The sequence below is a fragment of the Thunnus maccoyii genome, chromosome 10 (assembly GCF_910596095.1).
Source record: "Thunnus maccoyii chromosome 10, fThuMac1.1, whole genome shotgun sequence".
NCBI lineage: Eukaryota > Metazoa > Chordata > Actinopteri > Scombriformes > Scombridae > Thunnus > Thunnus maccoyii.
In genome coordinates, this window is record NC_056542.1 from 32,065,830 (window position 1) to 32,137,918 (window position 72,089).

At 39.3% G+C, this 72,089-nt stretch overlaps 4 protein-coding genes across 11 annotated transcripts in view; 2 read left to right on the plus strand and 2 right to left on the minus strand.

The window, feature by feature from the left end:
* The window catches only part of si:ch211-198c19.1 (uncharacterized protein LOC100151013 homolog), a 6,313-nt gene extending 4,987 nt beyond the window's left edge, over positions 1-1,326 (plus strand). For 2 of the 3 annotated variants that reach the window (XM_042424835.1, XM_042424837.1), the window contains exons 2-3: positions 388-505; positions 588-1,326. In XM_042424835.1, the coding sequence (XP_042280769.1) occupies positions 388-505; positions 588-1,141 (672 nt within the window). In that variant the 3' untranslated portion in view covers positions 1,142-1,326. The remainder of the gene's footprint in view (positions 1-387; positions 506-587) is intronic. The other variant, XM_042424836.1, reaches the window with a different exon arrangement.
* Positions 1,327-24,712: 23,386 nt separating this feature from the next.
* On the plus strand, positions 24,713-46,156 carry cep162 (centrosomal protein 162). 5 transcript variants are annotated; one of them, XM_042424644.1, is made up of 31 exons: positions 24,713-24,820; positions 26,143-26,244; positions 26,820-26,955; positions 27,958-28,014; positions 29,608-29,874; positions 30,877-31,026; positions 31,267-31,438; positions 32,128-32,207; positions 32,312-32,361; positions 33,479-33,509; positions 33,626-33,700; positions 34,330-34,536; positions 35,206-35,287; positions 36,147-36,417; positions 36,957-37,197; positions 37,419-37,582; positions 38,489-38,623; positions 39,333-39,464; positions 40,746-40,858; positions 41,086-41,185; positions 41,276-41,402; positions 41,543-41,706; positions 42,422-42,526; positions 42,648-42,887; positions 43,365-43,592; positions 43,717-44,020; positions 44,212-44,344; positions 44,417-44,558; positions 44,654-44,752; positions 45,400-45,534; positions 45,611-46,156. In XM_042424644.1, exons 2-31 carry the CDS (start codon positions 26,185-26,187, stop codon positions 45,824-45,826), a joined length of 4,416 nt encoding a protein of 1,471 aa, XP_042280578.1. In that variant the 5' UTR covers positions 24,713-24,820; positions 26,143-26,184; the 3' UTR covers positions 45,827-46,156. The 5 variants fall into 5 exon arrangements, with proteins under 5 accessions (XP_042280578.1, XP_042280582.1, XP_042280583.1 ...); XM_042424647.1 differs by lacking the exon at positions 24,713-24,820 and adding an exon at positions 25,129-25,145; XM_042424645.1 differs by lacking the exon at positions 24,713-24,820 and adding an exon at positions 25,325-25,343.
* A 3,415-nt stretch (positions 46,157-49,571) lies between these two features.
* Positions 49,572-58,539, minus strand: mrap2a (melanocortin 2 receptor accessory protein 2a). The gene is made up of 3 exons (XM_042424532.1): positions 58,331-58,539; positions 54,770-54,869; positions 49,572-50,946 (listed from the first exon to the last, which is right to left on the minus strand). Exons 1-3 carry the CDS (start codon positions 58,449-58,451, stop codon positions 50,484-50,486), a joined length of 684 nt encoding a protein of 227 aa, XP_042280466.1. The 5' UTR covers positions 58,452-58,539; the 3' UTR covers positions 49,572-50,483.
* Positions 58,540-64,650: 6,111 nt separating this feature from the next.
* The window catches only part of LOC121906206 (cytochrome b5 reductase 4), a 19,056-nt gene continuing 11,617 nt past the window's right edge, over positions 64,651-72,089 (minus strand). For both annotated transcript variants that reach the window (XM_042424925.1, XM_042424926.1), the window contains exons 13-16: positions 70,518-70,668; positions 70,155-70,241; positions 68,957-69,118; positions 64,651-66,562 (exon numbers count right to left, since the gene is read on the minus strand). In XM_042424925.1, the coding sequence (XP_042280859.1) occupies positions 66,508-66,562; positions 68,957-69,118; positions 70,155-70,241; positions 70,518-70,668 (455 nt within the window). In that variant the 3' untranslated portion in view covers positions 64,651-66,507. The remainder of the gene's footprint in view (positions 66,563-68,956; positions 69,119-70,154; positions 70,242-70,517; positions 70,669-72,089) is intronic.

Here is a 72,089-nt window from a genome sequence, read left to right on the forward strand (position 1 = left end):
AGATGTTACTTTCAATTGGGAGTGAAAGCAGAAGTTAAGAAATGCTACCATTTGTGATCATGACCATGATGTCCTCTGAGCCTAAATCTTGACTTGTACTTACACTCCTGTCACAGTGCAAGCACAGTATCACAGTTTACAACAACATGCAGACTTCCCTATGATCAAGTCTATCCATGGTTTGACACCTCGGCGTTGCAGTGTCAACATTTTGTAAATACTTATTTCACGCTGAGGCTTAACTTGTCTAAATTTAAACCAAACTCTCTGCAGACCCCAGCTGTGCAACAACCACAGCACTTCCTCTTTCATTGCAAATAGAGAATGACAATAGTTTCATCTCTGATCAAAAGTAATAGTATGCTGCTTTCATCTTACGTACAAAAGACGGAGAGAAGTCAACCACGATTCCCAGCAGTTGTGTCATGCCCAGCAGAGAGTAGAGACTTCAGCTACAGTTGCAAGCACATTTGGAGACAGCTGTCATTACTTTTCTCCTGTTACGGTAAGCTGTGAAAGAATACACTGTTCTGTATCCACTGTGGTTATGTCATGTAAAGAATTAAGTATTAATATGTTTTTCATAGATATTCTGGACATGGCACATGGCACAGGGATGCACTCTTTGTTTCATCTGACACTGGTGTTGTCCATCATTCTGACCTCAGCTCTGAAGACCCTCGACTCAGATCAAGAGCTGCAGGACAGCGGGTTTGGTCAACCGCCGCCTCACCACGGCATTAAGCTGCTGGTGTGGTATGTTCAGAACTGCGTGGACAACAACATGGTGGCTCTGTGTAATCCCACACAGGGAGAGTATGGATTTCATGAGTTTAAGAACCGAGGGCCCCGGCCTCTGCTTCCAGTGATAAAGGACAAAAAGCAATTCCGGTACTATACCATTGGAAACCTCCACTATCATCATGCTGAGGATCTGCCGTATGAGGTCAAGAAGTACTACAACCGCAGCAACCCAGAGAGTAACGCAGACAGAGTTTTGGTGAGACACAACAACAACAATAAACGCATCACTGAGATCTACGCATCTACACATTATAAGGCAAAAGAGACATACATCATTGGCCCCAATCTTCTTGCCTTTCTTCGACAGCCAACAGCTCTTGTTTGCATAGAAATGTAATGCAAATATCTCTCTCTGACATTTTTTGAACAATCTTGATTGACATATTCATCTGCTGCTTTTCTTTGTAGTCAGAAAAAAAAAGTGCCAAACATTTGATGACCTTATTTGAGTATGAGTCAGTAAAGTTTGTGTAGCCCTGCACAGCTTGCTTGTAGAACATAAAGAATGCTTTGGAGAAATGTTTCTTTGACCAATAAAATTAGTGTTCAAATGTGATACTGTGAAATATTTTTGCTCTCCATGTGTATTTATGTTTGTGACTCCACGGCAAAGTTGCCACTGTTGAGTTGTTTCTCTGGTTTCAACAATTCTGGTTTCAACTTGGGTCTCATTTTTTCTGTTTTGGCCATCATTTCTAGTGGTAATGATAACACTGCTCCCAAAGTAATTGTTGAGATTTGGTAACATGGCTACATTGCCACAACAAAGTCTGACGCAGCAACCAACAACTGCAGTCAGATGATCAGACGGGTTAAACAAACCAAAAAATTATCTAGATTGTCTAAGGTATTTTATTTGAGTTACTCAATTTTCTCTGGAAACGGGCAAGTTATTACAGTTCCAATGAACACTGTATACTGGTACCACCAGGATCAATTATCCGACTGAAATTAAATACCACTTTTCTTGTCCAAAACAGCATATATATCTGTTCTGTAAATCACTTGCCCATGTTCCCCCTTGAGAAAAAAAAAATTAAACTAAAAAGGGAGAAATATATATATATATATATACATATATATATGAATATATATACACACATATACATATATATTTATGTATATATGTGTATGTATATATTTTTTTGTTTGTTTGTTTGTTTCATGATGTAGTTAGTTTTGTATTAATCTGTCAGAATATCTTTAGTTATCCGTTTACATAGATTGAGACCTTGTTTCCTTGAGACCTTGTACAGCGAATCAAATCTAGCATAAAGCAGTAACATGGTGACATTTTTTTAACAATCTTGATTGACATATTGACATCTGCTGCTTTTCTTCTAGACAGAGCAGACGGTCACACTGAGCCTGATTGCACCCTGCTGCCCAATACAAGAGCCACAGACTCTGAACAACAACCCACATTAGCTTTCCTGCTAATGTCTTCGTCTTATCTAACTTACAAACATGAACACGTCTTGTCCTGCAGCTTAGCTTGTTGAACGAGACACCAAACAAACATTCACCGGGCAAAAGTGCACCGCTAATTTCAATTAGCAGGCTAATTAGCTGCAGCACATTACAGTTTTTTTACTATTGCTAAAACCCAATTTCTGAAACTAGGGCCTTCTTTGTCGAAACTCTACACATAAAAAACAAAAACATATACACACAATACAAAATATCTTACATCCCTTGCAAAAGCAAACATGTCATTCAAAACTACATAAACTCTACTAAAATGGTATTTTGCATCACAAATTGAAACACAAACACCAAATAAACAGCTCTTTATGTGTCTCAACTGCATACTGATGTGCTAAGTATAAAATATCATTATCTAGAGTCTTTGGCATTTTCATCTGCAGCATGCTGTAAATATAGACTATAAACACAAATGTAATGGGGAAACAAATTTTTTTTTTTTTTCTCAATACTCATGTACTCATAACAGTATCAGAGACAATGAATTTAACTGAAGATGACATGAACATAGTTACTGTACTGTAAACTAAGTACAGTATATTGTAATTACAGTCCATCTCGTCTTGGATGTGCAGCTGTTTCATCTGAAGTTGATGCTGCTTCAGTGAACAGCCCAGTGTGGATAAACTAACCCTGTTTATGTTGTTGAGTATTGTGTTGTCAGTGATGATGTGCTGTTGCAGTTGTTTGCAACGACCATGTTTATGATGTGTTGTTTCTGTTCTTGTGTGAACAGGTGATTTCTTCCTGTAGGGGGTCACCTTGCAATTCTGCAAAAACAGAATGCAAATGTTTAGAGTCTAAGATCTCCTTCTTATGAAATACTGTAAAATCATAGAGAGGGTAGGATTTCTACCTGTTCTCATTTCAAAATGTCCAGATGACACCTGCTACAGTGTAGGCTGGACCCTCTGACAGCCTCCTGTAGACTCAACCCATGGTTGATTACATGGTCGACCAAAGTGGCCCGGATCTCATCTGTGACAGTTCTCCTATTTCGTCCTCTGTAACCTCCTTCTCCTCCTCCTCCTCTTCCTTGTCTTCCTAGTCCTCATCCTCCTCTTACTCGAACACCTCTTCCTCTAACTCACTCCAAAATTGGTCTCCATTGTTGTGCACACCAAAGATCAAACTTTAATCCTATTTACAGTGTTCAAGCTCTGATTTCTAAGTGATCTAAATGGTTACAGGTGTTTTCACATGTGCATTCTGAGTGCAGGTGATTTATCATTGAGTGTGGTATTTCATTGGCAGTGTTTAGCAAACAATATACACAGGCTTTTAATTTTGAATGATGTGTCTAATGTAGATAACTGTGTGTAGTTATTTGCAAAAAGTGTGTTTTAGAATTTCAAACTTAGTGTAAAGCAGACAGTGTGCGTATGGTTTAGCAAACCTGGTCAATAGTTTCAATAATTCTGAAGTGGTTTCAATAATTGTGCCACATGTACCAGTTTTTGTGTCTTGGCAATTGAAAAAAACTGTAAACAGCATGTAAACATACCTTCAAAAACATCACTTCAGTCTGGTTAGATTCTGGTGTGGTTCTTACTCTTCAGTACCACTGCTAACAACACGCTGTCTGTCCATGACTTACAGCTACAGCAGTTTGTTTACTTTGTCTCCGCTCCCTACGGTGTAATACTGACACTCTAGCCGGCTGAGATAGAAAGGAATGTTTCTGATATCACATTAAATACATTTTTCTTAATTTTAAGAACAACTGACAATATATTTATTATTTATATAGCAGTTATTATTTTTGACTGCAAAAAGAGATGATTAAATGTGATATCAGTTGGTATTATTGGCTGGCAGGAAACTGCTGGAAAAGGGTATATTGGGTTATGTTTGACATGTAATTCTGGTTTAATGATAATTGTAAATCAGTACTCGTTGCAGCCTAAGCTGTATTTCTTTCCTATATCAGGACAACTAGTGCTTAAAACCTATGGCCAATCAGAAATAAGTAAAGCAAAAGCAAAAATAATGCAAAAATGTATCTTAATATACAATAGAAGAAAAGCTAATACATAAATCACAGAGAGACAGGACAAATACAGAGGAGAGGGCAGTATAAAGCCATTTTACAAAAGTAAGGTTTCAATGCTAATTTTATTGATTGTTACTATCATTGCTTTATTTTTTTAAATTGTTCTTATTCTTATTGTTCCTATTGATTTATTTATTGATATGTCTCATTGTCAATTCCTACACTTTTACTTTAAGCATTGTTAATTGTAGCTTGTTTTTAGCCCTGTATTATTTAATGATATTTGATTTTAGTTGTGTCTGCTTTTATTGAATGTCTGTACCTCAGCACCATTGAAAATGAAGGTTCTCCCTCAATGCGTCTTCCTAAGTTTTAAATAAATAAAATGATGATGAATGAAAATGATGAAGGCCAACACAAAAATATAAAAACTCTCAATGTGAAAGTTCCACTGAGCTTCAAAGATTTGTATGAACTCCAATATTAGCTTGAACAGCAGGCAGTCAATCAAAATGTTGACTCTAATGAGTTGTGAAACAAGGCAGCACACACCTTCATGCCCAAAAGGCACAAACTCTTGCAAAACTCACTTTCAATATTATGATGACAAAGCACCCTCATGCCTGCAGTCCTCAAAACCCACATAAAGGCCTCATTCATCTTCTGCTCTCCTCTGTTGCCAATGGGAGGACACCATTTGGACGGCTGTACGCTCACAGGTTGAATTCAGATTTGATTTGATACTCCCACTGAAAATATTACAGGGCTCTTGAAAGGGCCCATGAACAAGCAGGACCAATCTTGGCAGATAAAAGAGATTTATAGGGTCCTCGCTTTGTACAGAAATATGTGGAACATTAAAGATACACTGCAAATTTTGTCAGAGGGCCCAAAGGTGCCCAAAAACCCCAGAATGTCCTATCAGCTCACTGTTATTGTTTAGAAACTCAACTCTGAACTGATTTGCACATACATAATTTAAGTTATAATCCTTAATAATAATCAAATTAAATATGATCCTTATAATAAATGATGTATCCATTCATGTGACGTCATTTTCAGTCAACATAAAAGCCATGGTAAAGGTTCCTAGGAGCATTTAAAGGGGACCTATTATGCTCATTTCCAGTTCTATATTTTTTATTTTTGGACTCCATTAGAGTAGCTTTGCATGATTCACACTTCAAAAAACTCCTTATTTATCTTATACTGGCCTTTTATGCAGCCCCTCAGTTCAGCCTCTATCTCTTAACAAGCAATCTTAGCTCCTGTCTCTTTAAGGCCCTCCTCACAGAGTCCACTCTGTTCTGATTGGCCAGCTTCAGGAAGCCTGCTGAGGGGCAGCTGTATTAGAGTTGTGTTAAGTTACTGCTGATGAAAACCCAACATTTCCTGCTTTTGCTGCTTCATATCGAAGCTTTTAAATGACTAAATAACAGGAGACTTTTATTGTAAACAATATATAGGAAATGAGATGTGTTCATGTGTTTTGCTAAGTTCACCAAATTAGCAGAGCTTCGTTAGCGGCAATATTCTTCAATAAAAACAGGTTGAGACAACATCTGTAGATATTTGGAGCTCTTTTTTGAGCAGATCAGTTAATAATAATGCAGGCAGGAATAGTTCAGAATAGATAAATAATACAGAATAGTACAAGCAGAAACAGCCACAGTGATGATGATGATGTTTGATGAAGAGCTGCAGATGACCAGCTCACCTCCAACAGGTAAACTATTTATTTTATTTTGCCCTGCTGTGTAATGGAAAAACACTTGTAGTGTACCAGCCCCACTCCAATCCTGGCTCGGCGTGACTACCCCCAAAACAATGGAAAAATACCATAGTGTTGGTGAAGTGGAGCAGTGAACAGAGCAGATGACCATATAAAGAAATCCGTCATGAGCCGACATCAGCTCGGTTTGAAATTTAAAAAAAATGTTGGAAACTGAGCATTCAGAGCAGTCTGAAGCCAATGCTTTTTGCTGGCTGGGATTACTTTTAGATATGTTTAGCTCATTATTTAAAACTTTGGCCACATTTAATATGAATCGGCATTGTAACATTATATATATGACTGAAAATAAGGAAAAGCATAATAGGTCCCCTTTAACTTAATGCTTGGCATGCCAATCAAAAAAAGTTGGTTTAAAAGTTGTTATTTCTGTCAGTCGAATTACAACAACCTGTACAGCTGCATTAATGTGATCCATGCTTCTCACCATTTTTGCAGCCAACTCATCAGAAAAGCACTGATTGGTTTGGTGTTTTAATCCTCGAAGAAAGCCATTATTGACCACAACACCAGACCTATTCACTGTAAAAAAAAAAATCTTTGAGATTTAAGCTGCCATTCAAGTTTTGGAACCAGGCTAATAAAACAAGTCCCAGAGTTCTGTTGGCCTCTTGAGCAGCTACTCTGTCAGAAATGCAACAGAAGAGGAGCATCAGAATCACAGAAGCACAAAGTGTCACATTGCCACCACTCTGGCCAGAGACTTCAACAGTGGCCTGTTGTGCAATTACGTTCCTGCCTCTCCTTCTCCTCTTCGTCAGACTGAACCCAGCTTCATCCACAGAAATGTATTCATGGGGTCTTTCCATGGAATCCAGTTCAAACACTCTCTGTGTGTAACAATTGATATAGCTTTGTAAGTGCTACAGAAAGATAGACGTATGCTGCAGTGATGTACTGAAACATCTGTAAATTTTCAATGACCAAAAAAAAAAAAATACCTGCTCTCTCTCTCTCATCTCCTGATTATGGTGGTCACAGGGAATCTGCTGAGATTGGGAGATTGGGTTGTACTCTGTGTCCCGCTTCCCTCGTTGTCATTCCAGGAACAAGAACATGGTCTATCACAGTTGCTCGAATTTGATCTGAAATTACTGTTCTTGGTCTTGCTCTTCCTTGTCCTCATCCTCTTTCTCCTTGTCCACCACCTCTTACACACACTCTTCCTCCTCTGCCTCTCAGATTGTTTTCACCCATTGTTGGTATCAGCAATGTTGGTATCGACCTTCAACTGACCTGTGTTGTCTGTGCACTCTGGACTGACCTATATTGGTTTCATGACATCATTAGCAACAAGTGTGAACAATTTAGCGTCATAGTGTGTAAGCTATGACATTTGTGTTGTAATTGTGTTGAACAAATGTACTTGTACTTGTAATGACAGAATGCAAATACATTGAATGGCTATTGCTGAAAAAATGTCAACCATCAACCATCAATATTTTTATATCCACATTGGATCAAATAAATCAAGACTATCAATTATCACCAACTCTGCCGTTCTCCTCACCATTATGAAGCATTTTATTAACCAAGTTTCCACCCAAATGCCATCATTAAAAGAGCAACAGTCAAAGCTCAAACGATGGAAAACCATGCTGATAATGTGATGGATATGGATGGATGGATATGGATATGACATTTCTGTTTATTTCATGTATTAAATTGAGGAACCTTACAGTCTCTTCATCACTCCACACAGATCTGATGTTTTTATCTCTTCAGTGGACAAAGTCTTCATGTACATCATGATTTTTTCGCGAATTCTGTTTCCATTGCAATTTGTCACATCCAACTTTTTCACTTCACCTCATTAAGCGTAATCATTTTTTGTGATATTTTGCATTTTTTGAAAATTTTTTGGCTTTACAACCCAGGTTTTGTGTAAACTGAAAATGCACATAAAACAGGTGGATAGAAATCCACCTACTCTCTTTTAGCTCATTGTTTTGGTTTTGCAGCCCCCAACTTCACTGTTTGGTTCAGTATCACTGCTATCATCCACCTGGTTTCCAGCAGCAGCAGGCAGCTCTTCTTAATGAAAAAGCTCTGATAAACCCACTATGCACTGCCTGCTCAGCACCAAACAGCAAATAGACAAAGTTAGCAGCTAGCTGGTGGACATACTAGAGCATTTAGCAGCTAAAGAGCAAGATATTTTTCTCAGGAGTTAGTGGAGACCAAAGCAGAGTTAAAGGAGGATAAATATTGGACTAAGTTTCCTAACTTTAAGTAATGTGTTACAAATAACAATAATATGTCAGTGTTGTTGTTTCACAGCCCCCAGATAACCAAAAAAAACTGATAATATAGCTTTAAATCTTTAACAAAAATCACATACAAAACACTGAACTGTATTGAATGTGCATGAGTCAAGCCAAAGTCAATATAATTAATATTGGCACTAAATTTACTTAATTTCTCTGCATTTATCCATCTATAAAACTTTTTATTATCTCATTATCCTTTCAGGGTCCAGGAACATTATTTTCACATTACTAACTTCAACAGCACATATACTGAATGAGCTTATTTCACCAAATGTTGTTCTCTTAATCACATATCAAACTCTGCGTTTAGTGCAGCATGTCTAGTTTGTTTTTGCTGTAGCAAAATTCTTCAAAAACTCCACTGGTTTGTGATTTCAATGATGTTGGGTTAAGTTTATGATGAAGATAGACATGTATGTTACAGTGAAGCTCACAGTAACCCTCAGTAAGAATGAATACAAATTAATGCAATGTCCCCAAAAATAACATATGCAAATGTTTGTGCGTCAGCTTATGACGTGCACATGCATGGTTGTCTGCTCCATGACACACAAGTCCGTTGCTCCATAAAACCAGCCGTATGCAAATAATAGCACTGAATCCGATTGACGCCCTGCACCCTTTCCCCTCTCCCTGTGTGTTTGGTTCATCTTAAATGGGCTTGAATGGAAAATCAAATTGAAGGCGGCTCTTAGTGGAGGCCGGCTCTGATGTTTTACTCTGCCTGCCCATGCTTAACGGAGGAATGGGGGGTGGGAGAGGGGGAGGGAGTCCGAGCTCTTTGACAGAATTGTAAAGTGGCAGAATGAACAGATGTCTCTCAATGATTAATGTTCCTCCCCACCTTGCCTCAGAGGAGCTGCGTGCCCATGCATCTCTAACCCCACACCTCCTCCCCGGCACTCTATAAAGCTAATTTCTTTAACTCGCAGCTTTCTCTGTCTGTCTCCAAGTTCATCTTGCCTCTACCTCTCCTTTACTTCTCCCTCCAGAAACATCAACCTCAATTTCTTGTATATTTTAGGCGAAAATAAGAAAGAGCGGTGCATTTCCTGAGCGAAAATTTAGTTTGCTCTTAATGCATTGAACATGAAGGACATTACATACAGTCTAATTTGTACCTTGTGTGGTGTAAGGGTTTAAATGGAAATCCCCTTGTACGTAATGTGGCAAGACTATAGACGGCAAGGCTGTGTGTTGAAGGGATCAGTCATACAGAGAAACAAATAGAAACAGTCAGGCACGTGTCTCTCTCTCTCTCTCTCTCTCTCTCTCTCTCTCTCTCTCTGCTGTAATTTAAATAACACCTTCACAGAGGAAAGTAGTGTAAGGCTGACCTCTACTGCCTCAAACTGGAATAGATTTTAGGAAGTCATCTTTTTTCTTTTAATGTGCAGGAGATGGATTAACGACAATGTGTCTAATTTATGTTGTCAGTTACTTGTGAGTCATTGCCTGTTCTTTTCTAGAGTTAATCCCAGCATGTATTGAATGGAGGGTGAGGAAACACACTGGGCAGTTGCCACTCATATCACATGACTGATTTATGCCCAGTTACACTATTTCTCCCATTTGTTATTCCCTAAAACATACACTTCCATTTTTACCTCAGGACTACACATTTTGACCTATGACTCACAAGAAGGAATAAAAAACACAGTAATTCACTGTGCAAAAACTGCTTCTTTTATTTTCTCCAAACACATCTCTCTGTTCATCCCCTCCTTTCTTTAAATTTGTCTTTTTTTTTCTTTTTTTCTTTTTTTGATACAAGAAGAAGTGCAGAGCAACAGTGACCCCTGCTGCAGTTTTAAGGGAAAGAGGAAACCACACACAGTCTCCGGGGAAATTGCCCATTAAAACCCAGCACTGCATGGTAATGAATACCCGGCCTATGGTAAAGGGCTCACATTAAATATTTACACTCTCGGTTAATATTTCATGTGGTAATTTTGTATTTAAATTGGATTTAATATTTAATATAAATACAGAGCTAAGTGGGGTATACTATTCTCAAACACCAATCCAGACACCTTCCATATGACTGGGGAGTAAATATGACACGGACAGCATGCATATGTAGATCTTCAGAGGTAGAACACACACACACACACAAACCAGGACACCTAGATAGAGTATCCACTCTGTTAGCAGCACTAGCTTTATCACTCAGCTCAGTACTCTGTCCTCTGGGATGAAATTTGCTGCAGGGGAGAGTGGTGACAGAGTTGCCATTTTACTTGAGGCATCTTTAAGGTGAGGTGATGACAGTGATGTCCCCAAGTAACATATTTCAGAATGGTGTACATCTCTATAAATCATATCTAAAATAAACAAGTCTGAAAATACAAACTTGCTGTGGTCTCCCACCTTAGTACCAGATGAAGATTAAACTGAGCATCTGAGGATCTAATGCAGAAACTACTTCCAGCACTTGGATTTCAAGGAGAAAACAACCAAACACATGCAGTAGTAAAGGAAGTAAAGAATCAGTCTTAACTGGCCGAAAATTCTCAGAGTGATGCAAATTTGGTCCTACTTTTAGGCCTTGGAGAAGAAGCAACTCACAACCTCACAGCAACAGACAAAATGCAGCTGTGAAACAATGATTTGAGTCTGTCACAACAACAGTTTCAGCGGTAAAAAATCTAACTTGGATCACTTTTACAGCACCTCAGATAATCCACAGCACCATTCATTTCACAAGCAGCATTCACACAAATCCTGGGTTTATTTAGTCTATTTAATAATTTGCTCTCAACAAGTTTAAAATTACTGCTGGGCAGGCTATATTTATACTGTATTTTAATATTGTTATGGTGTATTTCCCAACACTGCGTTTCCCCACTTGTATGGATACATAAGTTAAGAGGAAGTGTAAACCACAGCTGTATGCACTATTGATATATGCAAGATGCAGCGCTAATACAGTGTAAAACACTGTGATTAGATAGTGCTAGGGCTGCAGCTAACAATCATTTTCATTATCAATTAATATGTTTCTTGATATATTAATTAGTTGTTTGATCTGTAAAATGTCAGAAAATGGTGAAAAATGTTGATCACTGTTTACCAGAATTTTTTTCATTTTGGGGCAAATAACCAGTGCAGTAGAAAATGTAAGCCTTTATGGTTTGTTTATTTCTTTTAATTCATCTCAGAATATAATTGATTGATAATAGATGTCATTTTTCACATTAGTAATTGAGGGCTAACAGAGTTACATCTTATTAATACTCATTTGGCAACCCATATACCCATATGCAAATATAGTTCTGTGTTGCACTGGACAAGACGAGACGTACTTTATTGGTAATACACAAATATATCCTCCTGATTAATTTATGGTGGATTGAAGTTCTGATGTCGTTATCTTAGAAAAAAAATGGCATCAAACACACTATTTCTGTGAGACCGCCACCTGCATGTGTTTGTGAAGAATAAACCTGTCATGGTCCAATCAGCTAAAGGTGTGGAATTTCTGGGGTTGGATTCATTTTATTTCTGGTAGATTAATTTCTGCACCATGCACTGTTCAAATAGCATGGCACAACCATGGTATTAATGCCTCTCATTGTCTGTGGGCAGTATTAGAATTAATAAGCTTATATTCACTGGGATTTTCACAAGCCTTGTATTTTTTTAGTCTAGAATTTTGATTTTTTTTTTCTTAAAAAAATGACTCAAAATGATGAATGAAGTTCAAACTGTATAAGCCTAAACATGTATTGTTTAATCCATGCCAGTAGCTTGCCAGTGTTTTACAACCTATTGCACATGGCTCATTGGTAAATATCATTATAAGATTTAAACTATGTATTTATTTTGCCATGTTATGTTATTGCATACATAACTCAAGTACCTGTCATTTTAAAAGTGGAGCTATTTAGTGCATTTTGATTTTTTCAGTTATTTGATATTTCAAACCACATGGTAAACAGTGATGTCACACTCTCTCCTGGGAGTCATCCTTCTCCTGCTCAAAGTCAGTGTAGGACGCTTGAGAAACGAGTCTCAAGTCCTTCTCTGAGGTAGGAGTGTTTTTAATCCTAGAAGTGATTCAGAGGCGCTTGATAAATACCAGCCCAGATCCTTTTCAAAAGTATAATGCAGAAAAATTACCATTATGAGTAATATATTCATGAGTCATTTAGAGCTAAAGTAAATAAAGTAATCCTATCCTAATCTTCAACTGCATACTAGCACTAAAACACGTCTGATATATTATTTTTGTAATTGTACATTATTGTTCAGATGCCAGAATCAGGACTCCACTTTAATTTTTAAACCTTACATGTGCCCATTATTTTTCATCAATGAAATGAAATGAAGGGCTCTTTTAAAGTGTGGTCACATGACTAATTTTGAATAGCACTTCCACCCTACCATTTCAAATAACCCCACTCTCCCATGGGAAAGTAAAGCTAATCCCTTCCCCATATGGTATTGGCAGGCATTAGTGTAAATTACAAAATGGCAAGAGATAGTAGGAGAGAATTTTATCTACTTTTGATAAAATTCCAAATTGTAACTCCCTGGATAACAAGACCAAGTTCTTGACATACAGCGCAGACTGGCAAGGATTAAATTGAATAAACATTTGACCTATTTGGCACAGCTGCATCTGTGTGGGCAGGGCACTAAAATATGAGGGACAGCATCGGGGAGATTTCTCACCACAACAACAAGGACTCGAGATAGCACACAAGGATATCTGAGGGTATGTCATCCTCGTCAGTGGCCAGCGGGTAAGCTGTCATATCAAACATTCAGCCCAGAGGAGGAACAGGCAGCACAGGAGAGATCCGTCTCCAGGGAGGAAAAGTGTTGAGCTTCCCTACAATCATCTTTTTTTGTGCTCTCAGCAGACATTATGTGGTTTGCCCAAGAAGAAAGTGATGGAGGGGATTTACCAGGCCCGAGCTTTTCCTATCAAAGCGAATAGTGCAGACAGAACGAATCAATCACTGGAATGAGCTTCAAGTTGATGAGGTTTAGACAGATTGTTAGTTCTCCGGTGTGACACATTTTTTCACCCATTTATCTCTCAATTGTTTCATTCATCTTAATTTCATCCTTCACCTCAAAGATCAGTATTTTCAGTATTTGTACCGGAAATGAAACACCTTAAATTCATAGCTGAGATAACACATAACTCCTCAGACTCTCCTCCACAATTTGATACTTTTTGCTGTTCATTACCATTTTTGGCTCTCTTACATCAAGTGTCATTTCGCATTAATTGCATCATCTCTATCTATAATGTACCCATGCACTGTTTGGCATAGTCACACTGAATTTGGTGAAGAGAGCATGAATACTGAAATACAGATTATGCATAGAATGCACACCATGACAACTGTGAACCTCTACTGAAATAATTACGTGACAACTGCAGGAATAGGATGAGACATTTGCTCCATCCATCATGTAGAAAAGTTGAGTATTAGTTCAGTTTAGTTTAAGACTGCAATTAACAATTATTTTCATTTCTGATTAATCTACCGATTATTTTATTGATCATCAATTCTGATTGCAATCTGTAAAATGTCAGCAAAATTGTGAAAAATGTTCCCAGATTCTATTCAAAATGTGTTGTTTCATCCAACTAACAGTCCAAAATTCAAAAATAATCGATTTATTATCATAGAAGAGTATGAAAACCAGAAAATGTTTTGGGAGGCTGGAATCAGTTGTTATCAAAATCAAAATTGTTACCAATTAATTTTCTGTCAATCGACTAATTGATTAATCAGTGCAGCTGTATTTTACTTACAGTAGTCAACTCTGGTTAGAGCCTGAATCTGAGAAGTCTAGTTGACATTAGTCTATTGTTCCAGATGTTCTAGATGGTTATCCAATCAGAGTGGAGCTTTAAAGCAAACCTATATATCTCATGAAATAATGATTAATAGTCTTTCTTTTACAAATGAGAAGTTGAATTCATACACTATAAAACTAATCCTCAAAACAAAATAGATCCACAATCCTGGATATATGCAACAGCATGTTGCAATTCCCTCGAATGCTACCAAAGCCCTTCTCATCTGATGAAGTTCAGACAACATCCTGGCCAGCTTCAGGGGAAATATTCTAACTAAAATGTACCTAACCTATAGACTACGGATGGGTGAAAAAAATCAATTCACATAAGAATCGCGATTGTAATTCTCTACAATTCTGAATCAATTCACAGATTCTGAAAATTGATTCTTATGTACTGTTTTTTCTAATTTTGTTGGAGAACAAAGAAAATCTGAATTTAGATATTCCAGGTGGTGGTGGTCATGTAACTTCACACCAATTGTAAGTTCAAAAGGTTATAATTGCATTTTCGCAGTTAAATGTAATACACGTCTTGTTTTATTTCTGTATGAAGGGTCAAAGCATTTTAATTAAAACAGCTGTGTAGTACAATCCATACAATCCATTTGTTTGCTCAGAGACTGATCTTGAAGACCAGTTGGCTTCCTTTTTCATGTTTCATATTGTAATTCAGTGGACTGAAAACACAAGTGAATAGTTACATAATGCACTTAAGTAAGAACCTGAATACAGGGGCACTTTTTATATTAATTAATCAAATCATTGACACCAAGAATCTGAATCGAATTGAATATGAGTTTCCCAAAGTTTCCCACCCCTATTAACCTATGAGAAGCATATTGCAATTGTACTTGAACATTAACAAAGCCCCTCTAATATAACTCATTATTTATTACCCTCAGGTGAACATACTGTAAGACACTAATAGTATCGTCACACAAAGGAAATATTGTACAACTAAAACAATAATGTAATGAAACACATTACTCTCATGCAAGTCAAACCTCATCTCCTCTCAAAGCTAACCACATTAGCAATGAGTTCAACTAAGATTCCATTATGATACGAACAACCATAAACCAAATTTGAGTATCTCTAGTGTCCAACTAAATAGCATTAATGAGCTAATAGAAAACCCTAAAACAACTCCAAACCACCAGCAGATGATGAGATGAGATGAGATGAGATGACATGACATGAGATAAGATGAAATGAGATAAGATGACATAAGATGAGATAAGATGAAATGAGATGAGATAAGATGAGATGAAATAAGATGAAATGAGATACAATGAGATGAGATAAGATGAGATGAGATAAGATGAAATGAGACGAGATAAGATGAGATACGATGAGATGAGATAAGATAAGATAAGATGAAATGAGATACGATGAGATGAGATGAGATAAGATGAGATGAGATAAGATGACATGAGATAAGATGAGATGAGATAAAATGAAATAAGATAAGATGAGATAAGATGAGATGAAATACGATGACATGAGATAAGATAAAATAAGATAAGATAAGATAAGATAAGATAAGATGAAATAAGATCCAAATTCTGAGACCCTTAATAAAAGGTAAGACACTGAAGAATCTTATCTACTGCACTAGCCTCTGATGTTATCATTTATTGCACAATCACCATAGAGAACAGTACACAAACATTATCATCAACACCAACAACAATAATCAACCCTTGCTACTGTTGACCACTGGGGTGTTTGTTAATGGCTTTAATGGACTGAGGGATGAAAGAGTGTTTGTATCTGTTTAGCCTGCACTGAAGAACTCTATAATGCCTGCCTGAGGGGAGGAGCTGGTATTCACAGTGAATGATATGAGTGGGGTCAGAAAAAAGGTATGTATGAAGGCAGCTGACTTGTGCCTTTAACTCCACTAACAGCTTGCCAAAACAGGCTGAGACTCCATAGCCCAGAATCCTCTCTGTTACTGTCATAGTAGAGAAGCAGGATTTTTTGACTCACACCGAGCACTTGAAGTGTAGTCTCTGTTGGACATGTGAGTACACCTTTCCTACATGGACTGTCCAGGTTAGGGTGTTATCCATGTGAACTCGTAGTACTTACAGCAGCTGACATGTTGAATGGCATGTTTATGGATGACCATCAGCGAGCGGTGAGCCAATGGCTGTGAAGCCAATCATCCAATACAAGCACGATTTCAGTGCTCTGCCTGAACTGTATGCTTGATTAATGGTACCATGGTACATTTTTCATATTTCCCTTAACAACTATAAAAATGTCCCCAATGCCAGCCATTATCACTTCTTACTACAGGCAGAGAGCAAACTGCAAATGTCACCTGACTGCTGTTGCTACCAACAGCATGATGCTAATCTGACATACATTTAAAACAGATCATTGTGCATGGTCTTCAAAGAGGAAAGTGAGCTCTAAAAGAAAGAGGCGTGTCCACCAAACAGCTGGCAGAAGTGCTGCAAATACTATTAATATAATAATAATAATTAGATTCATGTATAAAATGAAACACAAAGTGCTTAACATAAAAGCAAAGAATCATAGCATTTAAAACAAAACAGTAAAATAAGGATAATATAATAAAATAGGACAAAGTTCATTTTAAAGACAGGAGAAAAGACAAGATAAAACAACCATGAGGTTTTCTTAGTTTTTGGTTAAAAACGGAGGTCTACAGCACAGAGGAATAGTCAGGCTTTGATTATACAGACAATACTTATTAGTAGATCAATTCATTGTTGGTTTGGGTCTGCATGTGAAATTTGTTGACAATAAGAAAAACACCAATTTTGAAAATAACCGCACATTGCTACTACATAGTTGACCTAGTTTTAAGAAACATAACTCTTTCCAACAGTGAAATTCCTCTTCAATATAACACACGCAAATTCATTCTGTTCTTTGGCTGTTTGTAACACTGAATAAACTCAGATCAATCAAATTATTACAGGCTTGTGATTTTGGATTGCTTTGAATTTTTAAACATATTACAGGTTTTCTACCATTACACCTGTTAAGGAAAGGTGTAATATCTTCTTTGTTGACCTGTAAAAGGACAAAAATGATTTCAGCATGACGACAGTGCATTCAATCAACACTCCTGTCTCCCTGCATTGCCTCATGGCGACAAGTCCACACATACATTTTCCTACATCTACCCCCCACCCCTGCAATTACCTTGAAGTAAAATAACATGCTAGGAAGAGCCTACAAGAAATTTAGGGTGCATGTGCACGGTATGCAAGGGTTGGGGTGGGGAATAAAGGCATTAGCTATTAGCTACAAGCTTCTCACCTAATGTCACAGGTGTAACTTGAAAACATGTACCGAGTTACAGTATTACTGTACATGCAACACCTATCATGTAGTTCTGCCTCATGACTGACTGCAAGCTATACTGCATCTATTCTTCTAGTTTAGTATTCAGCCAGAGTAGTGTTGTATAAAATTGGATAATGTGACATTACTTTGATTTGAGACTCCCCTTCCTGTCAGATGTTCTCTCATGTCTGGAGCAGCACTTGAGTCCGCTGCTGTGCGAATGCATTGACTTCCCCACATGGTTAACTACCGCAATTTTTCTTCCTATTCACCCTTTTGTGTTGTTGGTGTGTGGGTTTAAACTTCCCACTTCCAGCAGTGGAATGTTACTAAGTACATTTACTCAAGTACTGTAGTTAAGTATAATTTTAAGGTACCTGTACTTTACTTGAGTATTTTCATTTGATGCTACTTTATACCTCCACTCCACTACATTTCAGTACATATTGTACTTTCTACTCCACTACATTTATTTGACAGTTTTAGGTACTATAGTTTTCAGATTAAAATTTTACATTAAATAACATAATGATAAGTTTATAAATTACACTGCATTAATAAAGATTAAACAAGTGGTTGCCAAACTGTTTGGCTTGAGGCCCTTTACAAGAAATCAGTATGTATTTGTGTCTCTTTGTCATGTTTCAGATGTTGTTTGCAGTTCCACCAAAGAGACAGCCAAGAGATTAAACTCTCCAATATTTCACAAAAATGCAAAGGTTAAAGAAAGGTTCTGAAAAATGAATCCAAATTTATGTAGCAGAGCTTTGTTTTTTCTTTTTTCTACCCCATCTATCCTCTGAAGACCTCTCAGATTTATCTTGTCACCCTCACGAAGCAGTCCAACAATAAAATGCTGCTTGTGCATTGATTCTTCAGAATTAATAATGTACTTTGTTAAATGTCATATCAGTCACAGCCTAAACTTCAGCAAAATTAGCTCTTTTACTTCAGTACTTTAAGTAAATTAACTGGTAATACTTCTATATTTCTACTTAAGTAGGATTTTAAATGCAGGACTTTTACTTGTAATAGAGTATCTTTACATTGTAGTATTGATACTTTTACTCAGGTAAAGGATCTGAACACTCATTCCATGGCTGCCCACTTCTCACTGTGCTGTTTCACTCTCAGCTGTATTACTGCTGTATTTTATGGTTGTCAGTTTCCCATCAGATTCATGCACAGACCACATTATTTGCATTTTAAGAGGACATATTTAACATCTGTGAGACCAAGCTTTGGTGTGTATGGATACTGATGTGGTCTATCTATCTGATGTGCCAGCATGTGGAGGGAGTCATCACTTCACTCCCTCTGTTTCAGTAGATTGAAAAGTTCAAAGTTGAAGGGATAACCTGCACAGAGAGCTCCTCCTGCACGCTGCCTCCTCTAAATGGCCAACCTGGGAATCCAACCTAAAGCCATCAAATTAATCCAGAGATGGGGGCACAGCAGGTAATCTACCAAACTGCAAAGGCTGGTCAAATTTACAGCTTCCACTGTGGATTTTGATACCCTAAATCAAAAACAGGAAGTTGAAAGCCGCATAAGGTGCACTAATATCTCACTGGAGGTCACTCCAATTATGTGTGATGGAAGTGCATCCTCATAAGCCACTTTTCTATAAGAAGTGTCTACACATGAATATGAATCAGAATAAGGAGCTGGTGGGTGGGAGGATGAAGGTAGCTGTGCGGTTCTCACAGTGGAGATGGTGATCCCAATGTCAGTGTGACAGGAGAGGACGAAGCCTTCATTAGGGTAGGAGATTGGTGCATTTACATCAGAGACGCACATGAAAAACGGAGTGTGCTGACCAGCATTCTCATCTCAATCAGTCAAGCAGTTATCATGGTGCGACAGCGACGGATACAACACTGATGGTGCTCTCCAACCCTGGAATGCAATATTAGAAGACATTAGGCATTCATTTAGCTGACTGGGGAGAGAGTTTATTACTGCTGGCTTCTCCCCGTTATTGTTATAATTCTTGGCTGTTATTTCCTCTCCTTCACTCATTTGGGCTTGAAACAGCAGAAATGACACAGCAAGTAAAAGTGAAGGAGATATTTATGTCTGACTGCTTCTAATAAATGAAACATGATGAGTATTTCATCATAATTATACACTACATATGCACTTGAGAACTTTAGTCGCAGATCACTGCTACTACTTTCCTTGGCTTTATTGAAATTTTAAATAACAAGTCAGAGTCTGTAAGCATATAATTCATTTTAATCACAAATCATAGATATACTGATCAAATTACAGCTCTATTAATGCAAGTGTAGCTGCAAAGCCAGGGGGAGAGCACACTCTCTGACTACATTTAAGCGATATATAATATATAATATTCAGTTGAGAATTAGGGTACATGTATAACAACCATTAGGGCTGCATCACTGTGCACATATTAAAGGGCTTTTGTCATTTTTAGGGTTTATTCTGGGTTATTCTGGAAATATTTGAGCATGTTTTACTTTATTTACTGCTACCAAGCAAAGACAAAGTATTTTTTGTGTCTTATCATTTCATTGATTTTCTTTTTGTCATGCTGCCAATTCCATCAGCCCAGAAGAGAGCTCCTTTCTGGGGTGTCTTCATTTGTTGAAGAGTTTTCAGTTGGTTTTCCTTGAGGATGTTTCCCTGGTATCGTCATTTATTTTATTTTTTTGTAATTTCTTTATCCGTTTCCTCATGTCTTTAATGTGTTGAAACCTTTGTGGTGATAATGTACTGTACTTAATGTTCTTTACTTAAGAATACAGTCAATACACTCAATTTTAGAGTGTTAATGGATACTTTAACTATAAGGGAGTTTATGTTTAAAAATGCAGTAAGACCCTCATATAAAATCTTGAAACCAGCTTTATGGAAGTGCAATACTAAAATCACTACAGTATCCTTTTAAATGTAAAGATCCCCTCCAAACATGTGTAAACACATATAAAAATACTCCACTTGGAAAAATAATGTTTGTGTGTGACTTAGTTTTTCAGCAAAAAAAGTATAGTTACCACATTAAAATCCTTAAAATGACATCTACTCCATCTCCCTCATTAAAAATTCCAGAATCTATGAATATGCAAATATACTTCATTTCAGAAGATGTCTCCTACTTCACTGTAAAGTCCATTCTCAGTGTTTGTGCACTGGAGGCTTCAAGTTTCCACATCACATTTGTGTAACTTGACTATTGGACCACGATTGGCTTCCAAACTATTTTTTGATGTCGCAAATCATACTCACACAGAGAAACTTTCCACTTTCAGCAGATGAATGTGAAAACAGCCTTCTAGCGTCCCACTCTGCACACACATCATTCTGCACAGTGAAGCTCATACATGAGAGAACAAGGAGAAACACATCATTTTGAGTGGAGGGGGACTTTAAGTAAACAAGTATAAACACTAAAATGTATTTAAGTGTCCCAAGTAAAAGTCAACTCATCTTAAACAAACATTCCTTTAAGAGTACTACATTACTGATATATCTGTCAGCAGCAGGTGCTACTGTGTCTGACTACTGTATACTGCTGTATAAACTGTAGCCATGCATCATATTTCATAACTGAATCTGCCCATAATTGACCGACTACCATTAAATCTTCAAGAAAATGTCAATAACTAAAAATTGCACCACACAATAATTACATTTCTTACTTTCAACCACTGCTTATTATCTTTTTAAGATGGTATTGGCCTTTCTCACAGCAGACATTTTAACTTGTGATAGTATAACCAAACATTGTGTGAATGCAGTGGAGCATTATGGTTGATGAGTGATGTGTAGATGTCTGGAATGGGGCTGTATGCAGCACAGGTCAGCACAAACAGAACAGCCTATATGATGTCATTTTTCCTCCTTGTATCCTTGACGCACAGTGTGTGTGTTGGTGGAGTGTGTGCGAGGTTATGAGGGACAGAGCCATACAGGGAGGCACGTGAAAACAGAGTTTATATGGATCCGTCCTGACCTCTGAAAGAGAGAGAAAGGCAAGCAGGGCAGAGTTTATTAGATTACTACTGATCTCTGGTGACGGACTGCCCTTCCAGGTACACAGACACACGGAGGAGACAAACTGATTCTCAGCTCAACACTGCCAGCAAGTGGACAAAATAAAAAGTTACTTCTACATGAAGGCTCCTGTCATGGTTTTAAATGCAATACACACTGAGTTACTGCAAAATAACAATGTGTATAACAACAGTAGATATTTTACTGCCCACATCACAGATTTAAGGAGGAAGAAATCCAGCTTTATTGGAGTTTAATTGGGATATATTGTATAGACAAATGGGAAAACATGAATACATTACATTTGTTATTGTCCAGTGTTAGTCCCTGTCAGCTTCCCTGTCAACACCTTCCAGTCTTGTGTTCTGAATTTTGGTGGTGGTGCAACCAAACAGTCTAACAATGGCTGGTTAGTACAATAAACCTTCCAGCCTACATCTCTACAGGCTCACAGGTTTAACTTGGCTGGGTAACTGCTTGTATCCTAGCAATAATCTCACTCTTATACACTCACGTTAGACTTTAAATTTCATATGCTAATCACTAATGCTAATCACTAGCATGAAACGTTAATGCTTCCAGCACATACACACATCCCAGCTCCACTTGTAGCTACATTTAAATTCACATTGAATGCAACCACAAACCAATGTCCACAATACTTGTTACTCTATTTTGTCACCATAACAGTCCCAATTTAGTTTTCTTACCTGTAACGTACTAAAAAGAAGAAGAAGGGACACCTGCACACTGTCTTCACTTGCTCAATAAAGATACTTTAATATATACAACGGTTCGGTCGACGACCTTCTTCAGGTATATGCTGACAAATGGAAATAAACATCTTTGAAGGGTCACAGCAACAAACTTTTCATTAGTGGCAACAGGCTAACGTAAAGCCATCATATAGGTCTGCATTATAACATCACAATAAGTAATAGTTCATCACTTTTCTCACCTGTGCAAAACATATTTAAAACAGTTGTCAGCACGTTACTCATGGTGGCGTTAGCACAGCTTGTGGTCACCGTGACCAGTTTCCTGAGTCCTGATAGCCAGCACGTACTTTGGATTTCGAGACCTGCTTTTTTCTGACTTATAGTCAAAAATATGCTGACTATAGATCAGCTCTCACAGCATCAGTCTTACCATTACTGTAGTAGAAGGATATGGCAAACTGGCCCTATATTAGCTGATCAGCTGTCATCATTGATTGACCAGCATTTGTCCCGCCATATTGTGTTGGTGAACTTGACCAATGACGTATCAGATCTGGGGTGGCCACAGGGGTGGCCAGTGAGATTTCAGAGGTGGCCGTGGCCACCACAGACCACCTTTGAAATCTCACTGGCCACCCCTGTACAATCGCCATTGGTTCCAGTCACTGCACCCATTGTTCACCAACAAATAGTTCAAGAACGCTTGATATTTTGTCATTTTAAAGGGCAGTGCAATTTTACAGTTCTTGTTATATACAGATAAGACAAATCAGGGTATAATAGTAATAATTAGCGTACTTTAGAGGTATTGGTAGGTGTATTTCTTTCAGTGTCTGCAAATACAGATAGGATATAATCAGAGGGGTGGTATGCAATACTTTGATTTATAAAAGCTCTCTTTTTAGTAATACAAGCTTCCGGCAGCTGATTTACCATTGGAGTGAAGAATATTGATCCCTTACTGTGAATAATTGACATCAAATAAGTAATCCCTGCACCAATGCTGTGTAATGAATAGACTTAGCCTATTAGTCATTAGACCTGCACTACTACAGGGTCAAACCCATGTAGACATCCAAATATTACACCAATACATTGTTGAGCATCTCATTCCAAAACCATGGGCATTAATCTGCTGCTATAAAAGTCTCCATTCTTCTTTGAAGGCTTTCCAGCAGATTTTTGAAACTGGCTGCAGGGATTTACCTCCATTCAGCCACAAGAGCATTAGTGAGGTCCAACAGTGATAAGGCCTGGCTTGCTGTCAGTGTTCTGGTTTATCCCAAAGGTGTTGTATGGGATTGAGGTCAGAGCTCTGTGTTGGCCAGTCAAGTTTCTCCACACCAAACCAGTAAAGGTATTTCTTTATGGACTTCGTTTTGAGCATGGGGGCATTGTTATATGGGGCTTTTTTCCTGTCTTTATTCAAGAGTGTGGTCTTTCAATTTGAGAACATGATTTATTGATTTCACATTCAGATTTTGTTATTCTCTCCCTCAAATCCCGCCCTTGCTCTCAAATAGCCTCTGCTTGTGCTTAGACTTGCTCTGCTTCTGCTCTAACTGTATGCTTACACTCAGATATATTGTTGCTTGCACAGATTTCCTGCTCCAGCTTCAGCCCTTCTCCTCACACTCAGGCTGCTTCTGTGCACTTGTGAAATGTCTGCTCTCAAATTCCTCTTGGATTTTTTGTGCAACAACCCTGTCAAAATTCCCCAACCAACAGTCTGCCTCCTTGTGGATGCATTCACTTTACTTCTTAGAGCATTCCGTACGAGTGTTACGTACAGGACGGACCACAATTGGACTGTAGATTTCTGCAATCTGAGTTTTACCTAGTAAAATATCTATTGCAGATATCCAGAATGTTCATTCTAGATATCAAAAATTTAATTGTGGATTGTGAATTGTGTTATCTGAAATTGAAAGCCCAATGCACATGAATGGCAAAGGTGATATCATTTGTCCTCAGAAGAATGACGTTGTGGATATCTGAAATGAAAATTGTGGATAGGACGAAACTTATTGTGGATATCTGAAATGCTCACTTTGACAAGGAAGAATTGAATGACATATATCTCCAGTACATATCCAATCTAGCTATTAAATGTTAAAACTGCCACTTTTAGATATCTTAAATGTATTTTTGACTAGTACAATCAAAAGTTGTAGATATCTTGAAATACAATTTCTGCTAGTAAGAATGTTATTGTGGATATCTTTAATTACTACTCTGACCAGAGAGAATACAGTTTTGACTGGTAGAAATGCTATTATGGATATCTAAAAAGTAATTACAGATAGGAGTGTGGTCCGATCAAATGTTAACGCAGCTCATGAGCCGGACCATGGATGTATATCTTTATGCCGGACCCGTCTCATGCTCTTGGCCATATGCTGAGCCCTCTCTATTCATCTGTCTATTGGTTATCCTTTCTTTTGACGTATTTTTACTAGCCAATCAGATTAGTTTCGTCACCCGGGTGGTGTCGCGGGAACTGCCAGATACTCAAAACAACAGAGCGCGGAGGAGAACACTTCAAGTTGTCGCTCGGCACAGCTGTCGAAAACCAGTCTTTTATGTGAGTTCTTCTGATACAAGATTGATACGTTTACCTTGGTGAAAGTCTAGTGCATTATTCCTCATGTAGTGGGCAGAGTTAGTAAGCTAATGTTACTAGCTAACGAGATAAGCAACTTAAGCTGCTGTTAATTCTGTCATATTGTGTGGAAAAAACGCCGGAAATGAGGGGATACTTATTTCAGAATAAAAACGGGCGTCCACACTGTAACGTTAGCACGCTACCATTTAAAACACGCTATTCCTTAAAACGATACTCTGACATTTCTAACAGAAAACGCCACTTCAGACTGTCGAAATAACGAGAATTCTGATAGAGGAATGAAGTCAGTATATATAAATTAGTTGTAGTTAAGTGTGTTATTGTATTTATTGTTTTTCAAGCTGTGAATGTAATATGAAGTGGACTTTGCCCTGGCTTCACGAAGTCACGTAGTTAAACCTCGAATACCGTTTGATTTTGACAGTTTTTACCGGAAGTCGTAGTGTTGGTTTCCTAGGCGACAACATGATCCCGTCCTCTCGTATGTATTAATAAATGTAAAACTGTATTTGTACATCTGGCAGTGTTCTGAGGTACTGCCTGTCATTATAATAACTGTAAGGATATTCTAATATATTCGGCGGAAGTGTTTTAGCGAACAGTGTTTTATTTCAATAAAATATCACCTTTTATAAATGGTTTACACTGAGCCCTACACGACAACAGTATTTTGAAGTCAAATCAAAGCAAGCCCTGCTTGGTTTATTGTATGTTTGTTAACTAAGATGATAAATAAAGATTTTTTGATGCGACTGTCATGTAAGTTTCATGTTTTCTACGTGCCTATTACTTCAAAAGTCTTTATAGACGGCTGTAAATGCGTTTATTCCTTTACTATACATTTGAAGTAAACATATATAAACATTGACACATTCATAATAACCATAACTGATTGAAAAGAAGTAAGTTCATATTTTATGCAGCATGCATATCATATCATAAAGATGTCATCAAAATTGTATGGATTGGTCTTGTTAATTCCTGGGTGTTTACCAAGCAATGACAGATGCTGTCGTCTGCATTATGGGAAATGTAGGATCTGGCGTTTTTTGGAGCTTGACCCATACTAGATTAGATATCTGGGCCTCTGCTGCCAAATATTGATTATCATTATCCTTGATGGCCAGTATTCTGTAGTAACGTAATTATTACCTGTAGATGATGTAATGCATTGCACCTCATCACCTTTAAGCCTTTTCATGTTTTAAAGATGAAAAAGTGTAGAACATGCTATACGAGGTTTCATTTTATTCACTTGATTCTTTTTCTTGTCTTGTCAGTTGTCGGGGTACCTGTTGGCTGATGGAGCAGACAGCATCACTATGTCTCACAGACTGACCAAGGAAGAGCTGGATGAACAGTTTGAGCTGTTCTTGAAGGAGGTAATATAACACCATACAGGCTGCTGTGGTGGTGTTCATAGATATATTGCTGACCTGATCATATGAATGTGCATGGCATGAACTGGAGAACCCAGAGTTAAACTGAGCTAGTTGATAATCAGCTTTGTGATACTGGTTATCCAGGATCAACAGCGTTAGGTTCAGTGAAGCAGGTAACCCAAAAGGAGCCAGACTAAGCTGAACTTCCTCTATGGTATAGGCCCATGAAATGAATGATCTGAACTCTCACCAGTAGCAGCATGTCAACTGGAAAGCACTAATGACTGTCTGTCTAATCAACTCCAACTCTGATACAAATTCAGAGACTGACTGGATTTTAACATCTCTTGTTTAGTAGTAATGGAAACCTAGTAGATGAAATAGAAACTGAATTGACTAAATGTCAGCTGAGCAGAGCTGTGGAGCTGAAATGCTGCGATAAGAGCTGGTCTTTTTAAACAGAAATATGAGTGTGGAACATCAAAGATGGAGACAAAAATAAAGGATGTCATGGGTTGCTGTACACAGTCTTGTCCTGAGGGAATCTTTCTGACTTAATCTTGATTTCTTGTCAGTCTGTTTCAGATGACTCGGTGGATTTGGGCGCCTCTAACAAGCAGCCAGATGCTAAAAGTAGTCAGAAATCAGCCCGGAAAGCAACAGTGTCATGGTGGCAAGATGACGAACACAGCGATGGAGGAGCAGGGAGAGGTAATAACGAGGAGAGGACTCTTCATGATATAATATCCATCACACAGGTCCTGTTTGTCTTTGGCACCTTCAGAATGAGAATGTATAATATCAGTTGCTGCAGATGTGTCAGTGTATAAGCATTTGGGCATATGTTAAAGGATTTTACAACTGAAATGGCAGGAACCAAACGCTCATAAAACAAGTCTTTTGTGGACTTAAAAATAAAAATGTCCTGACAGCTTTGATGGAGCTCAGGATTCATCCATACGGCGGCTTTATTACAAACAGTTCCACCATATAAACCTGAACACAGAACATGAATTACCGTCAGATCTTGACCGATCTGCTGTTAATGAAGTTACTGCTTCTGTGCCGAATGCGTAAATGTGCACAGCCCCTTTCTTATCCTTTCAGCTGCTGTGTGATGCTGCAGCCAGCTGTGAACATCAGTACTGATGTTTCTGATACATTCGTTGACACCTGAACATGTGTGTTCGCTCTGTGTGCGCACCTCTGCTAATTGAAGACACGCAGTTTGAGGCAGTTTTCATTATGAACCAACCTGTGTGCTGAAATGTGGAGAAAAGCTTGCAACAAAATTACAGTTAATAGTTCAACAGTTCCCATCACATATAAGTTCCTCTGTCCCCCTAACCCTCATTATCCAGTATCCTTGCACTAGCATGCTGTTCTCATGCTGTTCTACTCTTTGATTTCTTTCTGCTTGTCTTGTAACATCGTGTTGTCTGCCTCATGATCTTTTCTGTTTACTTCCAGTGCTGTGAAAAGGTACAGCAGGTACCTTGTTGGATTTTTCTCAGTTTCGCACATCTTCCAGGCGTATCCCGTGGCTTGTTGTTTGATCTCTTAGGGTGTCACTGACATAAAATGTCAAATTGGCTGCAGAAATGTGCAAACATGCAGCTAAATGAGTGTACATTTTCACAGCTCTGTATTGTCTGTTGACTATCTCCTTATTTGAAAAACTGTCTTTTCCTGTTTTTCCTCTTTTCCCTGCAGCAACGACCAAAAGCAGATTTATCAAAGCCAAAAAGTCTCAGCCTGAGAATCAAGAGGGTGAGAGAAAGTTGCTCCAACAGAGGCTGTTAGGAAAACACTGTCTGTTCACATCTTTGGTCATGTGGGCCTGTAGTAAACAGCAAGCACCAGAGATGTGGAGTCGAGACTGATGACTTGAGACTTGACTTGACAAAATAATAAAAGACTTTGATTTTGACACCAATGACTCGTGACTTTACTCGGACTTTAGTCTTTTTACCCAGATTGACTTGATATCTTCCTTAAATGAAATGATGTTATAAGAAGGTGTGCAGAGAATCAGCTCTTTCAGATGTAGCCTGCAGCAGACTACTGCTTATCAGCGGTAACTAGTTCATGGTAACTTGCCAAAAGGCCAAAATGAAGCTTGGCTGTTGTCTTGTTAATGCGCTGTCTGTAAGCTGCTGTCTGTACTCAGCCAAAGATTATTTGTGTTATAAGAAGCACCACTCTGTAACATCACTCTATGATTGTGAGTGGAGAACACCATCAAAAACCTAGTCACAGGAATCACATACCTGATCATTTAGCTTTTAACAGGGTGTCTGCAGCTCTTGAAAAAAAAAGCATTGATTTAGTCTTCCTCAAAAAAAAGGCATTAGAAGGTATTTCAATATTTTTTCTAGCCCATAGACAGTAATGATGGATATAAAATGTTTATTTTTTATTTTTATTTTTTTAATGTAATTTTAGCAAAACTTGTTTGGACCTTAAATTAATTAGCTGTTATTAATTGGTTAATCTGTCTATCCATTCATCCATTCTTGTCCAGGTGATGATTAATGAGTAATTAGTCATGTTATGGGGAATGATTGTCATATACTGCAATTAAGTCATGACAAAAATGTAAAATGAATTGAAATAAATTGACATTTATTTCATATTGCACTTGGTAAATAATTCTAGGCCGTATCATCACTAATGCTTTTATTGATATCTTTCATACTTTTACCATGAAACAGAAACTGAACTCTATGTGGTATTAAAATGTCTTTAAAAGTCTTGAATTGAACTTAGTGAAGCCTGCAGAAACCCTGTTTTAAGTGTTAGAATGTTTATTTAAAAGTAAGAAATATAAGTTCATTATTTCTGTTATGTCTTTTGTCATGTAAAGTGTATTTGAGGATCTTGAAAAGCACTCTATGAAAAAAATGGTTAATTATTAATATAGCTAATAAGTGGCATTACATTTGGTAAAGTGTGCATAAGGACTTGTTTAGGACTTAAAACACACTCATTGGTCTTCACTTGGTACTTGACTCAGGGTTTACTGGACTGGACACTTGACTTTGGACTTCATAACCAAGAACTACTTGTGCTCTTACATGTGTAAAACAATGACTTAATCCCACCTTTGGTTAATATGCTGCAACTACAGCTGCTATCCACCTTCCATTATGTGATCATGTCATATTTTTCACGGGGCTGTAGCTTAAAATAGCAGGGTTGGTTAGCATTATGACAATAGAAATGTACTATTTTTAAACAATTTGATCCCTATTGTCAAATCTCCTCCTCTGCATGCCTCGTGTAGTTTCAAACATTCAACTCTACTGTAATTGGACAGTGCACATATATTGTCTGCCCTCTTTTTCTCCATGCTGTCTGAAGTTGTCACTGCGGAGCCTTTTTATAAGCCAGTCCCCAAACCTCGCAGCAAAGCTGCTGACAAGACCCACAAAGATCCAGTTGTGGAGATTTCTCCGACTGTGACGAGACAGAGAACTCCAGCTGATGACTCCTGCTCTGACAGTCTGAGCAGTCCCACGCATGAAAACCTCCAGTGTGCATCAGGAGAGAGGAGCCCTGATGAGACCCTCTCTAATGATACTCCAGCAGCCAGCACTGATAGTCTTTCCCAGGGGGACAGTGAAGATGGTAACTTCAGCTCAGACCCCCTCAAACTCCCAAACCCCCTGCTAGTGTCACATTAGTCCCTCAGCAGTAGACCGATAGACATCACTAGTTCTCTTAGCTTCCTGTCATAGAGTCATAGAGTCTGTCATAGACTAATAATCTTTTATGTTTGCTTACTGATACATTAGGTCAGTGCTGGTCTTCTATTACATAGGAGATAATAGGTTCTGCCATTGTCATTCACTGCCTGATGGAGATTACCCTGAAAACATACCCTAAAACTGTCTGAATAGGTTGTGGTGACATCATATATGTGTGGGGGGGGGGACATTTTTCAGCAAACGTCTGGAACCTGACACAGCTTTGATTTAAAATGTGTTGGCCTCAGTGAACAACAAAACAGAAATCATGTAAGTTGACTTATTCATTACACACAGTGGAAGGACGCATATATACCAAAAGACACTAGGTGGCAGTAAAGAGCCATAAGCGATACACCAGTGCACCAAGTGTTTTGGAAGAGTTTCATTTCTTATCCATCTTAACATAAATGAGGACAGTATATGTAAATTATGGCATTTAATCCCTTTATTATGGATTAGAATTACTAAAAGTCTTGAGTCGGAAAGCTGCAGACAAATGTCAAATAAGTGACTTTACTCTGACAGATGAGTACAGAGAGGAGAAGAAGGATATTTATTCTGAGACAGTTTCCTCCTAAGTAATTATTCACACACTGGTTGTGGTTATATAGACTTTTGTGGCTCGGATGAAACACACATTCATCCATGTCCCATCAGCTAGTAACCACAGTTAGTCCCATTTATTGATAGACCAGTTATCAAATCTATATACACAAGAAAGAGAGATGTATAAAATTCAGACAGTCCTCAGTGTTGACAGTTGGCACAAGAAGAGTAAATGCACAAAAATAAATACCTGTGAAATATAGTCCGTAGTTTGTTTATTTACAGGTGTTCAACCGAAGGTTTATTAATGCTGCTTCATGATATTTTTGTCTAGGACTGCTGGGATCTGGGAAGACTTTCAGGAAATCTTTGAGGAAATCTCAGCCAATTCGAGAGGAGGATGAGGATTCAGGAGACACTGGTTTGAAAGAAGAAGAAGGGCTGGAAGCAGCTGTTCTCAGCAGAGACAGTACAGACACAGAGGGTGAGTTTGAAAACAGATGTGAAACAGATGCATATCAGCAAATATCGTCCAGTGAAAGAGTCTGACAGTGATATAAGAGTCCAATTCTAACTTGGTGGGGTACTCTGTTTGGTGTTCCACATCCTGTCTGAATAGGGGACCTTACCTTCTTTCTTTATCTTCACTCAGATTTGTAGTTATTCACTCCAGGAGTATGACAGTTGTGCTTTCCATGTGTGCTCTCTTCTAAAAAAAACTCAGCATTGGCACCAGCTGTGAACATGACCGGTATGGGGTTGGACACTCTGGAGGAAGAAGAGGAGAAAGCCAGGTTCTTTGCCCAACTAGAGGCAGGTGCTTCATCATCTATAGATTACTCCCAGCTGAACAGAGAGCTAGACTCCACTAGTTCTACCATGGCTACTAACCTCAGGTATGTAAATGGCCACGCTCTAGCATTACACCCACTCAGCACTAAAGGCCTAAATATAGCAGTCTGAAACAGATCAGTATAGAAGTGTCTGCCACCACATTGGCTGCTGACTTCCAGAGACAATAACATACATATTGGAAGAAATCAATGTCAGTGAAGAAGTCAAATCAAATTGCTTTTTATGGCACAGAATCAATGCCTTTTCTGATGCTTTTCATTCTAGAATTAAGATAATTAGTTTTATTTAATTAATCAGGCAACACAACAGGATTCAGATTGGCTGACATTTTGCTAACATTTTAATTTCACTCTTTCAGTTATCTGGATGGTTTGGCTTAATCTTTAGCTCTTTGGTTTCATCTTAATCTTTGGAAAAGTTGATTCATTGTCTTTTGGAATCCCACTGTTGACAAAGGTCATGTGGTTTCTTGTCTATTATGAACCACCTCCTGTGATTTGACATAAGCTAAATGAACAGAATGATGAGTTTAAGTTAATGAGCTTTGTGGTAAATATTTTATTACCATCTCAATGGAGCCCGGAGGTAATTTTTTGAAGTCCATCAGCCCTTGACAGATGAGCCAAAAGTGGAACAGAATTGCGTATTAACTCTGGTCTTGGGTGCAGCGTCTGTACTGCCGCTCAGTGTTGTTGCTATAATGTGATGAGGATGGATATCTTCCCTCCAGGAAAGATGAGGAAGCAGTGGAGCAGAGTGAAGATGATCTCAGGAAGGGCAGACTCACAGAGACTGTCAGAGACTCTCCAAGTAAGAGTAATGATCCCCAAACCTCTTCTCAGTTTGCTTTATCTCTTTCTCTGCGTGTTTAAATCCCTCTCTCTCTCTCTCTCTCTCTCTCTCATCACTTACAGACTCTCCACACTACAGTGAGGATTTTGAAGATGAGGAGGATGGAAAAGAGGTTTGTGGCTTGAATCTATAGCTATTAAACTCTGAAAGGGTTCTTTGATAAGTTAGGACCTCAGTAACTTAGTCATTTGAATGTCCACTTACTAGCTTTTTTAGAGATTTCAGCCACATCTCACAATCTTAATCAGCAAATGGAACTTGTTCAGGTGTCATCATGTGACCCAAGTATAGAATATTGTTCATGTGATAGAAATTACTGTCTCATTACAATACCCAAAGAACCCAATGTGTCAAAAAGGAGCTTTGCATTATAACGAATGTTTCAAGGTTAAAAAGAGCTTGGGTTAAAAGAAAGTTATGAAACCATATATCAACAGTACTTATCCAGGGCCAACACCAACTTTCTAACTGAATTCTACCAACCAAAATCTCCACTGCATTCTTTGTCTCCACTGAACAAATGCATGTGGGTTAGGCTGCTATAGAAATATACAAACCTGAGTCAAAAGCACCACAGAGCAGCTTCTCCATGTCCTCAGATGGAGACCAGCGTGTGCATCACATACATAAAAAACTTCCAACTAGCTGTTTAATGTTACCCATCTGTGCAAAGGTAGAGCTGTAATAGTAAAATATGTGAACTATAGGTAACACTGTTTCACTGCTAGTTCACAAGTAGTTAGACTCACCTGTACCAAATAGCAACAACAGAGCCACAGCACCACTTCCTTAACACAGTTTCTTTTGAAATTGGTGCTGCCCAAAATCATCATCTCACTTGGAACAAGCTCCTTGGAATTTTTATGGTGAAAAATCAGCCAAATGGGACAGGTTGCACTGGTCAGGATGCCCCCGTTGTCAAAACTAATGATGAATTTCAGTCAGTCATACACCAAAGTTAAGTGAAACATTGTTGCAAAATCAATTCTCAGTCAGACAAACTCATGATGGTAAAAGCAGGTTAACATGGAATACGTCATTAAATCTTTAGACTGCATGGTGGTTGGATCAAAGCTGAGAACAGGGTCAACAAAATTTGTGGTGACATCCACAGATTCCATGCTCCAAGCTTTATCTATATTTACACTGAAAAATCACTGAGTCTCAAATTCAGAAATTGAAAGGTCTTGGTACAGGTTCAGTAATTCATGTTCTTTTCTGTTTTTCAGAAGTCTAAAATGTCTCCAATTCTTGCTAAAGGTAAGAAAAAAAATATATTTTTATGTAATGTGTGGGTGGTGGGAGGAATAAAACCTTTCAGTTAAAAAGAACACGATGTCTTCAAAGGGGCGACACTAACTTCACTTTGGTGTCAGTTTCTCTCTATGATTCCCTGGATGACACTGGTGGAGAAGACATGAGGAAGGACATAGCAGGATCACTGGACAGAGGTAACACAGATACATACTGTATGTCTGAGAGCATAAGTGGAACAAAACAAATGATGTAAAATAGATGATTTTGTTTCATGAAATCTGCATTCCCTTTAAAACAACAGCTTAAAGCAAAGTACAGAGAGTAAGCTTCATTTACAGGTAGTTTTTGTATACATGCTTGCTAAAACATGTTGATAGAATAAGTGAGCATCAGTCAGCAGGTGTGGACAGAGTTCTAACAAGTAGTGTTGGAGGCACTGAACTTCTCAAGAACAGAGAATATCTCTGTAGTTATAGATGGACTGAAGAACAGAGGACACTCTTACAGCAGAGAAGGATTGAGGAATACTGAGGTCTTCTCAAAGAAATGTAACAGTGACAAAGAGTGTAACGGTGATGGAGCACTCCATATACTCATATATATATCCATATACTCAAACTATAAATCATAACCACTCCATACTTTTAAAAGACCCAACACATCCAGAAGATTCTAGACTGTAGATATACTGATAGTCCAGTCAAACAGATTATCTTTGGCCAGCTCTGTCTGCTGCCTCTTTCTTCTCTTTATTCTATTTTTTGTGTGTGTGCTTCTCCTGTGACCCACTTCCCACTTGACACTAAGTTTGTTTTCTCTGCAGGCCAGTCCTATGTGCAGAGTGGAGGCTCAGAGATGGAGGCTCTTCATGACGCCTACAGGCAGATCCACGTGGTGGAGGATTCAGATGACCATAATGACAATTATTCATCACTAGAAGGGAGGGGAAGGTTTAACAGACCTGTATCTCCATCCTCTCCTCCTCAACATGCCAGACAGTCCCTACAGCCTGCTTCTACCAATGAGTCAGGTCAGACAGACCAAACTGTAGACAGTATTTGGAGGAATGTTGGAATCATTCTGTATATAGGAGGTTATCTCTGCTTCATGTCTCCTTACAAAGATTCTTCTAGAAGCAAATCATGAGCAGTGTATTCTTTACAGTCGTCAGTATCCCACAATCCATCATGCTCTGGTATATTTTTTAGTCCTCATCACCTCCTAAAGTCATCAATTACTGATAAATATTGTACATTATATGGACCCTTTTCATGGCAGACACTTGTTAAAGCAGGAAAAGTAGAGGTGGAATTCATAACATTAATGATGGCTGCATTCCAGCACTCTGGTATTGTGCATGCTCACTCACTGACATGACTTACAGGGACTATGAATGGAACATAGGCATTATTAGTGTTATTATTTACACCTGTGCTTTTCCTTCTTTGACAACTGTTTGGCATGAAAAGGGTTCATAGTACAAGAAGAACTATGAAGATGGATTAAACAGATTGATTTGACTCAGTCACATGGAGTTTTTGTCAGTTATAGTGCTTGATGTCTTATTGTGAATGAAAAATGATTTTACACTGGATCCATTTTCCATCTTGATTATGGCAACATTTACTGGTCGTCCTTGCCTGATGTATGTTGAGTAAATTGGTCCTGTATGAATTTATTTGTGTATGTGTGTATTTAGAGCTGCCCACTGCAGAAGAGCTGATGAGGCCCATCAGACCAGAGAAGGACCATATCAGAGGTTTCTCCCTCCAGCCAGTCAGGTCAGAATGGCAAAATGTTTCTTGAAGAGTCTACAGCCATGCTAGCTGCTCTGTGAGGCTGCACTTAGGCACAGAGGTGCTTTGAGCTAAATGCTAATGAACACACTAACATGCTCACAATGACAATGCTAACATGCTGATGTTTAGCAGGTATCATGTGTATCATGTTCACCATCGAAGGATGCTAACGTTTGCTAATTAGCACTAACCACATTATACAGCTGAGGATGATGGGAATGTCATTGGCTTTGCAGGAGTTTGGTCACAAGTTAAGCTAGAGTAAAAGCCAGGGGATCACCAAAGACAGTAGGATTCATCCTCTGGGGACCATGAATGTCTGTACAAAATATCATGGCACTTCATCAAACAGTTGTTGAGATATTTCAGTCTGGACCAAAGTAGTGGACTAATGGACTGACAATCCCATCCATGGCTAAAAATCTCTGTCAGTCTCTGTCACCTATTGGTCTCTGTAACAATCAAAGGAACAACTGTTACAAATGTAATCATGTAAATAAAGGTCAGGTAGGTTGTTATTTTTCCTGCTTTTGATAGAGCAAGGTTAGCAGATTCCCTCAGCGTCAGGTTTCTGTGTTGAGCCTAAACATGTCCTGATGTCTGCATCACTGTATGCACAGATAGAGAACTGATAGCTATTATCTCAGACTCATATTTGTATTCATGTTGTATTAACATTTGTGTACATTTCCATTGTTTTGCTGAGATGACTGCATCGTTCATTTGGGATGACATTACTGTTACATGATGATATATTACATATGGGCTCAGCTGTACTGTGTTGAACATTATAGCTTTTACAAAGTTATGGTGAAAGTTTTGTCACATTTTCTGATGACAGGGCTGTAGAACTTGACCAAGAGAAGACATTCCACTCCTTGGAAAGGACTTTCCCAGACGTGACTTCTCCAGAGTCACATGAGAGGCGACCAGGGAAGGCTGACTCGGCAGGGTCAAAGGGAGCCAGAGGACTGACAAACCACCCATCCAGCTCTCCAGACCCTCTCAGCCGTGACTTGACATGGAGCATCAGGGAGGAAGTGGAGAGACTGATGCAGGATCAGTTTTCTCCTCATACATCCTTTCAGGCTGGCAAAGCTAAGAAACAACTAGTGAGACAAATTTTGAAATGTTTGTCCATTTCAGCAGTCCTTGGATTTGTACTTGTGCCAGACAGACCACTTCATGCACCACTTCTCCGCTAAAAATATAACAATTTAGCATTGGTTATGTAAGCGGTGGTGTATTGTAAAATGTACACCTGCCCCATTCCTGTTCTGAATGCTTACTACATAAAAGGAGCAGTTTTAGAACAGATTTAACAGCTTGTTCAGAAATGGCCTATGTAGAGAAGTTTACACATACATTTATATTTCATATGTTTAGCCATTTATGTAGTAGCTGCAAAGTATATTTTCACAATTTGCTGAATTATTGAAATAATGTTTTTGTCCTCTGAATTAATAGCAATTTTATTTTTGGATATATTATGGTTAATTAGATGATGATTATCACCTACGTATAAACATCACTGATGGCGCTACAGTACATACTAGCAAACCCCAATCACACTACTTGTCAAGAGTATAATATCCGTTCATGTTAATACACCGCAGTGTAACCATAATAAACTATGGACATTATCCCCCAGGCGGCCCGTGGCTCCACCGTTTCTCACACTTCTGCATCTTCATGGAGGAAACCCTCTGTGGCTGCTGGGAGAGGCAGGAGAGCGGAGGGTAGAACGGCAGTGACCTCCAGATCAACCGGACTGAGCAGAGCTGCTGCTGCTACAGCCAAGTCCCAGTCTTCTGTTTCCCATTCTCTGCAGCATGCACGAGAAAAAAACAAATCCACAATGAGCCAAGACAAAGATGACTGCAACTACACAGGTTATTATTATTATTATTATTAGTGAAACTCAAAATATCAAGTCATCAGACTGGTCACATCATTTAAGATAAGGCTGTGTGTAATAATGTTATTAGTTGTCTATGAAGCTTGATTTTTCCCTGTCTCTGAATCCCTTCATATCTTCATAATGCAGGAGCCTGGTGTGAATGTGTAGAATCATTTGTGTGAATACCTTTTTTATGTTTTGACTGATTTGCAGAGCCAGGTGTGAAGGTGAGCAGTGAGCTGGTGGCATCTGTGCAGTCTTTAGTGACTGTCCTTCAACAGCAGATAGACACCAGCAGTCGCCAGGATGCTACAGATTCACAGGAAGTCAGAGGTCCTCAAGGATCCAGACTGACACAACATCTCCCAAAGAAGAGTGTAAGAAAACACATTTTGCTGTCTCGACTGACTTATTTTTAAAGTTCCCAGGCATAAAGTCAGCATGTTCAGTTGATTATCCATGTAACAGCTGTGGAATTAAAGAAGCAGCATTGTTCTTGTATCGCAGGGTCAGGATAGTTAGTCTGAATATTATAGTAGTTATATAAGGTGAAATGTGAGTAGGTGTTGTCATGGGACATCTTCAGATCGGCCAATAAATCTTCAGGTCACCCAAAACTCAGCATTAAACTCAAAACTTATAAGAGACACACTCAAAGCAATCCACTTGAAGCTGGTAAAGTTTTACTTGAATATGTTTACTGTGCATAAAAAGCAACGCAAAGCAAACCCAGGCCTTGATCCTGGGATAAAGAACCCAATGCAAAATCATAAAACATCATATTATATTCTTTTCACTACCTCTCCTAATGTGGAGCTTGTTTTCTAGGCTCCACCTTGCTTTTAACCATATTCAAAACTATTCTGCCATTATTGCTGAGTTCATTAGTGACCTTGAAGCTCTGGTAATGATCCAAGTATGATTCATCTTAGTAACAATGGTGGCTCAGACTTCTCTAAAATGTATCAGTTGCACCTGGCTTGGAAATAATACTGTCTCCACATCAGTGTTAGTTTGCACAAAGCTTCAGCATTCTGACAATCCTCTGAAATGTTTAAGGTATATCGGACAGTCAATGTCTGGAGGAGGATTTTATCATTTTCAGAAAGGATCAATTGTCAGTGTTTGCAGGTGGGAAGCCAGTGAGGGATCATCCATGTTACTGTACTAGTGTGAAACTCTGTGTACATGTAATAAATGCTTTTCTGTCTTTTACAAACTCAATTAGTGAGAGATGTTACGTTTGATTCATAATCCATTTAAATGTCACGTCTGACTTCCAGAAGGAAGAGGACAGCTCTGTGGTGGAGGAGCTGAGAGTCCAGCTGGCTCAGAAGGAGAGAGAACTGCAGATGATGAAGCAAGAAGCAGAGGAGCTCAACTCACTCAGACAGCAGAACTACCTGCTGCAGAGCAAGGTGACTCACAAACACACTCACAACACAAAAACATTGTCTCCATATCTTGTTAAACTCATTAACCACTGACATTCACATCCTGTGTGTTTACTGCACTGTGTGTGGTTAAGCGTGGGGACAGTTGGCTGTAGACTCTTTTATTTGGCTAACTATCACTCCCAATTATACACATTCATTTCCAGGTGTAGCTATAGTTGGCCATTTTTTATCTACACTCACAAAGTTCAACATCAGATATTCATCAACGGTTAAAACACAGTAACACATGGTAACAGTTACTTTTAGGTTCACACTTAGTTTTGTCCAATAGTGTCAGTGTGGGCGTGATAATGTAACAACTTGTGTGTGCAAAAAAACACTTTCTGAAGCACCGGTGTGTAAAAATGCATGTAATGTAATGAGTAATTTTAAAAAAACACTTTCACTATGGATAGAATACAAAACACAGTAGGAAACAATAGAAAAAGAAGGAAAGAGGTGATGCAGGATGGAGCTATTCAGCTGTCAAACAAATTTAAACTGATTTTAATGTAGGTGTGCACTGTGTAGCTGTACTATATGTAGATAAAGTAGGTTTTAAAAATGACTTGTTATTGGAAGATGTTCAATATTGAAGGACTCTGATTGGAATCAGATTCAGAGAAAAGGTGTAGTAGTAATAGTTGTAAATGAAAAAGTAGTGAATAAGCTGTTTTGTTGCACTCCTCAGCTGCGGAGTGCAGAAGAAGCCGTTCAGAAGAGGAGATTGACAGAGGCGTCTGACTCTGCTACAGAGAAAAAGATCCAACAGATTGATAAAGAAATAAAAGAGCAGGAGACGCTCATAAAAGGTTATCAGCAGGTTTGTTTCTGTCTTTATGACTGTCTTCACTGTTCATTTCTGTCTATGATTTCCATGTGACTGCCCTTTCTTTTCCTCTGATCTTCATTTCATCAAATCTGTTTTTAAATATTAATCTCCACGCTGGAGAAATGGTCTCTTTTGTGTCAGAAATGTAGGATGGATGCTATTGACTATATGTAATGAGCTGTAGTCACTGTCCACAGTTTGATTTGAGTGAGATGGGTGTAGGTCTGCATGAATGTGAAATGTATGCTAATAGAGTGCCCTCTCAAAGTCCCACAATGGAGTGAAAAAGTAGTGTTCTTAGCATGTACACCACCAACTATCTTGGTTTATTAACTGCACAGTAGCTGGCTGACATTTAACTTTAGCATTAAGTTGGATCTACTCTATTTTCCCCACACCTTGCTAATGTTGCAATACTGATGGTAGTTACAAATATCTTCATGAAAGATCAGCGTTGTAAACTCTGCCATGAGGGAAGACAAAGATGTTACTAGGACGAGGGGAGGAAATTTCTCTTCGCTTGATTATGTTAAAAGTAAAGTTAGACTTTGCTGTCGGCTTCCCGACTCATTATAAAAAAGACGAGAGAAAAAGAGAGCGAGAGAGAGAGCTGTGGTCAAGCGAGCTAGAGAGTGAATGAAGAGAGGGAGCGCTGGTAGCGAGAAAGCCGGTGAATCAGAGCAATAAAACGTTATTTTCTGATTGTTTCACAGCGGTTACGTTCTAGAGCACAAATAAACACGCCCACACCCCCCACCCCCCACCACCACACCTCCGCTCCACCCTGCAGCTCAATGCTGCACCGCCTGCTCTGGTCTGAATACGGCCTTAATGAGGTCAGCAGTGGGACATCACACCCACTCTAGCAGTCGGAGGCCACAAGTAGAGTTAGTTATCTTGTTTGATAGGAACATGAACCATGAAGTGTTACTGGCTTTATTCACAGATTGTTGTTCAAATCCACTGATCGCAGCTGCTGAGTTACACTTTTGTGAGTCATCATCTTCTGACTAAAGCTACTGAGTAAAACAAAGTCAGCATATCAAATGCAAATGTATCCAGTAGGGGTGTTAATGTATTTTCTGTGGTGTGTTAATGTAGCAGAGTAATATGCCCAGCTGTGAAGCACTGTACTACAAACTGAGGAAGAACTAACTGCATTTAACTGTACAATGTGTAGTTTTCTTTTCCTTTTTGTTTCTGTTTTTATTTTCTTCTTGTGTTTTTAATATTTGTACTTTTAAACCACAGTAAAACAAAGGTGTTTTACAGGAGAATGAGAAGCTGTACTTGCAGATGAAGGCTCAGCAGGCCAAGAGTAAAGCCAACGAGGAGGCCATGTTTAATGAGAACCAGAGGCTGCTGAATGAACTGGCTTTCACGAGGTGGGTTCAGTGACGGTGTGTGTGTACCAGAGCTATTTGTGACTGTGTTATTGCTGTAAATGTCTTCCAGATACTAATTTAAAAAATCTATAGACACTTCTTGTTATTGAGTGTTGGCTTATTTATGAGATTTCACAGCATTATGATTATGTTTTCATCATCATTTTGAAAGGTATTTTTCAATCTGTTCAGTTTTTCTCTGGCATGTTTTTTTTCATTTCCACCAGGAAGCAGCTGAATAAAACCTCAAGGCCTGTTGGAAATGTCTGCTCAATGGATCACACTCAGCGCATCACAGACTTGTTAGCTCAGATAAATACATTTCAGGTAAGTACCTCTGTCGCTGAGTTACTGACAGACTCAAGTTCTGTTTCCACTGCCTCACTCATTATCGAAAAGTCTCTTTTTTTTTTGCAGAGGAACGAGGCGAAGCTGTCTGAGGACATTCACAGACTGAAGCAAGAAAAGCAGGCTCTGGAGGTGGACGTGCAGCTAATGAAGAAAGAGAGAGACCTAGCTAAAGTGCAGGCCGTCTCCACCTCAGGTCAGACTGCATACAGACTGTTGGGGCTAAAGCTCAAGCAAACATACAAACATTGCATTGGTTCATGAGCTGAGCTGAATACATGCATATCCTGAGAGTGTTCGTCATGTATCTGTCTATCAACATTCTGAACGTGTCAGGTGATAAGACCTTCGAGATGCGTGTCCTGGAGGACAAGCACAGAGAGGAGGTGTCGGCCCTGAAGAAGAAGCTCCAGTGGTTTGCTGAGAATCAGGAGCTGCTGGACAGAGATGCTGGCAGACTGAAGGCTGCTACAGCTGAGATACACCAACTTCAAGAACAGGTGAGGTGCTGCTGTCACACAACAAATAACCTGGAGATGATAAAGACAGCCACTAACTGGTTCCTGAAGCTGTGTCTCAATTCAGAGGCTGCATCCTTCGAAGGACGGCTCAAAAACTCTCCGCCATATTGCTGCCTTTTGGTGCGAAATGCATTCTGGGATAAGTTGGGCTGTGAAGGATCCGTTTGTTGCATCCTCCAAAAATCCTGCTGCATTTGAAGGAACCTTCGAAATGGAACATCCTTGGTCGCACCGCTGTGAGGCATTCAGTCTTATACATACATTGCTACATTAATACAGCCTTTGAAGGATGCAGCCCCTGAATGGAGACACAGCTATAACATTGTGAGCAGCGCGGAAGAGAGACAGGAAGCAGCTCTCAGCGATGAAAACCCTTTATTGACAGGAACTCAGAAACACAATAGCAAAATACAGCTGTGGTCAAGAAATGAGACCTCACTCATGGTAAAAACTATAAACCAGCACAAAAATGACAATTACTAACATAAACCACCATGTTCAGAACAGATTCATTACAAACACTGACAAAAAGTATGTTGGAACATAAAAGAGCAAACTTAACAAACTGTACATAGTTCAATAACTTATGGAAACGTAAAATATTTTGTTCATGTTTCTACATTCAGAATAGTTTTGGATCAGTATGTTTGAGCAGTTGAATGTTACTGTGTTGAAATAACTGTCCACATTCCAGGTGGAAAAACTGAAAATGGAAGTTGGCAGAAGAAGCAGTGAGCAGCAGAGGAAGGCCAGAGAGAAATCTGTGGATGCTAAAAGGATGCAAGACCTGGAGCGACAGGTTTCTCACACACACACACACACACACACAACAAGCTAACTAATCAAACTTGTTCCACTCCCTCCCTCCCTTCACCACTCTATGTCAGCTCATTGTTTAAGAGACCTCCTGTCTTTACCAGGTGAAGGAGCTGGAGCAGATACTAAGACGTAGAAACCCAAACTCGCTTCCCGCTCTGATCTACGCTGCAGCCACGGCCGGGGGTCAAGAGGATGAGGATGCTGCGAGGATGTCCCCGCCCAACCGCATCAACACCCTGCTGGAGCGAAGGATTCAGCGTCTGGAGGCGGAGCTGGAGAGCCACGACGAGGAGGCCAAACGCAGCCTGCGGGCCATGGAGCAACAGTTCCACAGGATCAAGGTACAACTAAAGGCGATATTATAGCAGACAAAGCAACACGACTTTTTATGATGAAGATCTGCTGAATTGTAAACAAATCAGCATAAAACACGGAGGTGGTTTAAGTTCAATATTCAGACATTAAACAACACTTGTCCTCAATAACTGTTGATCACTTTTCACCAGATCAGTTATGCAGAAGTACAGGAGAAAACTCATCATATGATACTGGAGTGGACAAAATATTAGGAACACTTTTCAATATAATTCACCCCAGTACACCACCACTCACTACGACCTCAATAATAAACATAAAGTAGCATTATCAACTTTCTGACATTGTCAACAAAAACTGAAAATGTATAAGCTTTGTAAAAGTAGAATTTATGGCGGAGCTGTTGTTTTAGATTGCATTAGATCACACAGGTGTTCCTAATGAAGTGGCCGGTGATTGTATATATATATATATATATGTGTGTGTGTGTGTATACCCCGTAGCTCCGCTATGAACAGCAGATCTCAGAGCTGGAGCAGCAGGTGGAACAGAAAGGTCAGCTCACAGCAGCAGCAGCAGCAGCAGCAGCCTCAGAATGTGGGCCTGAGTCACGGGTGTCACAGGTCAGAGGTCTGGAGGAAGAGCTGCAGCATGTGAAGGAAGCCCAGCAGCAGAAAGAGAAATCTCTCCAGGACCAGATAGAGTCTCTCCAGCAGCAGCTCAAACACAAGGTCGGTATGAGCTGTGCTCTCTCTGGATCTCAGAAATATTTGACTACGTAGAATATCGGACTGTATGAGATTATTCAAAGCTGTGAACAGACAGTCAAACTGATGCAAACCCTCCCCCCTGCAGGCCCAGCCCAGCCCAGGCCGACACCAGCGGCAAGCAGAGGCAGCGTTCGGCGTGCGGATAGACCGGCTCAACCAAGAGCTCGCCACCAAGACACAAACTATTCAGGAGCTGAACCGTACGGTGCAGAGACTGCAGAGAGAGAGGAGGAACATGCTGTCTGTCCCTAACACGCGACACGAAGCCCGTCCTACAGAAACCAAACAACAACCAGCCCCGACCAAGAGCCTCTGCCCCGCTACTGCAGAAGAACAAACCTTTCCAGCTGCTCACTATGAGAAGACCTACCAGCCCACTGTGTTTACAGGTATGCATGCTAGAAAATATGCTATATGCCCCAAATTACAGGCATCTCAAATAATCAAAGGAAAGCACTTCACCTTTGTGTAAATCTCCACTGCATATATGAAAAAGTTGTATAAAACCTTTTGTGCCTCAGCTGCTATAACTTGAGACCACTAAGAATACTTATATCGTACTGATGCATTCTTTGCACAGGGAGTCATATCTCAGAGGTCCTGCAGGAGAACGAGGCTCTGAGGGAGCGCCTGGAGCAGCTGGAGCTGCACAGTGAGCAGGAGAAGGAGTCGTTAAAGTCTGATGTTGTACAAGCTGAGGAGGAGCTGTGCAGGTATGTGTATCAGTGTAAACCACAGCAGCACAGCCTGAACATGAGACTGATTATGATGTCTCATCTGTTAAGGCTGAAGCAGCAGTTGTCAGAGGAGCTGTCCTCTCTGAAGGCAGAGCACCACGGGGTGTTGGAGCGTCTGCAGGCCACACACGCTCTGGAGCACTCGTCCTCAAAGGTGGCTCAACTTACCAATGAGCTCAACACTCAGGAGGTACGGAGTCTTTAACCAAACATATCTCATATCAGCAGGAAGGAAAGGCTCCACCTCACACCTGTCACTTGTTTATCCCTCACATCCACCTGCAGATACTGGTGAAGCATCTGCAAGAGCAGCTGAAAGAGCTGCAGGGCGTCAGAGATGCACTGACGGTATCCAGGACTCGTGAGGATGCTCTGCAGAAGCAGGTTTCACTCTGATAGTTTTTATTGTCTCTTTACTGCAAGAAAGAACTAAAATATAAATGATCTGTATCCTGAAACACATCTAGCTAATTGCTAACCTGGTGGTTTGTTGAAAACCTCGTCTGGCCGCTGGTGTGTGTTGCTCAGCCATCTTTTTAATGATATTGCTCTGCTATTAAAGGTTTGAATAAGCAAGTTAGCAGAGCAGCAGCAGCAGCAGCAGCTAGTGCTCTGTCTGTATCTACACATGATGCGTTCAGGTACAGTACTGAGTGTAGGTCATCCATATTTTGGCAGCGCTCAGAGCCCAACACACAGTTACTTTAGTTGCACATGTTCAACAGAGGAACATAGACTTGAAGTGTGAAAATAGCTGCAGACTGTGTATCCATGTGCACATGCATCCTCATGCAGGAGACACTACCAGAGGTCAGAAACTCAACAGGCAAGCTTTAACTTAGTGAGTACAGTGTTATCATAACTGATAAAATGATGGTCTGAACTATAGAAACTCATTTGTTAGTTTTATTTTATTTCATTTCATTTGTTTGTTGTTTACATTAGTCACAAGCTTGTGCTTTTTTTAATATCCTGCAGCGACAGAACTGTTCACTTGAACTTGACGTGTTACTGTTACGTCTTGTGTTCAGCTGAGCAGACTGCTGAAGGAGCTGAGGGAAGCTAAAGAAGCTCAGAGCCCAGAGGTGAGACTGGTGTGTAGCCTGGAGAGGAAGATCCTCAACATGGAGCTGAGACACCAGCACAGAGAGAAAGAGCTGCAGCAGGTAGAACTGACCGCTCATGTCCTGCTTTGAAATGATAAAGTCTGTAAAGTTATAATACTCTCTCTCCTCCGGCAAGGTGATCGGCGGCTCATGGCAGGCGCTGGAGGCTGACCAGCAGCAGTCAGAGGTGGAGCGCTGGAAGCGTCTGGCTCAGGACAAGAGCAGAGAGCTGGAAGCTTTCCGCCTGGAGCTGGACTCCATCCTGGACATCCTGAGACATCTCCAAAGACAGGGAGTGGTCCTCCCTCTGCTGACGCCCCCCATCACAGCCCCCCTCACCCAGAAGACTTAATGCACACACAAGCTTGAAGCCAAAGAAAGACTAGAGAGCAATAATCCTAATAATCCTGATTAGTACAGCTGAAGGGCAGTACAGTGTAATTTTAGTCAACATTCCATACATCAGCACCAGCATTAATATCAGCAATATTTAGTGTTTACATGTATCTGAAGCTACAGTATGCTGGAGTGATTCTGTTAGAATTCAGAGACAGAAACATTTCATGTCTTTATACACATACTCTACCTGTTTATTAGTATCTGTGTCATTTCTATTATTTAAATTATTGTAATTTATTTAAGATGTAGTAAAAATAAAAATAAATGTTTTTTTGAGTCTTAACTGATAAATTGTGAGTCACTCACAACTCTGCACCATAACTCACCATATCATGTTTATATGTGGCATCAATTCCTTCTTGTACAAATAAAGTGAAAATTCTCATTCTTAGAACATTGACACACTTAAGACCACATGTACTCTGAGCAGCTTGATACATACCAGCTCTTTCAATGAGCACTTGTATGTGAGATTAATAACAGAGAATTGTATGTTTTTTGAAGTCATTCACAAAGGATTTGTTGACTTGAATCAATGAATGATTTAAATATGTGAAGGTTAACAAATCATTCATTGATTCAAGTCAACGAATCTGGTATATCTATATGGTGGATAAGGTTTTTATGCATAAAAATAGATTTGTGGTTCAGAAATAATCTGGTATAGAGACTCATTATGAAGGGATACTATGAAGCATCAGAATATATACAATTCTCTGGCAGTGACAACAGTCACAGGTAGCAGCCAGGGAGATGACATAATATTTTCTTCTTTTGTTCCTATCAGAGTCACAAATGAGACATAGATTTATTTTCATAAAATATGTTCTATAGTTTAATGTAATGCAATATATCTTGTTCTAAAGTGTTCTAACCCCTGTAGCAGTTTTTGGCAGTGTATTTATGAATGCAGCACCCAAGTGAGAGTATATATTTATTATAATGGTTAACATAAATAATGAATATTGAATATGTTTATATATTTCCATCATGTGTGCTGGATAGCAATGATCATATTACAGTTGTTTTAGTATGAATTGACAAGTTTGTTGGTATGATCCATGTATAACAGAGCAGAGGAGTCATTCTGTATCAAAGTGTGGCGCTGAGCATTGGATCCAGTTGATTGACATCTCATCAATAACCTTTCAACAAGCGAGCAAACCAGCTTTTCTTCTTGGAGCACAATAAACACACTGTTCCACTAATGGACATCATCTCAGCTTGCTATCCATTAAGAAGCTGTTCAACTTCCAATTAATTATTGGCCTAACTAGCCTCACTAATGGACAGAACGGTACAGTGCACAGTTTGAAAGTGGTCACAAAAGCTCCATTACAGGCAGGTATCCTGTGGAGTTTCTGATCACCGATGGAGCTATGGAGCAATGTTTTGATGACTGGGTTCCTGTTTTGTTTGTGTCTTCTGCTCTACTAACATGCTTGAGGATCCACATGTAGTTTGAGTAGAGTTTGTGAGTATCAGCAGGTTCACAGTGTTTTACTGATTGACTGATCACTGATCGGTGACAGTAACACACCAAAAACAACAATTACTATTACTACCCTGTTAAGTAAACACAGATGTAAAAAATACACTTTAAAATATTCAAAAACTACTTTGCAAATATTATAAGGAAGAAAATGCTTTCAAGACCTCAAAAAAGTGTGTTTTGGTGAGAAATACTAAATGTGAACACTATTTTACTTTGCTTACAAGAAAACCACAGGTTAACTTTAAGATCATTACAATGTCTTAACTACTGTCTACCTACATCTATGACTGCAGCTGACAAGGTGTGGAACTGCTTACATTGATAAGTGCCATTTTGAACTGAAGGTGACTAACATATTATCCATGGTCTATAGTGGTCAGACAACACGTTTAAAGAACCAGTTCTGAGAGAAAAATGTAGTTAAAACATATTAAAGTAAAAGTAGTGGTTTGGTCCCTCTGACTGATATATTATTATATATGACATCATTAGATTATTAATAGTGAAGCATCAGTATTAGAGCAGCATGTTACTGTTGTAGCTGCTGGAGGTGGAGCTAGTTTACACTACTTTATATACAGTTAGATAGTTTAGTCCAAGCGGCAACCTCCGGGGCTGAAAAATGAAGCCAATGCGGAAGTGTCAAAAACTGCAGTTCCTTGAACGGCCACTTGAGGCTCTAAAAGTGAGTCAATCCGCATAGACCCCCATGTTAAAATGGCCAACTTTACAGCAGAAATAAAGGTGTTTACAGCCTGGTACAAAAAACAGTTTTGGTCTCTATAGCTAATTATAACTCACAGGGCCAGACCCCTAGGTTGGGAACCACTGGACTAGATAATACCCTAACTAAATGAACTCCGAGCTCTTGATATGGTGACCATGCGTTGGGTAGATTAGCCACATCAGGGCACCAGAAGGGATTACAGCCCAGGTGTTGATTTTATCACAGCAGAGATTGCTTCATTCATAATTACAATACATTATTTTCCGATGATCAAGTTCGTTGTTTAAAGTCTTTCTTAAAATTTCTGATAGCTGTGATGTAGTCATGTAGATGTATTAACCTGATGCGTACTTACCTGAGAAGTCGTCCATTGAAACTGTTTGGAAAAGGGCAGGCACTTTCAAAAAATACTTGGCAGGTGATTGGATGAACCATCTGTCTGTCACTGGGGGGGGGGGGGGGGGGTTCCTAGTACTGGTTGTGGTTGCAACAAATTAAGGAGAATTCCCACATTCAGAGAGTGTGAGTCAAAGCATTTGCCTACCTTGCCTGTTCATAACATTCACCTATGCCTAGCAACTTTCTTTATTTATTTTTTTTAAAAAGCATTTGCACATTCAGCATAGGGCAGGACGGTGCTGATTGTACTTACCTGTAACTTGGTGTATGGTAACATTTTTGCTCCTTATTTGTGTTTGAATTATGAGGTCTGTCTGCCATTAACAGTTAGGGGCTGGTGTGTAGGAGCCAAATATGCTGCTAAAGTGACCAGAGAGTTGATTGTTATTCAAGGTGCATACATTGGGTGATATTGTACCTGTGATGTGACTCAGGTATATAGGTAGCAACTCACTGTTGTCAGGTGTTTGACCCCGGAAGAGCCAAGAGTTTTAGACCACTGTGGTGTTAGACTTGGCTGGTCATGCTGTAAATTGTGTGTTTTGTTTATCACTGGAAGTTATCAAAAAAGGACTTACTCACCATGATGAACTCTGAAAATAATACACTGACTATTATTGTGCAACTAAAGGTCAGTTCTTTCTTGAATGCAACACACATAGGTAAATACGGTTAAAACAGTGTGCAAGTGTGTCAACTGGGTCACATCTGGATGAGGCATCACAGTAGTTTAAAGTAATACAGTATGTTTCTTGTTGTTTTGTAGTTTCACACTTCTTCATGTTGTATTTGCATTAAACTGTGCAAATACAACACACTGTTCTGTTCCTTGAAAGCAAAGCATGAGGAAGAGTTCAGCTGGCTAATATAGGACACAGTCAACATTAGGTAGTAACAGTGCACATGTATAAATAATGGCAACATTTCAGCGACTGCTATTAATTGTATATTTCATATCATGTTGAAATAAAAAAGAACATAGTTATTGTTAATCCATCTAAATGTATTAGGAATTAACTATAAGTCTAAACTTCTAAAACCCAAGAATAGACTTGACAGTAAGAGTTTTTTGTTTCTTTATAAATGTGCCGCAGAAAGTCATAATTCAAACATTTACTGCATTTTAGCAAGAATACTAGTCATACAGACTCATTATAAGGGAAAATGATACACTCCTTTAATAATGTAATAACAGTATCTTTGCTCCACATTTTCAGTCTTTTGGTGCTAAGTTACATTTTATAATTTCGATTCATTACTTTTGTCCTTTAGGCCATCAGGCAATGAGTTCAACCAAAAAGGCCAATTCAAAAACTTCAACATCCATTTCCATTTCCATAACATGTTGGTGATTTAGAATAGCAATCTGTGGTTCTCATAGTATAGTATAGATTGTGGAATGTGGCTCAGCCTTGCTACATTCTATCTTTGTCATTGCTACTTTAGTCACAAAGCACTAAAAGGGGTAGGGCAGGTTATATAACCCATGCAAAGAAAATGTTCTATCTCAACCCATGTGGAATAGATGCAGGCTGAGCAGAGAAACCTGACAGCAGAACTCAGAAGGTGTCTTTCTTCATTTCACAACCACGATATGTCACGAAAAACACCAACATGTTTCACAGATAATATGTTAGACTTGACAGCTATGGATAACTTCACATTTATAACAAAATACATTTTGATTATTTCTTGTACTGTTTTCTACAGACCAGTGGTTCTCAACCAAATGTCCTGATGGGCTTCCAGTCTGCAGCTTTTCAGTCCAAACAAAACAACAGCTGAAGTCACACCATTAAAGACAAATCATTCCCACAAAGAAGACGCAGAGTTTTTTTGGTGAGTCCCTGGTTAGGCAAGTACATGTATTATGTGACCAGTCACTGAATATTTTCATTGCTTTAAGTGTAAACTTGTCATCCACCCATGTTTTGTGAAAATTACCTGAGTCCTCCTGTTTGATGAATAGCTGCCCTCCATTCTCCAGTCTTAGGTGAAGTCATTGTGGTTATCATGCTTCCTGATCATGCTGCTCTGATCCCGCCCCTCCAGAATGATTGGCAGCTCTGGCTCACCCAGCAGCAGGTCGTCCTCCCCTACAGTTGAGCTCTGCTCAGAGTTCACAAAGTTAGGGATGTTGAAGTGGGCCAGCAGGATGGCTTCTTTCTCCGTCCTGTTAGCTGTCACTGCTAGCTCCTGCAGGAGTGTAGTGTCCCCCGCCTCCGGGCTGCTGCTGGGCCTCCTGTGGCAGCCTCCGGATGGTCCTCCACCCACACCACCAACTGTGGTCCACAGGGCTGTGCAGCTCCCCTGACCATCCTTGGACACGTAACAGTGGAAGAGAGAACAGGATGAGTCCAGACCACTAGGGTGGGGGGGAGGAGCTCCTTTGTCCAGGTTGGTGTCCATGAAGCCAATCAGACGGGGACGCTTCTCACATGGCTGTCCACTGCTGCACACATGGAACAGAAAAGAGACAGAGATTACAGAAGATAGTGTCCTTGTGTTTAATGCCTCTGCTGCTCCTAAGCAGAAACCAGACGTGTGTTTGTTTTGTTGTCAGCAACAGTTGTCGCCTTTACGCTTTTAGTTTCTCTCTCTTTTAATCGTTCTGTCATCTCTTTCTGTTTCTAAGAATCTTGTTAAACCCTCTGAGCGTCAGTTCGCAGCAGTAACTAACCACTCAGCCTTGCAGCAAGTTTTTCCCAGTGGCCACTCACAGTATGCAGCGAAAAATCCCCCTGCATCCCAAAAAGCATTTCCCCCATAGACCACCATTATAGAAGACACATCTGTAAAACTGTTGACAGGACGCCTCAAACTGCAAACAAGGTCAATCATGACTCTTTCTGTTATGAACTTTTGATCCATGGAGGTTTTATATTTGTAAAACTTTCCTCGAGCCGAGAAAAGTGTTTTAAAAATCTGTGACATCATCACAATGTAAAGTCTATGGGCTGAGAGGGAACTCCCAGATGGGGCCAGTGGAGGAAACACTAATGCACATTTTTAGAATGTTAATGTTTTGGCATAGAGCTGATTAAATCTGCCCTCAGTAACTGAATTTAATTACAAGTAACCAGTTCAATTTCTCACATTTATAACAAACCAGATTTCCTGAAAACTGGTTCAGAATTAAGTGAGTAAGAGTCAATTTTGTAGTGAAGTCTGCATCTCTCAATACACATCGTATTAACACTGTTTCAAATAAAACCAAGTTTCATCGTCAATCAAGTTTAGCAAATCAACTGACAATTTATCGCTCCATTTTTCAATTCACATGCACTTTCATCACTTCCATTTTTATCAGTTAATTTTTGTTACTTCCACCCTCATAGTCACCACCCAGCAGGCAGAGTAAATATTGACTCATTCCTTCATGATAAGCAGAGCTCTTAATAAGCCAGTGGGAGGATGCTGTCCATCTGCCTCAGCTGCCAAAAAACCCAACATGCTGCTATTTTCTCCACCTCCAGAAACAAACAGCACCAACTGTATGAGCTCAGTCAGTGGACACGGGCCACTCTTTGCTCTTAACACTGATACAGCTGGTGGATTTGTGTGAAAATGTTGCTGAATTGAACTCTCAATGAAAACAATAGTTCAATAGATGATATTTCTCCACTTATAGAATTGCTCCTTTACAGTTGAATGAGATATCAGGGGAAATGAAAGGGAAAATAACAGCTATTAATATTTCAAGGGTAACCAATGGTAAAAGATTGAATATTTATGTCCATGCATGCATGCAGTGAGAGTTAATCTCCTAGTAAGATCCCTGAAGTAAATAACAAGGCTGAGCTTGTTGAATTGTTTCTGTTCAATTTTTAACTGGAAATGTGTTTTATCATGTAACTACTACTCATCACACTTATTATTTTATCACTGTCAACAGGGCAGAAGAGAGCGGGCTCTCAGTGAGTTCCCCCTGTACAAATAAAGGTTTCAGTCAATCAATCAATCAAATATTGTGATTTCAGAGTGTCCTGGTAATAATGTATTGAAACAGTAGTTCCCAGTCTGGGGCCACATCCATAAATCTCCATGTATATCCATGACTAAAACTGTGTGTATGTGCAAAGCTGGAAATATGTATTCTTTTCATCAGATTTATAAAGCTGTATGTACACATGCTTCTGTTTCATAAATCTCAGTCATTGTGGAAGTGAGTGCACGTGCACAAGCCTCATTTTAATCCCACAATGAGCCAGCTGTTTTCATATCAACGTGATACCTGCTCTACCGGTCAGTACAGCTATCAATGAATTAAACAGGAAATAAAAAGTGCCGTTTCACAGATTGTGTTGCACCGGTGAGGTTTCCCAAAAACAGAACAGCTGTTGTTACACACGACTGTGCAGCTCTTTTTAGCATCCGTATCGTTAATCACATGCACCTGTGAACCATCATCAGGAGTGATATCTCAAAAATGTAATCAGTGATTAGTTTGTAGTGTTCATGTCTAAACTGACTTTACAAGGTGTGACACAACTAAGGATCAAATAAAAAGAACATTAAGAGCAAAATACAATGCTAACTCCTATATAAATTAAAAGAATGATAAAAGATTAAAAAAAATAATCAATGTTACCTCAATAAATGTGCCTTGAATGGCAGATTACAAATCTCTGAGTAAACGCAAAAAATAAAAAATAAAAATCACACTATCAGTGTAGCTGGTTATCAACCAAAAACCAATGTTTTACTAAAAGATTGCATCTCTCACCGTATGTTTCATCTCATCACATCACCCTCAGATCACTTTAGAAAAACATGTACTCCTGGTGTAAAGAATGCGTGAGGCGTGCACATTCTGTTTACAAATACCAGTTTATGTGCAGGAAATGGTGTATGCATGGTGTGTGTGTGTACGCATGATTTATGCATCTGGCCCCCGGGGCTCTGGAACCCCACTAGGACCTACCTGAAGTTAAATCTCAGGGGCCACAAGATGATTAAAGGTATAATTAAAGTTCTTCTTGTTCCTACAGTTGGATGTTTGAGCTTCACTGTGCAGAATGATGTATGTGCAGAGTTTGTTTTCACATTCATCTGCTGAAAGTGGAAACTTTCTCTGTGTTCATTGAAAATCAGATTTTAAGGGGTGGATCAACAAGCATGATTTGTGACATCACAACTACTGTGGAAGCCAATCCTGGTCCAATATTCAATTTACACAAGTGTGATGTGGAAACTTGAAGCCTCCAGTGCACAAACACTGAGAATGGACTTTACAGTGTAGTAGGAGACGTCTTGTGTCCAGCAGTTAAACTTCTGAGATGAAAAATGTTTACATATTTAGTTTCTGAAGACAAGATAATTATAGTTTTTTTGTAGAAAAACCATATCAGACGCACACTATTGTTCCAAGCAGAGTATTTTATATGTCTTAATACATGTCTGGAGGGGATCTTTAAGAAAAAAAATATTTCTGTTATGTAAAACAATACTTTTTCCAGATTTTTTATTTTTCTTGTGAAATACTTGATCCTTCTACCTCTTCTGGCCTCTAAAAATCCCTCAAATGTAATAATCAGAAAAAATGGCACACAGATCATGTCCAGACTAATGAGGGCTGTTACATAGTCTGTTACATCGTGAGTAGACGTTACTTGTTTTAAAGGTTAAGGCTGGTGTTATTCTATACTTCTCTTATTTTCAACAAATCATAAAAAGACAAAATCAAGTTTTCTTCCATCTCTCAATACTCAGTAATAGTATTAGTACTGAGTATTGAGTAGTATAATAGTAAATAGAAGCAATAGTCAGTAAGTCTCTCAATACCTAATGACATCCCTTCTCTGTCTGTGGCACTCAAAGCCCATTGTTTCCTACTGAAGATGTTAATCTTTAAAAACACCTCACAAATATATAGTTGCATGTTTAAAAAAGGATCAATAATTTCCTAAAAGTAGTTTTGAACAAACATTACTCAAACACTGGGGGGTTATTGCATTTGTTGGGGACTATTTTCAGGCGTATTAATCCACAGTTGGTGTTGTAGTGAGTATTTCAAGCAATAGTGTGGCTGAATGACATGTGTTTAAAAGGTTTTTGTACAACAGTGGAGCTCTATGACACAGAGGAATGAGATATATCAGGCTTTGATACACACACAATACTCGTTAGTAGATCAATTCATTGATGGTTGTGTTTTGCACATGGGATTTTAGACCCATTTTAGGCAATTTTTTTTATCATTTTTCTTTAACTATACTTAGATGTTCCAGTAATATGCAGCGTGCATTGAGTTGAGTTTAATTGCAGTGACTCACTCAGGATGTGGAGCTCCAGTCTTGGTCAGAAGAGTGAGCAGAAAAAACATAAAGATGACAAAGACAGCCAGGCCGACCCAGAAGCCGATCACTATAGAATCTGCAAAATGAAAAAAAAAAGGTGAGAAATGATGATGGTGATGATAAATGCACTCAATATATTCTTCCAACCCAGCGTCACTATAAAATTCATAGTGTTTGTAGGAATGAGATAAAGTTTAAGACAGAGATTATCCAAACATCAAATTACATTGGTGTGTAATATCCTACAGCAGTATTACAGTCTTATCATGGGAGGTAGTAACACAGTTTACACAGCAGACATGTTGCCAAAGAGATATTATAGAAACATTATAGTAAAGCCATACAGAAAAAGACACAATACCATATTGTGTCTACAAACTAGCTCACACATACTGTAAGAGACTTCCTGGGTATGAATATGAGTAACGTAATGCTGTTCAAGGATTAAAATGTCAAGTTTGACATTACAGCACCAAATAATGAGAATTAAATCCTCTATTCAAAAGGGTCTCAGAAAATGTTGTATTTTGTATTAATTATTATCTTATGCTGGTGGAAATTGTTTTTATTAAAGGATAAGTATGGTCATGATCAATATGTTTCATATTGTCAACAAATCCAATGAAAACACCCAAACCAACTATATAATTTACAGTTTTACAATTTCATTTAGCAGACGCTTTTATCCAAAGAGACGTACATCTGAGAGTACCAAAGTGCCAAAGCTAAGTTGATAGGATGTAGATGCCAACAGGCGGTGCACAGAGCGCATAGAATGCATAGAAGCTTTTTTTTTAAAATTTTAATTAAATTTTTATTGTTTTCTTCAGTCCATCAAGTGCAGAGGTGTTGGTGACTTAAGTCACTGTTGTGGAGGTGGTATCAGGCACATTTAATTGGCAGAGTGTAGAGAATGGTAAATGGTAAATGGACTGTACTTGTATAGCGTCTTTCTAGTCTTCCTTTTACACTATGAATCACATTCACCCATTCACACACATTCATACGCTGAATGAGTACAGGGACTACCATGCAAGGTCCCAACCTGCCCATCAGAGGAAATCTAATGATTCACACACATTCACACACTGATGGCACAGCCATCAGGAGCAATTAGGGGTTCAGTATTTTGCCCAAGGACAAATTGACATGTGGACTGGAGGAGCCGGGAATCTAACCGCCAATCTTCGGATTAGTGGACAACCCGCTCTACCTCCTGAGCCACAGCCGCCGTCTATAGTGGGAGAGAGTGTAGACCTGAATGAGGGAGTTCAAGTAGGCAGGAGCCATTTTAGTTGCTCTTTTGTAAGTGAGTGTCAGGGTTTTGAATTTGATGCGGGAAGCAACTGGGAGCCAGTGGTGCGTTCTGGACCATCTGCAGAGGTTTCAACATACATGCAGAGAGTCCTGCCAGTAAGGAGTTGCAGTTGTCAATGTGTGATATTATGAGAGCCTGTACCAGGAGTTGTGCTGCATGCTCAGACAGGCAGGGTCTGAGCTTCCTGATGTTGTACAGAGCAAACCAACACGACCAAGCAACTGAGGCAACGTGAACCTTAAAGCAAACACAATAAATTAATCATATGGAAACACAAACTGACCAAATAATCTGGTGACATTGATTTATAAAGTGGGGTTTCCTAATGTCAAGTATGAACACAACTTGTTAACTAACACGGATGAGAAGTCCTCAAATATCTCTTATAATGGCTTTTTTTGACTCATCGCTGATAGGAAAAAGCCATTCCTGATGTAAATTTCCATCCTCTGGAAAACTGTGAAGACTTTTTAGCAGCTGAACAATCAGCAACACTTCAGTGTCCTGCTTTGCTCGTCATCCGGCTGAAATACAAACTACCACTACAGAAGTTACAGCAGGGGAGGGCTCATGCTAAAGCTTCCTGCATATTTGATTGGACTTTCTGGTGTGACGTAGTAACGAGTTCCGCCTCAACATCGCTCGCTCTTGAGGTGCAAATTTCAAATTTTCAAATAACATAAAAAGACCAACGAGATTTTTGAATAATTTTACAGCAGAGGAGGCCCCACCATCACCCTAATCCTTCTCTTAGATCATTTTACTTGTTTTTCACCATAGCAGCCATTTAAAGAATATGTTCACATATTGTAATAAGATAAAGTGAGTATCTTCCAAAGCTATCATTTTAGTGGGAAATTTGCATATTGTTTTACTATGGCTTCAGCATGGATCTGCACACAAACACTGTCCACCATTCTGTTAAAGCACAAAGAGAGAATTTCATAGAAAAAGGGCAGTAACTTTGTAAACCTGATTCTCAGACATGAGCTTCAGTTGAACTTCAGAATGCATTTTTGCACAGAACGATGACTGTGAATTTTGTCCCCTATCCCTGACATTGGAATTGGGATGTCTTTAGGGCCAGTATATAAAGAAGAAACAATTACATCAACCAAATACTGTTTTACTGTACATATGAGCATGTGAGTATTGTTTTAAGATAGACTTAAAAGATGTGAAAGTATCCTTTAAAGTGCTTTAAAAAAAAAAAGATGAAGATTGAAAGCAGAAAAACTACTAAATGGAGGTGAGATTGGGTTTGTCCCAATCCTCACCCTTCAGTACTGGCAAGGAGTCAAGTGCCTACTGGTGTGATGTATTGCCACAGAGCTCATGTGCCAGTTAACTGCAGAGTGTGAGGTTTATCACAGCTCACTGGGACACACTTGATTGATGAGGACAACCAGTGGCTCGCATAAATAAAAAACAAACAAGGCTCAGTGGAACTCATATACATTGTTGGTTTTATTGAATTTCCACAAAATGAAGAAATAGATTGGATCAACCACACAGTACTACAGTTACATTCAGATGATGGTAAAAACACATCCAGGAGCTGAGAGGAGTAATACAATCAATAAAAACAATTAAATCCAGTTATCTAAGCAGGTAGGTGTATGTACATAAAAGAGAAATTACATTATTTTATAGGTTTTCTGTCTGATTACATTTCAGGAGGAAGTTATTTCTCAAAATCATTGATAAAAGGATATGATAATTGATGGGACTAAAATTATTGCAACCAGTCCCATCATGAATAATAGATAATATCTGGTGAGGTTCTGCCATAACTGAAGCCAATATCTCATTAACTTCAATCTCTTCATGTCTATTGATTACACACGTGTGCTGTTTGTTGGCATTTTGCAGATGTGGGACACAGCTGCCTACTATCTGTGGGGACTGGAACAGACTCATTCTACTGTATATTCAACTTCTATCTATATCTTTAACAGCCGTTTTCAATGTTGAATAATCAACTTTCAGGCTCTGTATTATATGACATAACAGCAGCGCCGCATGTGGCATGTTTGACAAATCCTTTACAAGTTTCAGGTGGTGATTTTTGATCAGAGCCACAGGAAATGTATGTGGTTCTATATTACAGAGATGATGTCATCAGGCAGCGAATCAGCCTGTCAGGCACATACTGGATCACTGTGACTAATTCCACTTGAGTTTCTCAGTAAAGTACACACAAAAGAAAGGCTACTCACAGCGGTGCGCCCTCAGTCCTTCGAAAGATACTGGCTCCTCATCATCATAGTATTCATATCTCCATTCATAGTCCAGGACCGGAGGCACACTGGTGCTGTTTGGACTGTCAGAGCCTGACATGTCAGTCAGAGAGAGAGAGAGAGAGAGAGAGAGAGAGAACTCTGAACCAGACTGAGCTCCGGACGCTTTCCAGAGATTCCTTGAAGCATCTGACTCAAACCTCGCGCATCATCTCACTGAGTGATAGCACACAGTCACATGCTGCTGCTCTCCCTCTCTCTCTCTCTCTATGTCAACCTCCTCCTCTCTCTACCTGCACCTGCTCTCTCTCCCCTCCTGCTCTGTTGTGCTTCATGTAAGTCTTGGTGACAGGAAGCTGACAGTTTATAGATAGAGGAGGAAATGGAGAAAAGAAAATGGATTTCACTTTCTATTTCACCAAGCTTCCATTCAATGTTCTGGCAACCTTTTTCTATAGAGATAAATAGAAGCTACACACATGTAGCTCCAATACTCAGAAACTACTACCATAGAAACCAACCTTTTATGATAATGTGTGACAGAGTACTCTCTTATCCATAATCAATAATATTCCAATTTGGTGGTGACTTTGTCTCATTTACTCAAATTTCTATGTCTATGACCATTGTTTCCTGTCTACTGTTTGCCTGACTGTCAGTCTGTCTGTCTTCAGGTGTAATTTGGGAGTTGATGGAGGTGTTGGTTCAGCAGTTTCCTTTAAAAGGCTGTGATGCTCAGATTCAGAACCATGTCCATGGGTGAAGCTGGAATGTTGAAGGTACTAAGAAAACGTTTCAATAGGAGTTGAGTTGTGCAGTATTATTGGAGCAGGGATGAGGGTGGCATTTCACTTCCATTTAACTTAAGCATTAATTTCCAGTGTAGTTCTCAAAAAGGGTTAAATAACCAGCCACCTTTTAGCGAGCTATGTCTTAATAAATATTTGGTTTAAGAATGTATATTTTAATTAAACCTGCCAGATTCAGTGATGATTATGACCAAATAATTGAACTTATAACAACATCAAAGTTTGGTTCCTTGTAAAACTGTACTGTGTTTGGATTCCTGTGATCAGGCATTTTTCTCTTTTTTGGAATTAGCGTGGAATAGTCGTTCATTAAAATAAAATCATGGTTTTGTATAAATTTGACAGCATTAAGAGAATATTGTTACAACACATATTAGAACCAAATCATCTGCATACATGTGAATTTTATTTCTCTGTCTTGTAAATCTAATCCAGATCTGAATTATTATTACTTACCTGTCCATTGCAGTTGGACCAGTCCAAACTGGGATCATGACAGGTGACATATTGAGAGGCTGCTGTTGAACATGTTCTCAATAAATAATGCACATGAGCAGCTGGGCTCTTCTAATTGAGCGCCTTAGGAAACACAGGTGCATTACAATAATCTCCTCTGAGATGCTGTACCTGCTGCATCCTGCTGCCATGAATATTCAGAAAGGTAGTCAGATACAGGCTTCATGGATACAGTAGCTGCTTTTATTCAGCCTGGCTAATTAAAACTTTGAAAAGCACTCCTTTAGCTATAAAAGGACTGAAAAACATCTACGAAAGTGTTGAGCTTCAAAGGGCAAGTTATATGCTTCTGATATTTGCAAATGAAAAAGCCCTAGAAGAAATGAAATGTCACAGCCCATGTGACAGACTTGGTTTTAACAAATCCTTGAGTGGTCTGCACATCCAATTTTCTTATAGGCTTTACTAATCATGTTGGCGAATCACCAAAACAGAAAGAAGGGAATGTACTTACCATTTTCATAGCAATCAGACTGAGATTTTGTTCTGTAATAATACTTCACAGTTTATTGTGGGGTTTTGCTCAAAGGAAACATTGTAACTCCAGAGATAAATTCCAAATTGAACTTGCTAATCCTTTTGTCATTTCTGGAACCCGTGGAGTTACTTGATATTGATATTGATTTGATTCAGTGATTGGGACAGTGTGCAGTTTTAAACATTAAAGATGTACTGCACTGGAGTTAGCTTGAAGCTAATTTGCATCCATAGTCCCCCACAGTCAAAACATACAACAGCACAACAACAAACAGTACAAAGCAAAACCCAACAAAAACCAACCAACAAACAAAAAACCCCACATAGAACACACCATACAAAATACTAAGCTACACACAACAGCACATCACATACACCCACAATGTCAATTAAAAGTTAATACTGTAAACTAGTCTCAGTGGTCACATAGCTGATTCATCTTTAGTTGATGTTTTAATTTGGCCTTGAATGTATTGATAGAACTACAGTTCTTTCACCCATCTTTGTAGATGCCCCATTGGCTGATATGTGTCTGGATGTACATGATTGGTTGTCTTTTTTTTTTTTTTTTACCTTTCTGCTTCATACCTAACCTACTCTACTTAAATGTTGTTTGTAATGTGTTTTATGATGACCCTGATGAAGGCCACAAGCTGAAACGTGTGGTCTAACAATAAAGTTGTTCTATATATTACAAGTGTTGCTGGAGTTTTGACCTTTTTAAATGAAAGATCTGAAATAATTTCCTGGTAGCTTTTATCATGCCGCTCCCTGCAGGCATGTAGATTATTTGATGAACACTTCACAGGCTTTGCAGGGTTTCATGATTAGAATGCCCTATTGAAAGGTCACTGTGCTCTTACTTCGGTTTAAACCAGAGGACTCTTCAGGGAAAGAAAGATCAGAAAATCAAAAGTTGTTACAGACACGTGGACCTTCAATGCATTTTTAATCTGGCCACCCAGTTCCAATCATGGTGGAGGCCAGCAAAAGCACCCCCACAGGGTTCCAGCTATAAAGCTCATCACACTGTCATCCCAGTCCTCTGATTTTAAACACCAATGGTCATAACTATCTTGGACTGTCAAAACATCCTTTTAATCATGCTTTTGTATGTGCTTCTGAGCATTATAGTTTCATCCCTTGCAACAAAGTCGGCATTGGTTGGCCTAATGACTTGGGCTTGGGTCAACTGAGCTTGTCCTCATTTCTATACCCATCAGGGAATAAAAAATATGTCAAACAACCTTCGTCCTCTAGTAAGACACAAGTGAACACAGCTGGGCTCGTATATTATAATCTACTACTGTCTAGAGATGTTCATCAATGCCCTGTGACAGCACTGTGACAGATGCTACTTTTGAAAGACATATTTCAGCAACTTCCACTGCCTATCCTTTGTCCGGGTCTAGGTTCAATTCACTGATCCAGGTAAAGGTTGCTGATCTGGTGGACATTGCGGTGGCCTGAACTGGGGAGCTGATTGCAGGGATGAACAAGGTGATAACAGGGATTTAGACTGTGAGATGGAAAGGGAGGCACACAGGAGACCTGACATGAAGTTACCAAGCATCATACAGAAGTGGATGCAAATTCATTCTTGCAGCTGGGAAAGGCTGCTGGAGGAGCAGGTCTGCATCTTCCTCAGCTAAACATAAGGAGATGTGGAAAAAAAAAAAAAAGTGACGAAAACCATTCCTTGGTTGGGACTTTGATATATATTTGATATTAGTATTGACAATTCTTCTCTTATCAGGACAGATCAAACTCATAATCAGGGAGGGATTTGTTCTTCATTTGCTCAGATATCAACTTTAGTGTTAGATCTGACCTGGAGGATAAAAATGAAATCTTTTTGACTGATAGTTGATTAATGAGCCAACTCATGTTTGTAATGAATCTCAGACTGCTACTGATTTTATTCTTGTGTCAAATAAAGGCAATACACTGTATGTCATAGAGCGTATTTTTGACATGTGGACCTGTGACCTGTGAGAGGAATAAGCTTTGGCAGGAACTTTTGTTAGAAACAGTGTTCTGCATTGTCTACCACATAAGTGTAAATAGGAGCTGGACAGACTTCACAGGAGACAAAGCTTTATTTTGACTTGCCAAGCCATAGGATGGCTTCAGTATTTGCTTCTAGAAAAAAAAAACAGTTGCAAAGGAAAATGGCAGTAAGTACTGAAGTTTACCTTACATGTGTTTTTCGTAAAATGAAGCTGCCAGAATATTTTGCCAATATTCAGCATGATCAGTTTTTACCTTTTTCATGCCAAGAAAGTATTCAGTAATTCCCAAGGGCTGTACTTTTGTCAGGGTGGAAATGATGGAACACTATCTCTGAACTGCATCACATCTCTCTTATAGAGGAGGACTGGCAGATTTTTAATAAAAGGCTAATACATGTCACATATATTGACAGACTGTATATCAGTCTAGCCCTTGCAAGTGCAACAATGCAAAATAATTTGGAGTCTATACATGAAATAAGAATGACACAAGGTTAACAGAGGAAACACAGCATGTAGAACATGAAATATATAAATTATACCATTCCTAAAGAATAGTCAACCACAGAACAACCAGTATGTGACAGTAAACCAGCTTCCTCTAAGTCTGTGGTGTCTAGTTCTGTGCCAGTCGACCTTTTCCTTCCAGTCGACCAGCTCATTACACCGATTTCTTCCTCCTCGGTTGAAACCGTGTTGATCAGTGAAATGAGCTGCTGTCGTGTTTGGGAGGAATGAAAAGTCTGCTTATGGCACAGGATGGGACACCACTGGCTTCAATAAAACTGGCTGTAACCTGAGAGCAGGTGGCTGGACCTGATGTTGGATTGACTTTGTGCGTGATTCAGTGTATCTGGCAGGAAGTGGATTTATATTTGAGCAGTGCACCACAAAAGGTTTGATAACCTTTATGTATTTTTTTTTTTTCATACAAGAGAATATCTATTTTGCTACTTTACCCCTGGCAGTGTCTTTACCAGGTGAGATGAGTGATTTATTCAGAATAAAAGAAAGAACTGAGCAGTCAGCATGAGGCACAGCTGAACACAGAAGAGTGCCAACCTTCAGAAACTCAAACAGACAATCACTTTGGCAACCACAGCTGGCTTTTTACTTTGTCCAGGAGCACATTTTTCATCTTGTTTTCTAAGAAAATTAAAACAGTCAAGCTGTGGCACAAAGAAGCCCTTGAACAGCAGCATCAGTCTGGCTGTGATGATGACCGCTAGACGTTTGGAGCAGCCAGACTCTCTGCACACTGTGTTCATGCCTTCTTTCAAAGAACCTTGTATTTAATACAGTGATTTTACTGAGACACTCTTGGAAATTGCTAGTGAATTCTAAGCAATCTATTTGAAAGAACCAACCTTCAAACTAATGGTATGAGCTATTAGAGAGCTTCCCACTCATTCCAGTAATAATCATAATCATAATCATAGAAAGATGTCACAGTGCCAACTGCCAAAGTATGCCATCATTGTGGCAAAAAAGGATCTCAAGGATTACCATTTAAAGGGTAACTACACACTTGCACCAACATGCATGCGTAGAAATCAAGTGTAGGACTTCTGACCACACCCAACGCAAGGGATAGTATTGTCAAGGTTTTGATGATACCTACAGTACTGTGCAAATGTTTTCGGCACTTTAGATGTTTAGATTCTTCACCATGATACAACACCTTCAGGGAGGCATCTGATGGTCCATAATTTATTCTGCAGCATGACAACGAGCCCAAACATACAGCCAGAGTCATAAAGAACTATCTTCATCAACAAGAAGAACAACAACAGATGGTTCGGCCTCCACAGAGCCCTGATCTCAACATCATGGACTCAGTCTAGGATTACATGAAGAGACAGAAGCAGCTGAGACACCGAAATCCACAGAAGAACTGTGGCAACTTCTCCAAGATGCAGGAACAACCGACCTGCCAACTTCTCCAAGATGCAGGAACAACCGACCTGCCAAGTACCTGAAAAACTGTGTGCAGGTGAACCGAAGAGAACTGCTGCTGTTTTAAAGGCAAAGCTGCTCACTGCAGATATTGATCTCATTTAGGTTTCTTCTGTTTACTGAACTTTGTATGATGTTAACTGATAAATAAAAACTATTTATAGCGTCATTTTTTGAAAGAATTCTCACTTTACTTTTAGTACCTAAAACATTTGCACAGTACTGTACATCTAACCAATGCTATACCAGTCTGGTTAAAAACTCCCTTGACATTAAAGATAACTTCAAACAGACCAGTTTTTTTAAACAACTGTTGACACCAGCTGATATAAACTGTACAATATGAAGACATTAAACACATGTTGAGGTTTGAAACTCCTCACCTCTGATAAATGAGGTTTCGTTACAAACATATGTTGGGTGAAAAAGGGAAGCAACTAACAATCTTATTCTCCTATTTTTCTAATTTTGTGGGTGGAATATTGTGAATCTCACAAAGGCAGCGAACAACAGGCCTCATGCATGAATGTTTTCTTATTTTTCTCTTATATTTGTTCTTGCACAAAGCAATTAGATGAAACAAACTCTCTTAACTGCCTGAACTTGCCCTAAATTGCTTGTTTCAGCCTGATGACTGTCACCTGTTCATGAGGAGGTGTACTTATGAGACCATTAGCTAGGACAAGCTCAGAGCAGGGACATATACCAACTGGTCCAGAAGGTGTGGCCAGGCATTGATGAGGCTCGTACCACCAGGATGGCATCAGGAAACTGGATGGGAACGTTTTTGTGGTCTAATAGCCGATTGGTAAAACTCCAGCTCATCAAGTTCATCATCCAGACTCTGTATAATGCGCCTTGATGTGTCCATCCAGCCATCCAGGGGCAAGAGTGAGATGAGAGGTGCTGACATGCTTGCCGTCAAGTGAGCTCTGGATCAGAAGGAGTGATGTGTGGTGTAGTGCTGCAGGGACACAAGGTGGTGTGTGATCAACCATGGCTGGGTCAACAGTGTCTCTCTAGGTGGCATCACTGATGCTATGTCTCAGTGCACCACAGGATGTTGCTCAGACATTAGAACATCCAGCTGGGCTTTTGTGAAACAGGCCAGGAGCTCATTTGTTTTTAAATTGGGGGATTGCTTGCTGTGCAGGAGCAGGCTGAGCTGTAATGTTTTCCAGTGTGCTGCACTACTTCCAACGTATACCATGTTGAATTTGTGTGTCCTGAATGTGTCTCCTGTTAGCTAACTATGAAATCTTTTTGCATTGTTTACAGTACTAGTACAATCACATACTGAAACATGACATACATCATGTAACATCAGTATTTCCTTTCTGTTGCAGCAAGTTTTGAATGTCTAAGGCAGCAGAAAGCAGGTTTTCAGTCTGTGTGTAGTTACCCTTTAAAGGCTAAAACAAGTCAGCATGATGACTCAGAATTAAACTGGGGTGACTCAAGACTCTAATCAGAGGAGTGCTAATGAAAATTGCCCCAGTCTTAGTGAATAGGAGACTAACCTTTCAGGATTGGTCCAACCGTTTAATGCATTTTATTTCACTGCAGTGGCTCAAACTCTCCACTCCTCACTCCTCTTCTACGCACTTCAAGGCTCATGTTAATTCTCTTTGTATTGCATATACTTCAGTTTACATAATCTCATTTCTTTTTGTCTCTGTATGTTTTTCTGCTTTAATTTTTACACACCTTTACAATGTTTCAACTCATAGTTTACATGAACTCTATTAACTTTGCCCCAGACACTGACTTAAGTGTCTAGAGTTGTAAGAATCTTACTGCACTGTGAGGTTTGTCATTTTCTTTCCAGCTTGTAAAATTCTGGGTATGGAGTTATATTTGTGCCGTATTGCTGATAACATGATGAGACATTTTGAGCACAGAAAAAAAATTTTTTTGCAAGCAACTAGATTATATTTTGTAGAGAAATTAGTATTACGCAAAGAAAAATCTAATTTGAGCAAAAAATGTATTTCAATAAATGTATTTGTGTGTTTGCTAAGATCCATGTAAGTGCACAATGATGATATCTTTCATTCTATTTTGCTTATTTCCTCTCTGTCAGTGTGTCTGCTCAAGGAATGTATTGAGCACAGAAGAGAGTTTTATTTGCTCAAATTAAAATGTTATTTGTGTGATAACATCTCTACAAAACTTATTTCCCTGGCTTGCAAAAAAATCTTATTCTGTGCTTAAAATGTTCCTGTTGCGCACTCAGGAATGACTCATACCTGGGGTGTGTTGTTTTGTTTGTTGTCAGCATCATCAGGTCCTTGATGCATAGAAATACAATGTTCCTTTCATTTCTCACAAACACGCACTCACAGGCACACACAGTCTTTGTAGGGTTGAGTCAAGGCAGATCTCATCAGCCCTGGAAGGCGTGGAGCTCCTCTTCACTGAAGCCCTGCTGCTTCACTAACCTGACACACAAACAAACAGGAAGTACTGTATGTCAAGGTGAGAAAGTAATAGGACGTACACACATTTTGAGGTCTACGGTGCGTAAAGGATAAGTTCAAATTTTTTCACATTAAAGGACCAGTATGTAGGGTTTAGTGGCATCTAGCTGTGAGGTTGCAAACTGCAACCAGATGAATACCCCTCCCCCTCCCCTTCCAAGCGTGTAGGAGAACCTACGGTGGCTGTGAAACATGAGAAAAACACGAAAGGTCCTCTCTAGAGCCAGTGTTTGGTTTGTCTGTTCTGGGCTACTGTAGAAACATGGCGGTGCAACATGGCGGCCTCCATGAAGAGGACCCGCTTCCTATGTAGATATAAATGGCTCATTCTAAGGTAAAGAAAACACGATTCTTATTTTCAGCTAATTACACACTAATTAAAACATACTTATGAATATTATATTCCATTTCTGCCCTTCCACTAGATGCCACTAAATTCTACACACTGGACGTTTCATACAATACGCACATGCTCATATGTACATTGAGAGAATTCTTCCTCCTGTTTATACTGGCCATGAAATGTCTCTGATGTAAGTGATGGGGAACAAAATCAATACAGTGTTATTCAAAAATGCATTCCAAAGTTCAGCTTGCGCTAATATGAGACTCCAGCTGTGAGACAGATCAAGTGGGTTTTTTCCAGTCTTTCTAGAACAAAGTTCCCTCTTTTCCTTACTCTGGACTGTATTCACTTGCTGAGCTGCAGCAGAAGAACAGTAACTAGTAGATACCCACTTGATTCAACTAAGTCAGACTCCTGAGGCCTCATTTATTCCAGCTGAACTTTGAAAAGCAGTCTCACACAGACTGAGGACCTTGGATTTCGTGCTCCATCATTTCCATTGAAATGACTTTAAGAAGGGATCTCTTTAGAAGAGAGAGAATATCACAGAACAGCAGCACTCCTAAACCTGTTACCTGCTAAGTTTGTGTAGTTCTGTGACCTCTACTGTTGTTAATAAAAATGTTCATAATGAAGACACAAGTTTTGTGCCTCACAATTCTGGTTTATTGTAAGTTAGGTCTTATTGTTGTAATCTTAGCCATCATTCCTATCAGTAACAGGGTAACAGAGGGTAACAAACACCCCAAAATGACCCCTTCAACAAAAATTGGAATGTCTAAAAGAGCTGTATGTTTAAATAATTTTATTCCATTTATGTATATGAAACAGGAAGTCAGCCAGCTTGGGCAGAGGAAGTCTCTAATGTACATGCTGTCATGTCATGTGAGCAACTTTCAAAGCGATGAATGAGGCCCCATCTTGGAACACAGTATCCGTTTAACATCCGTACGCTTTACTGAGCGACTTCCAGGTTCAGCTTTGTCCTACTGTACTTACTGCAGTTGTGTGCACAAAGTTTCCTGTGCAATGAGGATTTATTAGTGATATTCCAAGTGCACTCACTTTTGCTTCCACCTCCAAATAAAGTTTCCAGCCTGTGTGATTGTCTGTTTGATTGTATCTCTTGTCCTGTCACACTTTGTTGAGGCAATGAGTGCGTTTACATGTGTATGAGTTTTGAAGTATCCCAGTTTCTTATGTAAACATCATATACTGGTTTCAGAAAGCTAGATAGGCCCTTATCCCAGTTTTGAGAAACCTTGATATGCTACCTGGAATACTTCCACAGAAACCAGGATACTGTGGCATGTAAGCACCTGATCCAGGTTTCTGATCATTCTCTGCCATGTTAGCAGGTGCGTCATCAACTCAAATTACTGAGTAGTTAGTCAATAAGTAAAAATGATGATGTAATGATGGTCCACACACTGAAATAAAGGGAACTACTGGAATGCAGATCATAAATTGTATTGTCACTTGTTTTCCATTAAAGAGTAATTAATGGTTTCCGTGTCTCTGTACATGGGTTTGCATATGCAGACAGGTTCCACACATGTGCACTAAGAGCTCCTTTGTTGTATTTGGCAGAACAACCATAAAAGGTTGAAAAAAAGAAAACTTTGTGTGACTGCTTAATGAGAACAGGACCAAGGATGAGGAACACAGTTCACACAATACATGAAACAAGTGTCCAGTTTGGTTTTTTTTAAACGTATGTGCACGGACCCTCACAGACATGGAGACTTGGCTTTTACTGTGAGCAGATGGAGAAGCCAAATGAGCACTGTGGTAAATTCAGCAGTGTTTAAATAGCCAGCGTTCATTTTCAAATAGTGAATCAGGAATCAAGACACACCAACAGGCAGATGATCAGAAACCTCCAATTCACAAATGACTATGGTGAGTAAAACATTATGATAACTGATAGAAATTGTTGCCAAAGCTGTGGAAAAAAAGGCGTAAGTTGTAAAACACAGAATTATCCCATGCAGTGAGGTCTTACATACCCTGTTGTTAGCTCTGTAAAGGCAGTGGGGCCACACACACACACATAACATTTGGACCCATCTGGCCTGTTGAGGAAATCCTTGAGCATGGACTCATCCACCCGGCCCTTCCTGCCCGTCCAGCTTTCACAGGGCTCAGAGAGGACGTACTCCACCTGAAACCTCACACACACACACACACACACACACACACACACACACACACACACACACACACACACAAATTCAGAAGATGTACAAAGACACTGAGGTCCAGATGTAGCAGAAGAGTTCATAAAGGTGAAACTTCTGCCTTATTCCAAATGTGGAATTCAAGCCTGTAAAGTCAGACTATTCATGCTGCAACTAACTCACACCACTAACTAGGTGTGAAAAAGCACTCACTACACATACACTATTGCCGATTCTCATCTGGATGTGTTGGTAAAAAGTGGATCCTGAGTGTCAACATAGTTGTCATGATAAAAGCTTTTGCAACTGATTTTTTCACAGTAACATATTTATTTTTCACCAGTGTTGTTGACTCCTACAGGAAAAATGTTTAGTTTTAACTCAAATTCTTTTAAAGCGTCCTATTATGATATACTGCACACTACACTGGTGTGATATTGTACTGTAACACAGGGATGGATATGCTTGTCATAAACAGAGATTGTATAATGTAGCCTTGGTGAAAGTTTAATAAGAAAGATCTTTTGTCTCACGTTCTGCCTTCATTCCTCTGGAGGTTTAACTCATTATAGTGGGTGTATTTAAATACAAGCTAGATAACATCTTCTCTCATTATTTTTTCCATTATAATATATTCCAAACTGTAAACAATTATAAAGGCAGAGTACACTCCCAGTGGTGGATGATATCTGGCTCTTGCTCCTACATGGTTTTATTGTAAGTCGCTTTGGATGAAAGCATCACCAAACTAATTAATGTCAATATTATTAAATACTTATTTATTACCATGGTAATAATCAACATGCTTAATGGATGGACTGGTGACAGCTCACTCTCTTTCTCTTCTCTTCTGCTTATGTCTCAGTTTTTTCTGGTTTTATTTTCCACACTTTACAGACCAGGCTTCCCTGATCTCACACGCACCTACTTTCACACTCCACAACTAACTTCATTTCATTTAGAATGCATCAAATTTGTAGGTCAGGTTGTGAAATGGACAAACACAAACACACACAGCTATCTGTACCTCTCATCATTAGCAGCTAATGCATCCAGTTGACAGCGCCACAGAATGTCCTCCTCCCGTCGGTTAAAAAAGAGCAGCTTGGTTTTTCTGAGGACACACAAACATGTTATGATCAGACGAAGCCTTGGATTTATAATCGGTTGCACAAACAGCTAAAAGGAACACACTGCGCTTGTTTTCTCAGAACTGGCAAGGACAAGCACCGTCTTTCAAACTGGGAATAAGTTCTAGATACAGAAATACACCTTCTCGTTTGGGTTTTACCAATGTGTTGAGACAATAATAATAATAAAATAATATATAAATAATAAAAAGTAATAAACATATTGACGAGGGATGTTGTTGTTGTCTGATAGTTCCCACCTGATGCTGTCATTATCCTGCAGGGCCAGTCGGATGAGGCGAGCCATGGGCGTGAAACCTGTGCCTGCTGCCAACAGGTAGAGGACTGTGACATCACGAAGGGGGCGGGGACTAAAGGTACCCTCTGGACCGCTAACAGATATGTGGTCACCTTAAGAGTCACAACAAACAGTGAACAAGAACTCATGAATACTAGAAAATCATCTGGAATAAGACTCCAGACATCACATCAAGAGATTTTTGTTGGTGATATTCACTATCAGTATTCAGTACCACAAATAATGTCGCATGTATAAATCAATAAAAACATATAACTTGAGAAGAGAGGGAGTGACTAGTGTTTGCAGAAACTGTCTATATTGGGACAGTCATTGTTTATGGGAGGTTAGAAATGACATAACTAAAAAGATCTCTAAAACAAGTGGACACTAGTCCCTGATGAGAGAGCATGTGAAGGTCAAGCAGGAGATTAGTATTAGGTAACATCTCCAGCAGAGCAGTAATGGAAAATAAATGTCATCAGATCATATAATGCAGGCTTCTGGAAACGCTCAAGGACAGCAAGAGCAGCAGGTGTGTTTATGACTCATGTCATGTTTTAGGGTCAGAGCAAGCTGTCCTGTGTAACTGCTAACTGATTAAACTGAGTGGTGTTTCAGCATGATGGAGGAGGAGGAGGAGGGAGAGAAATTAAGACATTAAGCCAGCTGGAGGAACAACAGAAAGAGTGAGCAAATATCCCCATATATTAGATAGTCTCTCATTTTTTCTTCATATTTTCAGTTAAAAAGCTGAGTGTGACTTTTGAAACAGCAGTTTGACTAAATAATCATAACTCGAGGTCTACCTACTAGCTTTACTGTATGTGGAGGTTTGGATCACATCTGTGTGTATTTATTAGTGGATGGAGTTGGCTCAGTTGTCATGTGACTTATGTATGGGTTGTGGGAATTTGCAATAGCTGTGGGGAATACTGCAGCAATGAAACAGCCATGACCCTGGACAAAGACTGAACGAATGAACAGCAGAAACAGACCCAAACCACTCACAGAATCCAATGGGAGAGGCTCAACGTGACGTAAATTTCGTCATCTGCCCACATCTGTAAGGGTTCATGCCACCTGCAGCCCAAACTTTATGACCACACTGACTGTAAGCGCAGGCCGCACACGCCCACAGACATGTAAGAACATGTTTGCACTCTGCAGACACTGGATGTAGTAATAACAGAACCCTGTGTGACCATCTGATGTAGGTTTTGGAATATACTTGACCCGTGATATTATCTTGTCAAACCTAAAATTCTATTTTTATTTCATAAACATGTTCTCATTAACATGTTCCTAAATATTTGATCTGTAATGATCTGTTTGAATTGAAACAACTCCAGCTGGGGCTTTCTAACTGTGGTACTTGCATGTCTAGTTGCCCTCAGTATATATAACTAGCTATTGTTATTTTCTTCACTGATGCACAGCTGTGCTCGGCAGATTATTATGACACAAGTGCTGACTCATCATTTTGGATTCTGGCCCAAAATTATGGCAAATATATGGATGAAAGTGAAGTTGA

Excerpts from the sequence above, each read along its gene's own strand:
- mrap2a (XM_042424532.1), bottom strand. The coding sequence starts at position 58,451 with ATGTCAGGCTCTGACAGTCCAAACAGCACCAGTGTGCCTCCGGTCCTG. Across the intron at positions 54,870-58,330 it reads AGGACTGAGGGCGCACCGCT|ATTCTATAGTGATCGGCTTC; the intron begins GTGAGTAGCCTT and ends TTCATTTTGCAG. Across the intron at positions 50,947-54,769 it reads ACTGGAGCTCCACATCCTGA|CAGTGGACAGCCATGTGAGA; the intron begins GTGAGTCACTGC and ends CCATGTGTGCAG.
- cep162 (XM_042424644.1), top strand. The coding sequence starts at position 26,185 with ATGTCTCACAGACTGACCAAGGAAGAGCTGGATGAACAGTTTGAGCTG. Across the intron at positions 32,208-32,311 it reads GACTGTCAGAGACTCTCCAA|ACTCTCCACACTACAGTGAG; the intron begins GTAAGAGTAATG and ends CATCACTTACAG. Across the intron at positions 33,510-33,625 it reads GTCTCCAATTCTTGCTAAAG|TTTCTCTCTATGATTCCCTG; the intron begins GTAAGAAAAAAA and ends CTTTGGTGTCAG.